The sequence below is a fragment of the Cryptomeria japonica genome, chromosome 1 (genome assembly GCF_030272615.1).
Source record: "Cryptomeria japonica chromosome 1, Sugi_1.0, whole genome shotgun sequence".
In the NCBI taxonomy this organism is placed as follows: domain Eukaryota; kingdom Viridiplantae; phylum Streptophyta; class Pinopsida; order Cupressales; family Cupressaceae; genus Cryptomeria; species Cryptomeria japonica.
Genome location: NC_081405.1, coordinates 713,391,225 through 713,463,313, shown reverse-complemented (window position 1 = coordinate 713,463,313; position 72,089 = coordinate 713,391,225). Strand labels below are relative to the sequence as shown.

At 37.3% G+C, this 72,089-nt stretch overlaps 6 protein-coding genes, 1 non-coding gene and 3 pseudogenes across 7 annotated transcripts; 3 read left to right on the top strand and 7 right to left on the bottom strand.

Moving 5' to 3' along the window:
• Window positions 1-39,511: 39,511 nt before the first annotated feature.
• LOC131050400 (photosystem II CP47 reaction center protein) lies at window positions 39,512-41,207 on the bottom strand. Its single transcript, XM_057984561.2, has one exon. It carries the CDS (start codon window positions 41,072-41,074, stop codon window positions 39,548-39,550), a length of 1,527 nt encoding a protein of 508 aa, XP_057840544.2. The 5' UTR covers window positions 41,075-41,207; the 3' UTR covers window positions 39,512-39,547.
• Window positions 41,208-41,747: 540 nt separating this feature from the next.
• TRNAP-GGG (transfer RNA proline (anticodon GGG)) lies at window positions 41,748-41,821 on the bottom strand. Its single transcript has one exon. It is a non-coding gene; the product is annotated as a tRNA-Pro (tRNA).
• A 2,089-nt stretch (window positions 41,822-43,910) lies between these two features.
• Window positions 43,911-44,876, bottom strand: LOC131050399 (cytochrome f-like; annotated as a pseudogene).
• A 519-nt stretch (window positions 44,877-45,395) lies between these two features.
• LOC131050401 (ribulose bisphosphate carboxylase large chain-like) lies at window positions 45,396-47,016 on the bottom strand (annotated as a pseudogene).
• A 244-nt stretch (window positions 47,017-47,260) lies between these two features.
• LOC131050380 (ATP synthase epsilon chain, chloroplastic-like) lies at window positions 47,261-47,764 on the bottom strand. Its single transcript, XM_057984540.2, has one exon. The coding sequence runs from the start codon at window positions 47,666-47,668 to the stop codon at window positions 47,261-47,263; it is 408 nt and encodes a 135-aa protein (XP_057840523.2). The 5' UTR covers window positions 47,669-47,764.
• Window positions 47,678-49,153, bottom strand: LOC131050381 (ATP synthase subunit beta, chloroplastic-like). Its single transcript, XM_059221840.1, has one exon. It carries the CDS (start codon window positions 49,151-49,153, stop codon window positions 47,678-47,680), a length of 1,476 nt encoding a protein of 491 aa, XP_059077823.1.
• A 2,425-nt stretch (window positions 49,154-51,578) lies between these two features.
• Window positions 51,579-52,698, top strand: LOC131050388 (NAD(P)H-quinone oxidoreductase subunit K, chloroplastic-like; annotated as a pseudogene).
• On the top strand, window positions 52,670-53,311 carry LOC131050403 (NAD(P)H-quinone oxidoreductase subunit J, chloroplastic). The gene has a single exon (XM_057984562.2). It carries the CDS (start codon window positions 52,762-52,764, stop codon window positions 53,281-53,283), a length of 522 nt encoding a protein of 173 aa, XP_057840545.2. The 5' UTR covers window positions 52,670-52,761; the 3' UTR covers window positions 53,284-53,311.
• A 350-nt stretch (window positions 53,312-53,661) lies between these two features.
• On the bottom strand, window positions 53,662-54,781 carry LOC131050389 (photosystem II protein D1-like). Its single transcript, XM_057984548.2, has one exon. The coding sequence runs from the start codon at window positions 54,679-54,681 to the stop codon at window positions 53,662-53,664; it is 1,020 nt and encodes a 339-aa protein (XP_057840531.2). The 5' UTR covers window positions 54,682-54,781.
• An 812-nt stretch (window positions 54,782-55,593) lies between these two features.
• LOC131050390 (NAD(P)H-quinone oxidoreductase chain 4, chloroplastic-like) lies at window positions 55,594-56,154 on the top strand (the record flags this gene model as incomplete). The annotated part of the gene is made up of 1 exon (XM_057984549.2): window positions 55,594-56,154. A coding segment is annotated over one exon (561 nt), but the record flags the coding sequence as incomplete, so codon positions are not given.
• Between the last annotated feature and the right edge of the window lie 15,935 nt (window positions 56,155-72,089).

The following is a 72,089-nucleotide window of genomic DNA, read 5'->3' as shown; positions in this document are numbered from 1 at the left end:
GATGTGTACAGGATACTGCATATCCCGATCGATGGAGAGTTGATTCCATACGATCGTGACGGTGACAGGGAGGCACTGAGACGGGTGTTCCAGGATCCCGGTTTGGAGATGCGAGCAGGTCACGTGGCCTGGGATACCATGACCGCCACAGGTTTAGCATTGTCGGCTGTTATTGGGGGAGCTATCAGTGGGTATTTATGTCCGGATAGAGCCACACAAGGATTGGCAGTTGGCTGGGGAGGGGCATTGCAGACACTGATGATAGAGCACACCAGGTATGCATGGGGGCCATGTGTCCTGGCACATTTGTACTATGAGCTGCATCAGTTTGTTTACCACGGATCAGTGGGCTTGGGCTGCGGCGTTACTCTCCTTCAGGTGTGGGCATATGAGTACCTCTCCATCACACGACCGATCCACTTCAGAGGCAGAGGGCAGGGACGGAGCTTCGTGCATTTATACGACATGATCATATCCCAGCCTCGGATTGGTAGACTGGAGCATTGGAGGCGCGTCATAGATGACATAGACATGGTTATCTGGAGGCCGTACCTGGGGTGCGAGGAGTGGGATGACGACGCATTGGAGCTACCCTATGCATTCAGGAGCAGGTATCTTATTGGGCGAATGCCCTATATTCTGGAGAGGCAGCTTGTTGATAGGGTATGCAGGCAGTTTGGGCGGATTCAGCGGATGCCATGAGGCTCGGGCATGTATGCCCGTATAGTCAGAGATCAGGTACAGTTCAGGCCACTGCTATCATATGATCAGGCCGTGACACAGCTGGCGGAGATGATGCCGTTACCATGGGACATGTGGCCAGAGGTAGAGGATGCAGGGATGGACGCAGAGTACTCTGCGTATTGGGCAGAGCATCCGTTTCTCAGATTGACAGATCCGGGAGAGCTGTTGGAGGGAGAGGTGGGAGGGGATGATGAGGATGATGGTGGAGGAGATGGAGGCAGGGGCCGACGGAGGCCGAGGGGAGTGGTGGGAGAGAGGCGAGTAGCATCTCGGAGGGAGGGAGGACAGGAGAGAGCAGCTCTAGGGGTGAGAGGCCGGGGTGGGCTGCCCCTACAGGTACCAGCAGCACAGGGTCCTAGACAGGGACCGAGACAGGTGCAGGGACAGGGACAGGTACAGGCACAGGTACCTATTCAGGCACCGAGACAGGTGCAGGCAGAGGCACAGGGACAGGCACCTGTAGAGGAGGAGCCACAGGCAGAGGCTGAGGGCGGAGATCCTGAGGAGGATGAGCTGTTGAGGCTGCGAGAGATCTGCCAGGGCCAGGCAGATGAGATTGAGGACTTGGTGCGGGAGAGGGATCACCTCAGGATCAGGCTCAGGGACACAGAGCAGGAGAGGGATCAGGTTATCCAGAGATACACAGAGGCCGAGATAGCTCTGAGGGCAGGGAGGCGGGCAGCAGAGGATGCAGGGGCAGGCTATGCATATGTCTTGTGAGCCGGAGAGGAGATCGCCTACTGGAGGGATCTATACTATGCTACCGTGCCAGTAGATCAGCAGGCGAGGAGCTTCCATAGATCGTCGCGCACAGTGACGGCTACGGGAGGGAGTCGCAGGAGACAGGTGTCCAGCGGTGGGGTCATGGGCCCTCCACCACCACCAGAGAGACAGGGGGATCCTGGAGCAGGTCCATCTACAGCTCAAACTCCTTCGAGGCCAGGCGGCTCCGAGGGAGGGAGTTCATCATAGCCATAGAGGGCTCCCCATTGTATCAGTATATGTATCATTTTTGTATTGTAGACACCTGCGGGTGATTCTTTTGTAGCCATATGATTCTTTTGACATCATTGTATCATGACACTTTTTGATTATATATGAGAGATGATCCATTTTTGCGGCAGCTATATGCATGTGTACCTTATGTGATGAGATGTTCTTATGTGATGCATATTTTATGATATGGATGCTTATATGATGCGATGCAATATATTTTTGTTCGTTTATGTTGTATATATGATGCATGATGCAAATGTGAATGTATGTAATGCAAATGAATATGATACTGCAAATGATTATTTACATGATGAAAATGTGAAATGTGCTAACATGTGTTGTATGCAGGATGTGATGCAATTGTGATATCTATATGTATGTAGGAAATGCTTATATGTGGTAATGCAGGTGTAACTATATGAAATGCAAATGTTTTTTTTTTTGGTGTGTTAGTATACTCAGTCATGTGATAGCGGGCTACGCAAACTCGAAAAGGATGATGGAAGTCAATCAAGAAAGGGGGGATGAAAGACAGAAGATATGAAAGTGAAAGAGCTTCTTGTGCGTTATCATCATTGAGCTTATTATGGCAAGTAGGTTATGACAATCGAGGCATCTGTTCGGCCCAGAAAGTCATTGTACCTATTTGCATGGAGATAAGACAGTCACAAACAAGGAATGCCCCAGTTCATACTAGACTCACAGTGTCCTCATATCCTTGGACCAGTCATAGCATTACTAAAAGACAATCCATAGACAGCAAAGAAAATAGGTGACGATACCCCATCCTCGCTTTTCTAGTCAAAGACATCCTGGAAATAGAATCTCTAGTCAAAGACATCCTAGAAAAGCTAAAAGACATGTCACCAAAAAGATAAAATCAAAAGAAAACCAAGACTCGACACCAACATCCACTGTAGTCCTCAAGTTTAGTGTCTCTTGTCACTTGTATAAGTCTAATTTGATTATGGTCATAATGTTCACTTTCACAAAAAGGATAAATAGCACTGAACCATATGTTGTCTGAGTCTGTTGAAAGATTTGATTTTGTTGAAGCCCATTGTTGCTGCTGTCTCATCTGAAACTGACTGAATCCATGAAACTGATACTTTATTAATATTTTATTTATTTAATTATCTAAGCCTAATTCTTCTATTAATTAAATAAATCTTTATTTATTTAATTAATTCATTTATCCTCTTCTAGCCTTATTTCTCATTTAAATAAATACATTTTTTTATTTAAATTATCCCTTTCCTAAATTAAATAAATATTTTATTTATTTAATTATCCTACTTCTTCTATTAATTAAATAAATCTTTATTTATTTAATTAATTCATTAGCTTTTTCTACACATGACACATGTCATTCATCTCTTAATTCCTACACTACATACCTCTTTCATTATTTTGGTATTTCTTATACCTACCCTCTAATCCTAGCCGACCTCTCTTTTTACACCTCTCAATCTTAACCCTCCATTTCATATTGTGTCTTCTATTTAAGGAGATGTTTTCTTCATTGTCAAACCCTAATGACACATGCTAATGACTAATGACTGATTTTGGAGTACTTAGCTACACTACAATTCCACTTGCAACCACATTTCGTTCTTTGTGGAGCTCTTGTGCATACAAAAATCTGAGAGCAAATATATCGAGCAAGATCAATGGAGATAGGAAGAATGGAGATCAAAACCCTATTGGACATGTGATGGTATAATCTTTGTGATTTTGAGTTATTTGCATTGTCTTAGGTAATCTTCATATGTTATGGTGGATCTTTGTTGTTGTTAGGCTAGGGTTTGGTGGTTGAATTCATTTAGCCTTTCAATTTTGTTATTATTGTTATCCATTTTCACCATAAACATAATATAATGATAAGTATTGAAGGTTAAAAACAATTAATTTTACATATCAAACAAAAGTGTACCGGATCCTGAGATGCTTCTCCAGTGCAAGGAGGAGGGTTCACCATTGATGAAATAGGTATGGATATTTCCTGTATGAAAAAATTATAATATTATAATATATCACAATTTCACATGTACACATGCATATAATCATGAAATCAAGAAAATAAAGTAGAGATACATACCTCCGCCCTCTCTTGATCCGCGGGTGAATTAGGTGCATTCAACAAATCCACAAAGCTCAATGGCCATTGTACATGTAAAATAGACAAAAGACACTAATCAATCTACAAACCCCAACTAATACTTGATTTCAACATTTTCAAATAATTTTACAACTAAAAATGTGTTCAATTACCTTCTTCCCATGTTTTGGTGTCTTCAAGGAATTCTTTTACTTAGGACGAAGCCTAGACGCGGAGGGGATACCCTAAAAAAACAAAATTAACATGAGATATTAGTAGAGATAATAAATTAAACATAATTTTAAAGATCTAAAATGAAATGACTTGCATATTCCATCAAAACAATACAGGAAAAGAGTTGTACAAAATATGATACCGTATAGCCTTGTAGGCCAATATCGATCACTAAGAGCATGATGTCATCAATCTGGGACATTTCGTCCCCTGTCAACACCTACAAATTAGAAATTGGACCAAGCATTAAAGATAGTTAGTATAGTTTGTATTTTTTTGAATTCAAAGTGTACTATTCTATTTTAACATGTTACAAAATTTTATACCTCAGGCATCGAAGTTGCAGCTATAGTAACTAGGGGAGGTGTATGGGATACCACTGCTACATCCTGAAATGCATATTATTTGTCTCAATTTAAATCGATGTATAAATGAAAATTCATTTATGTAATCACAAATTTAAAGTGACTAATAAATAAAATGTTATGAATTCAAGTCAACACACCTGTGTCTGTGGCTCATGGGCAAACACCGTGTCCATCAACTCATCTGTCAGTGTGACATCCTCAACCATGTGAGCCTAACATCTACAACTGCAAATCGTGTACTGATGATATGAGGATCCATCTACACCGGCTGCATCATCTATCCCTGACCATATCCCTGAGCAACTGACACACATATGCTAGATGGGATCTCTGTCGCCCTCTAATGGCTCATCATCCAATACAATAGGGTGTGCTAATGATGTCCCATGCTGGATGATGACACCAGTCAATGTTGTGGCCATCTGAAGAGTCTATAGCTCCATCGACTCTTTCAGCTCTAATGGGATAGCCTAATGCATCTTGGGTTTGGGTGCTAGGGGGCGATGACTCTCTGCGGGTAATCGCCTACAGGCTCCAGGTCTATCTTGGGCAGAGCCACAACCTCTACCATGAAACTCTCTCATGTCAAAATAGTTTGGCCGCACATTGAGCACAAACTCACAATATATTTTTCTCAAAAAATATAATGGCATAATTATTACAAGGTGGATCATCAAAGACCATCCACCACCTTTGCCAAAAAAGATTCTTCATCTTCACATTGGTACACCAATGTATGGGAAACCTCTTTGCATTAAGAGGTAATGACTGACCAGTTTTAGGATCAACAAAAAGGGTACACATTTGTTGTTTAGTAATATTTTTGTTTTTTACTCCATCATATGATAGCCCATTGGCATAGAATTGACTACACCTATCCCTAAAGCTTCCCCATTTGGTAATTTCTATGGAAACAACTATGGCACCACTAGCTAATGTTTCTAGGCTAGTGGCGAGGGATTGATGATGGTCAAGTTCAGAAGTTTTCAATTTAACAATTAGTCTATTGATTTTAGACATATTTTGTCCTAACTAATTAATTAATTCTTCCTGTGTTTCAAGTGTGTGGTCAAAAAGAGGAATTGGGGTTGTTCTTGTGGGTTTTTAGGAGGTGCATTTGGTTGTTCTTGTTCTGGATTAGAAGAATCTGGTTTTTGAAACAAAAAATGAAAAAACCTAATCAAAATTAATGAAATTAAATTCAAAATGTAAAACAAATTGCATAAACCGGAAAGAAAGACAAAAATAAACAAAAACTAACCTTGATCCATAGCTTGGAGGACAAATCTAGCACCCCATTCACGGTTTAGGAGAGGAAATGGGGAAAAAACGAAGTTAAAAATACGCTATTCATGGGTAAATGAGACCTAGTTTTTTTTTAAAAAAATTTACCAGGCACCGCGTACGCAGTTTTATTTGGATTATTAGCGCATACGCATTCATTTTCCTATGAGCAGCACATACGTGCTCATTTTCCTAGGTGTAACGCGTACGCGCTCATTTTCCAAAAAGAAGTGTGTATGCGGGAATTTCAAATTTTAAAACCACGTACGTGCTGCTTGTTTTTCCATGTTTGTTTTTGGGTGGTGTCCACTTTTCTGACCACCATCTTTGTGCACACGCCCACTCCTTACAAGGTATCATGGCTCAACCGGGGTCAATATGTCTTGGTTGATGAACAATCATGGGTGGATTTTGAAATTGGTGAGTATAAGGATAGATTACTATGTGACATATTGCCTATGGATGCTTATCATTTGTTGTTGGGCCATCCATGGCAATATGATGTGAGAGCTACTCATGATGGAGAAAAGAGCAACTAACTTATCACCAAGAATGGTAAGAAGTACCAAATAGATCTACTACTTGATTCAAAGGAAGAAAAGAAAATAGGCTCTAGTGTGATGTTGATGAGAGGTAAAGAGTTTCTCAAAGTGTTGCAAGAAGGTCATCAAGGCCATTCTATAGTGTTGAAGCCTAGAGATGAAGCTAAGGTAGATCCAATGAGTTAAGTGCCTCAAGAGATGCAAGGTCTACTCAAACAACATGCAGAAGTGATAGGGGATGACATGCCTACTTCTTTGTCTCCAATGAGAGATGTGAATCATCAAATAGACTTAATACCGGGGACCAATCTGCCAAATAAAGCTTCCTATAAAATGACACCTAGTCAAAATGAAGAGATATCCAAACAAGTGCAATAACTCTTGGAGAAAGGGTTTTTCAAGAAGAGTTTGATTCCATGTGTTGTTCCTACTATGTTAGTGCCTAAAAAGGGAGGCAAATGGAGAATGTGCATGAACTCCAGAGCAATCAACAAGATTACTATAAGGTACCGGTTTCCCATGCCAAGGATTGAGGACCTATTGGACAATTTAGGAGGTGCAAGCTACTTCACAAAGGTGGACTTGAATTTTGGTTATCATCAGATCAAAAACAAACCTGGAGATGACTGGAAGACATCCTTTAGAACCAATGTAGGTCTATATGAGTGGTTGGTGATGCCATTTGGCCTCACCAATGCACCTAGTACCTTCCAAAGGCTCATGAATGAAGTCTTAGTTGAGTTTATTGGTAGATTTTTTATTGTGTATCTTGATGACATTTTGATAGGAGGAACACCTCGAGTGTATGGAGATGGTCTTGAAGAATTTGAAGGAGTCTCAACTCAAGATTAACCTTGAAAAATGTGAGTTTTTGAAAACAGAGCTTGTATACGTTGGTTTTGTTATTTCTCATGGATGTTTAAATATAGATTGAAGTAAGGTAGAAGAAATATTTAATTGGCCTATCCCTAGGGGCATAAGTTAAGTTAGAAGCTTTCATGGAATGACATCTTTTCATAGGAAGTTTGTGAGAAACTTTAGCCATGCTTGTGCTCCTATTCTCAATACCATTAAAGAAGGGATTAAGTGTCACTTTAAGTGGACAAAGGAAGCCAATAAGGGGTTTGAAATGTTGAAAACCAAGATAGAAGATCGGCCAACCCTTAGATTGCCTGATTTCAATTAGTTGTTTACAGTAGAATGTGATGCAAGCCAAAGGGCAATAGGGGCAGTTTTAAGCCAAGAGGGACATCCTATAGCTCTTTCTTCTCAAAAAAGTTAAATTAAGCTAAGAAAAAGTACTCCACATATGACTTGGAGTTGTATGCAATTGTTCAAGCACTAAAAAAGTGGCATCATTACTTGCTTCCCAAAGAATTTGTAGTTTTCACTGACAATCATGCCCTTAGTTTCCTCAATGGGCAAGAGAAGTTGAACCAGAGACACCTAAAGTGGGTTGATTACTTACAATCCTATACATTCACTATCAAACACAAGAAAGGGACAACCAACAAAGTAGCTAATGAACTAAGTAGGAAAGTTATGACTCTGCAGGAGATACAATTGCAAAGTGTGGGTTTGAGTGAGTTAAAAGACCTCTACAAGGATGATAAGGCTTTTGCAGAGATATATAATGTTTGTACTGATTTTTCTAACACCTCACATGTCTCTTATTCAGAATAAATGATAAAAGAGGGTTTGTTGTTCAAAGGTCATCTTCTTTGCATACCTCAATGTTCTATGAGGTAAAATATTATCCAAGAGAAGCATCAAGGAGGTCTAGGAGGTCATTTTGGCATTGATAAGACTTTGGAGCAGGTTGGTAAGTTTTATTATTGGCCCATGTTGCAATTAGAAGTGAGAAGGTTTGTAGAGAAATGTACCATCTGCCAAAGAGAAAAAGGAACCTTAAGTAATGCAGGTCTATATCAACCCTTGGTCATACCTCAGAGGCCTTGGGAATGTTTGAGCATGGATTTTTTGTTAGGCTTGCCTAGGACCCCAAGAAGATTTGATAGTGTGTATGCGGTGGTAGATAGGTTCAGAAAAATGACACATTTCATACCTTTCAAGAGCACCAATGATGCCACCTATATTGTAGGCCTCTTCTTCAAGGAGATAGTCAGAATTCATGGTCTTCCCATCAACATTGTTAGTGATAGAGATGTGAAGTTTTTGAGCCACTTTTGGAGGATAGTTTGGAGGAATTTGGGCACCAAGTTATCTTTTTCATATGCCTATCATCCTCAATCAGATGGTCAGATAGAGGTAGTCAACCAGTCATTGGGTAACTTGCTAAGATGTCTTACAAAACAACATGGGCAGACTTGGGATCTAGTACTTGGATAGGCAAAATATGCATATAATGACTCAATGAACCATAGCACAAGTAAAATTCCTTTTGAGATAGTGTATGGATTCTATCCTAGGGGAATATTAGAGCTCAAAGATCTCAATTCAATGGCACACAAGAGTGCACAAGGGGATAAATTTTCAGAACGTATTAAAGAGGTGAATGATAAGGTAAGGCAGTCCTTACAACAAAAATCCGAGCAGTATAAGGTTCAAGCTAATAAAATAAGGAGGAAAGTACAATTATAGTGGGAGACTTAGTGTTGGCATACCTTAGGAAGGAGAGACATCCGAAAGGGCAGCCTATCAAGCTCATGATGAAGAAAATTGGGCCTCTCAAGGTGGTGCACAAGTATTGGCGGAATGCATATGAGGTTGAACTTCCTCCTACCTTAGGGATATCTCCTATCTTTAATGTATGTGATCTCTATCCATACAAGGGAGAGTCACCAACAAATTAGATGGACATGCCATCACCAATTCATTTAGATTGGATAAAGGATTTGCCACCCAGTCAACCGGTTAAGTTGGAGAGTATCTTGGATACCAAGATAGTAAAGAAGACAAGGAAAGGAGTCTACAATAACTATCTTTTCAAGTGGGAAGGGTTACCTAATTTGGATGCCATATGGATGTCAGAGGCAGATATACTTTAGCATGGAGTGAAGATTGTAGACCTTTTAACTCAAGGGACTTGAGTTCTTTGTCCCAGGGGAGTATGGTGCAGGGCACCTAACACTCCAAGTATGAAATTTTTGTTTTCTTTCAATTTTGTGAGTTATCTTTGTGATGTAATAATGCACCAACCATTTAGGACTCAGTAGAGCCATGGTTGAGGTGTCCAACCTTTCGTTTGAGTCAATGGTGTTTAGGATGTTGACAGCTTGAGAAGTGAGATGCTTAGGTAGTTCATAGGTAAAGTACTCCATATGAATGTATTCATGTATTAGGGGTCAATTGAGTTGTGTTTAGGTCTTCTAGGGTGTTTGAGGACCTTTAAGATTCTTAAGATGCATTATAATGCAAAGTTGCATCTTGGAGCCGAAAGATGTAAAAGTTGATGAGCAACATTTTGCAATTTCTTGCAAAAGTTGTATTTTTCGTTATACATGTTAAAAGTTGGTTGAACTGATTGAAATAGGAGCATAAAATCTAAAATTCACTTCACTATATGGTTGGAGGATTGGAAATGCAATAGAAAGTTTTTGGATTGTGAAGCAAACTTGTTTCCACCAGTTTTTGACAGTTTTACTCTTATTTTCATTGCTTGTATAGTCAAGTACGGACTAGATGGTGTAAACTCATTGTGATTCTTGAGTGTTCATTATATTTGTCTTCATTAAGGTTTATTTTTAGGTTTGATTGTCCTAGGTTGCAGAGATTTCTTCCATTCTTTGCAACTAGGTACAAAACCCTTGCAAGTAGGGTTTAAGAGCAAGAAAATGGCTCTAACCTAGGCATTATTTGATGGAACCTATTGAAATCAATAAGAATGCTAGGTTAGGGTCTGTATATAGATTTAGGATAGGATTTTTAGTTTTTTAGGTCCTTGTGGAGGAGAAACAATGACGCCCTAGACTCACCGCTGGGAGTAGGTGAGTTAGGACAACAAGAAAAGTGAGATTTATGAGCACATGGGAATTGGTACAGGACCAAGTGTCATATGAATAGAAATCCCTCTCAGTGCCCTTGAAGATTCCCACATTTTTTGTATCAGGATATTTGACCAGTGAAGAGTTTTAGTCCCACCTTGCCAAGTCACGCGGTGAGGCCTAAACCCTTCAAAATAGTGCAGCATTGGAAATTCCACTTGTACAGATAACCCAGATGCACTTTTCTAGTATTATCTGTAACTTCCAAAAGGGTACTCAAATCCATGATTTATTTCTAGCCTTTTTTGGGAATTTAACAAACTAAGACCCTAAAACAACAAAGGGAGGGCTAATGCAATTAGGCCTATTTTGAGGTTGTAGGGTCCTAGAAAGGTTAGGAAGATAAAGAAATGGGTTTTTGTGAGTCTAAAGCCTCAAAATACTTCAAAGACACCCGGTAGATGCATTGGGGATCCATTGGGAGTGGTTGTGTGTTGAGATCCTTGCAGGAGTGGTTGGAGCCCTAGAGAGGAGTGTGTGTGATTGAGGTGGCAACCTCAAGAGGTGGAGTTGATTGTCTAGAGAACCATTGGATATACCTAGGAGGAAAGACAAATAGTTTCATACCTTGAAGTTCTCATTAGCATAACCCCTACTAAGTGTCATTGGTTGGACTTGAGTAGTTGAAGGATTGAGTAGGACAAGTCACTCAAGAAGGTGTATTGAACCAAGTTGCAAGACTCTCTACATTAGGGTGTTAGAGTAATCTTTTATTAGCTAATAATTATTTATTTAATTTTTAGTCTATTATACTCTATCCTTAATCTAAACTTAGGAATCTTATAATTCTTTAGGTTTTTCACCTTTAGGGTTTCGAGTATCCTCTTATAAGGATTCCCTCTTTGTATTTTAATAACAACTGTAATTATTTAATTTCATTCTTGTTGCACAATCAATATGACTCCTCTTTTCTAGATATTTGAATTCTAACCTCCATAGCTTTTTTGCTTCTCTCCTTCTCTGACAGGTTTGCATGCAGGTGATCTTTGGGAGCTGTAGAGTTGATTTTTCCTCAAATCCAATAGAAACAATCTAGATTGGATTAAAAATCTTATAAATTCATCTTTGTAGGATATGGTGAGAATGTAAGAGGTTATAAGCTTTAAAACACAATAAGATATAAAATGATCTTTTCTAGATATGTGATTTTCAAGGAATTTAGAGCCGACTTAGGTGAAGAACAACCAAATGAAAAATCAAAGATAGTGTATTTTGAAACTAAGCAAGAAGATGCACATGCAAAATAATAGAGAGATGGACAAGAAGATGGAGAAGAGGGGGAGAGTACAATTGAAAGTTCTAGAGATTTGGTTGTGACAAAAGAAGCTCAATACAATGATGAGCACAAGGAAAAACCTCCTGCTCTACCTTCGAGAAGGTCCACAACATAATTGAATCTAGTGGATAGGGAGGAACTCTCTTCTAAGGAAGTTGAGTCTTAGATGCAATCCATGAAGGAGGATATGATGGCTTTGGATAGGTGTTACACCTAGGATCTTAATAGTTTTCCCAAATGAAGAAAGAACAATGGATAGAAGTAGGTATTTAAGATCTTTTTTTGTATAGGTCAATTAGAGCAATACAAGTCCATACTAGTGACCAAGGGCTTCAACTAGAGATATGGAGTTGATTTTGGTGAAATTTTCTCTCCTATTTCTAAGCTAACTTCTATTAGATTCCTATTATCTATTATTGTTTCTTGTGATTTTGAGATTGAGAAAATGGATGTTAAAATTACTTTCTTGCATGGGGATCTTGAAGAAGAGATTTATATTTGACATCCTGACAATTTTTTTGTGAAAGGAAAATAAAACTTGGTTTGTAGGTTAAAATGGTCATTGTATGGTTTGAAACAATCACCTAGAATGTGGTACCAAAAGTTTGATACATTAAAAATGGGCTATGTTAGAATTAAAAAAAATACTATGTTTATATTTAGATTATTGATGATTAGATACTAATTATTATCTTGTGTGTTAATGACATGCTTATTGGAAGCAACAAGGAGATGATTAGAGAGCTCAAAACATAGTTTTCTAGCACATTTGGCATGAAAGAATTGAGGGCTACTAGATATATTCATGGGATAGAAATTAGCATGGATAGTATTCACAAAAAGCTTTAGTTAAGTTATAGTAAGTATGTTGACATCATTTTATGGAGATTTAAAAATGCAAGATTGTAAACTAATAAGTATTCCATTTATGTTTGGTACTAAGTTGAGCTCAAACATCTGATGATATTGAAGAAATGTTTAATGTTCCTTATGCTAAAGTTGTTGGTAGTTTAATGTATTCAATGGTTTGTACTAGACCAGATATGGCCCAACAAATGGGAGTTCTAAGAAGCTTTATGTCTAACCTAGGTAAAGAGTATTGGGATTTTGTTAAAAGGTTATTAAGGTACTTGAGAGGTACTTATGATTATTATTTAGTTTATCATGGTATTGATGATGTAGATGTCATTGGATATGTAGATTTTGTTGATGCAAATTGGGCATGCGACTTGGACAATCGAAGATCTGCTAATGGCTATGTGTTTACTTTGTTTGGAGGTGCCATGAGTTGGATGAGTAAGAGATAACTCACAATTGCATTATCAATGACCTTTGAAGAAGAGTATATGACTGCTATACATGCCTCCAAGGAGGTGGTTTGGTTACAGAGACTTGGTAATAGTGTTGATTTTGATTGCAAGATAATGAGAATTGAATGTGACAATTAGAGTACCATATGTTTTGCCAAAAAACCTATGTATCATGCTTTTACTAAACATTTTGTTGTTTACTACCACTTTGTGTGAGATATGGTTGATAGTGGACATGTTTTGATTGAATAATTTCACACTTTGGATAATATTGTAGACACCTAAAATTGTCATGTCTAATTAAAAAAAAAATTTATTTATTTAATTATCTAAGCTTAATTCTTCTATTAATTAAATAAATCTTTATTTATTTATTTAATTCATTTATCCTCTTCTAGCCTTATTTCTCATTTAATTAAATACATTTATTTATTTAAATTATCATTTTCCTAAATTAAATAAATATCTTATTTATTTAACTGATCCCACTTCTTCTATTAATTAAATAAATCTTTATTTATTTAATTAATTCATTATCCTTTTCTACCCATGACACATGTCATTCATCTCTTAATTCATACACTACCTACCCCTTTCATTATTTTATTATTTCTTTTACCTACCCTCTAATCATAGCCAACCTCCTTTTACACCTCTCAATCTTAACCCTCCATTTCATATAGTGTCTTCTATATAAGGAGATGCTTCCTTCATTATCAAACCCTAATCATTCTATGCATTCTAATCAATCATCCTAATCATTCATGCTAATCATCTTTTATGCAATTGACTACACTACGATCCTACTTGCAACCACATTCCGTTCTTTGTTGAGCTCTTGTGCACATAAAATCTGAGAGCAAATATATCAAGCAAGATCAATGGAGATAGGAAAAATGGAGATCAAAACCCTATTGGACATGTGATGGTATAATCTTTGTGATTTCATGTGATTTGCATTGTCTTAGGTAATCTTCATACGTTATGGTGGATCTTTGTTGATTGTTAGGCTAGGGTTTTGTGGTTGAATTCATTTAGCCTTTCAATATTGTTATTATTGTTATCCATTTTCACCATATACATTTTGGCACGCCCCGTGGGACATGGATTTTTCTTAGATCTATGTTTTTTGCAGATTTTTCTAACCCTATATTGCTATTTTGTAAAACAATTTGGAGAATAACCTTGTGCAGCTAGGGTTTTGGACACAAAATCAAGATCTTGGAGAGATTCAATCATATCTCATAAACGGCTAGGAAATTTTGCACCAAATTGTTTTTGCAAGTTGAAGAAAATATCAGGAGCTCTCAATCCAAAATTTAGAATTTTTGAAGTACATTTTCATTTTCTATAAATTTTTTATAATTTTTCACAAAAAATTAATTTTGAGAGCAAATGAGAGAATTTTTTGGATTTTCTTATATTTTTGGAAATCCCTCATAATTATACATAGGATCTATTCTTTGTGAATTTAATTTTGATGCAAAATATTTCCCTAAAAATTGGATCTTTAAAAATTAGGGTTTTTCATTATTTTCATCAGATCTCACAAATCGCTTTGACTTTTGACATCAAATTGTTTGTGCAGATCAGAACATGTATCAAAAATATTCAAAAAAAAATTTAGATTTTTTGGATCGATTTTTCATTTTTTATGAATTGTTTATGATTTTTCATAAAAAATTAATTTTGAGAGAAAATTAGCGAATTTTTCAGATTTTCTTACATTTTTGGAAATCTCTCAGAATCAAACATAGGATCTGTTATTTGTGATTTTAAATTTGATGCAAAATTATTCTTCAAAAATCAGATCTTTGAAAATTAGGGTTTTGCATTATTTTACTCATATCTCACAAACTGCTTAGATTTGTTGTAGAAAATTTTTTGTGCAAGTTTGGAATAACATCAGAACTTTCCAATAAAAATTTCAGATTTTTTGGATCGATTTTTCATTTTATATGAATTTTTTATGATTTTTCATAAAAAATTAATTTTTGGAGCAAATTAGCAAATTTTTTGGATTTTCTTACATTTCTGGAAATCTCTTGAAATTTTACAGGTGGTTTTTTTTTATGATGAATCAGATGTTTGAATTGGTCAACAAAAGACATTTTTGAAGGCCCCTATTTCACAAAGTCTTTTGAATCTAAAATTTACCTAACTTGTGTGCTTGCAGGAAGGGGTGATTATTTCAAACAATCCAAACTACTAATGAATCTTTGTTGCAGGTCCTTGGCAAGAGTTTTTGGATTTTTATTGTGTGCCTTGTTTTCATAGACTAGTAAACACTTCAATTGGTGCACTAAAATTGAATCATTGTCTTTTGTGTCTTGAGCAATAGGCTCTTTTTGTTTAATCTTTAGAGGGCCTATCTTCCCATGTGGTCATTAGGAGTACTAGTGAGAAGAGAATGACCCAAGTGGTAGCGAGGAAAACCCACCTCTTCCGAACCACTATAAACAACTGTATTCATGGAGAAAACTATGGATAATGTGTGCTGATTAGTTCATACCGACACTATGTCTCCCCATAAACCCATTTGATCAAATTTATTTGATCATTTGTAGGGCGTAACCCCTACCGGCTGGGAGCCTTCTGTATTTATAGAGCTGAAAGTACCGCATGTATGGCCACATGAGCGGATGCCCTTACTAGCACCTTTTTGTTTTAGAAGCCCAAATCCTTCTAGTTGTTGGGGCAGGAGGTCGGACCTCTGGTAGCGGCCCACACACGTACGGTTCTTAGTAGAGATACAAAGTTCGCCACGACGAGTTTTCGTGGGGACTGATGCTTGGCTGACCCAAGAAGTGAGTGCCGAGGGTGGAGCCAATGAGGTCAAGCATCTAAGTATCCGCTCTGAATAGCATAGCCTCACGGGTAAAACCTCATGTGGGATCAACAACTATTGTCTTGGCCAGCCATAAGAATTGTGCTTGACTTATTTTAAACATTCAAAACATTCAAAACCAAACAACAAAACATTGTGTCTTTTGTGTTTTCAAGTGTATGCAAAACATTTTTACATCAAACAACACACTTTTCTTAGAGAGTCTAAACACTTGCAAACATTGAGTCCTCATCAACATTGTGTCCTCTTGTCATGAAAAATAGTCAAACATTCAGATTTGGTCACAACTTCACAAATTGGAAAAATTTTACAGTCCAGCAAACAACAGCAATCAGTTTCGGAATTCTTGAGCTTCCTAGGTTGTTTCTCCAGGTTTTCATCTAGCATTCAACCTGTCTTTGGGTCTCACAAAACCCATCATTGCTTTACACCTTACATTACATTCACATTTGTCTAAACTTGAGTCAAAAGGTCACTTGCTTGTCCTCATCATACTTTGTCAACACACTACATACAACAACACTTTGCTAAGTGGTCCCTCATCAAGGTTTCTTACCTTTGGGTCTCATTTGGTTTTACTTAGAGTCAAGGTCAACTTACCTCATCAAGAGAATCTATACTATCCTCTCTTTGGAAGTCACACCTACTCTACTACATACATACTTGGTCTTACACTTTGGACATTGCAAGTACACTTCAGACTCATTTACATTCCATTCAACTCTTGGTCTTCCATACTCTTTCCATTTTTCATCTAGTCTCTCACATCTTGGTCAATACCTAGTTGATGGTTGAAACCCGTCTTCAAAAATCTGGGAGAGAAACTAAAGAGGCTCAATAGTCCGCAAACATGAGTTCTTATGAGTATAACAATGATATCTTTTTCAACTCTGATCATACTACATTACCTGACATGGATGTCTATAGAAACATTCCAAATGTTGAGAACATGGACACTATAAACAACAATGCTACACATAATGACAATGTGGACAACTTTTCAATACATTCAGCAGATGTAGAAGAATCCATTATGAATCCCCATTTCAATCGATTGGTTGAGGAAATAATGAGGAGGGATAGACAATACTTCTTACAAATGATGGCACAAAGTGGAGCCAAGATACCTCATGATTTTGACATGTCTCAAATAATGGAACATAGACCTTTGCAACAACCTCACTCCAATATGGATCAAAGGAGACCTAATAGTGGAGGAAATAGAGGACCACATATGGTACCTGAATCACCATCAGCTTTGCTTCAAAAACCAGAGGTCCCACATACACATGGTCAATCATATGATACTTACCTTCATAGACCATTATGGAAGTCTTATGCAGACAAATATGTTCAATCACATACTAATGCTAAGGATCAACCACCAAAACAATTGGATGTTCAAAGGCATGCTCAAAATTTGGACACAAGGAAACCTTGCGTCAAATTTGGGGGCAACACAATGAAACATGACATGCCTGTAGAATATGGTATACATGCACAAAATAGATATGGGGTTCCTCAACATGAATCTATACCAAGTGGTCCATATACACAGCATCATTACAGACCTCCTCCATATGAACATGTGTATGATCAATATCATCCATATATGCAACATGCTCCTCCTCCAATTGGTGCCTCAAGCATGGGTTATGGTCCAAGAAGTCGATCTCCACCTAAGAGCAATTTGGAGCAACAAATCAGGGACTTACAAAAGAAAATGGAGGACAAAAATACACCGAAGCCAACAGACACAATGAGAGACATATGTCCTTATCCATTTGACAAGAGCATTCCAATGCCTCCTTTTCCTACACACTTTGTGATGCCTAAATTTGATAAGTATAGAGGAAAAGGGGATCCTAAGGCACACATAAGACAATTTTTCACAGCTTGCATTGAGGTAGCAGCAGAAGAGACATATTTGATGAGATTATTCCCACAAAGCTTAGGTGATCAAGCTATGGAATGGTTCTCCCAACTTCCACCTGGAATTAAGTCATGGGGTGACTTAGCAGAGGCATTTATTCAACATTTCTCCTACAACATAGAGACAGACATATTAGTCACTACTTTGTACAATACTAAGCAAAAAGAGGGAGAATCTTTTGCATCATTTTTACAAAGATGGAGAAATCTAGCCAGCAGATGCTCTTGTGAAATTCCACAAAAACAAATGGTAGAAATGTTCACCCAAAATGTTAACAAAGAGATTGGTTATGACTTAAGGAAAGCTTGTTTGTCCACCTTCAAGGACGTCATTGAAAAAGGCTTAGCGAAAAAAAAGGTCCTAATTGAACAAGGAGTCATTAAAATATTCAAGGAAAACAAAGATGACTTTAAAGGAAAAGACAAGCCAAGATTTTGGAATAAAAACAAGAACACAGTCAATGATGGTGTTGTCGATGCCAACACAGTGCGACCCAAATTCATTTTTTCTGAATCAAGTTCTACAAACAATCAAGTGAATACTCAAACAACTTCCAGATCACGAAGGAAGTACACCCCATTGGGAGAACCACTTGAGTCAGTTTTCAAGAAGTTAGTGGCAAAAAAGGTGATCACAATTCCAGATTTCCCGCCATATGAACCAAAGGTCAAACCAAATTGGTGGAATGATGATGAGTATTGTGAATTTCATAAGAGCAAGGGTCATAAGACAGGAAATTGTCATCGATTGAAGAACATCATACAAGATCTCATTGATAGAGGTGATATTGAGATTGAGGGACATTCATCCAATCAAGAACATGAGATGTTTAAGGAACCATTCCCAAAACATGACAAGGGAAAAGCTAAAGCCACAGATGACCAAACCAACTATACCAGAGCATCCTATAACTATGATTCAACTGTCAATCACATATCGATGGGCAATTACATCTCTACTATTATCATCAAGGACAAAGCATCCGAGAATTCTACTCAGAGACCCAAGATTGTCCTAAAAGGTATTGGATCTTCTTCCGAACCTACCTCTGAATGTCATGTTACAACCCACCGAGGTAAAATAACTTTGCAAGGTGCTCCAACTAAAAACACCGCTTCTTCATCAACCAAACCTGAGTATGACCTTGTAGAACAGTTAGGGAAGACACCTACACTCATTTGAATCCTTGAGCTCTTATGCATATCCCCCACTCATAAAGCTATTCTTGACAAAATGTTGAGAGACACCGCTATTCCCACTGATCTAAACGTGGACCAGTTTCAAGCCATGGTGGGATACCTTTCCGTTCCACACTCCCTTACATTCACAGAAGCCGATGATGCCTCCGTAAGTCAGCCACATAATGCACCATTACACATTGAAGCCTTCATACACAAACATAGAATCAAACGAGTCCTGATAGATGGAGGAGCAGGTCTAAACATTTGTACATTGAGGACTATTAAACAATTTGGATATTCTGATAAAGCTGTAATTCTACAAACAAAATTACCATCAAGGCATATGATGATGAAGAGCGTTCATCCAAAGGCACAGTCACCTTACCTCTCAGAGTTGGTCCAGTTACAAAGGATGTGGTTTGTCAAGTACTTGATCTGGATCTCACATACAACATATTGCTAGGACGTCCTTGGATTCATGAAATGAGCACAGTCCCATCTACATATCATCGTTGCATCAAGTTTCCACACAATGGAGTTGAAGTGACTATCAAAGCTGACCCAAATCCATTCATATATTGCAACAATCTACGACCTCAATCAGAAATAACAATCCCAATCAATCGAGAAGCTGTTCCTTCATCGGCATATGTGGATCCTAAATCCTTAAAAGCTTCTACATCCAAACAAGCAGAGCTAAAAGAAAGGTTCAAGATTAAAGACCTAGGATGTGGTGAGTATATATTTCATGCTGACCAACTCCCATTATCTCCTAAGGTATTCAGTCAACAGGAATAGTCTACAAACAAGTTGCAATGCCAAGGAATTGGGTATGAACCACCTAGTGTTGTGGCTACTAAGTCTGAATGCAAATCTCCTCTAGTGGTGCAAGAAACTCTTGATATCAATAGTCCTAAGAGTGGTTCCAACAAAGAATCTATTGAGCATATCACCAGCCCTCTTGAGAACTCACATAGCTTTACCATTTCATCCACTCATTCCATTTCCACTCCTCTCCTAGACTTGGATCAACAACAATTACAAAAGCCCTTATTAATTGGGGATCAAAAATCAAGCTTTGAAAAGAAAAATCTAAAAGTCAAAACTAAAGAAAAGTCCTTTAGTCCAAATCAAAATCAAAAGCTATTGGACTCTACAAAAATCAAAGATAAGGATAAAACTCCTATGAAGCAAAAAGAGCAAGAGTTGATCTCCCCTAATATCAAAATAACTGGGGGCAAAAGTTCTACAATTTCAAGTCAAAAAGCATACTTGTTGATCCTAAGTCTCCATCATGCTATCTTACTTTCACTTCTTTTTGCAATCATAAGCCTTCATCACTCATCCACTTGTTCCACACATCCTTTCCCTTCTGGTGATACATCAGGGACCTTTAATGGAGCTTCCTTGAAGGACTTTGCTATTAGTGATGCCCAAACTTCTTCAGGTGACATGCATACGGGCCTGTGTAGTCCACACACTAGTAATTCTATCTCAGTTCCTTCATCGAGGAAGACATTCAATCAAGCTACACATCATTCAGTCAAGGAACAATGCAACTACAATCACAAGGTAAAGCCTCACACATTTGAGGTAGGTGACTTGGTTCTCAGAGAAAACCCCAAGAATCAGCAAGACAGAGAGAAGAAGGGCAAGTTTGAACCAAATTGGCTTGGTCCTTACATCATTACAACAACATATGGATCTGGGGCATATCAGCTCTCAACTACAAAAGGTCACCCTTTGGAGGATCCTATCAACAGCATGCACCTTCGCAGGTTCTACACATAGCTCTTCGGAATATTCAAAAATTTCAAAAATACAAAAAAAAAATAAAATTATAAAACAAAAAAATCGTTACTTGGTGAAAACCTGGCAAACAGGTGCCTTGTGACACAAAAAACATTGAAAAATCAAAAAAAGTAAAGACAAATAATTTCGTCCAATGGTGAAAACCACTTCGGTGGTGCCCTGGCCAAGTACCATGGTGAAAACTGGGTCACCAGTGCCATGCGTAGAGACATTGCTCCTCCCTCCTTCAGGATTCTCTTTCATCCTTTCACTTTGCACACACTCACGACCAATTCATCCATAATAAATTTACCCATTCCCATCATGGCTTGTTATTGATCTACCCAAGAATGGTTAGACATTCATAATAAATCTCCCTTTTCACCTCCCTTTCCATCCATAATAAATCAGATCCTATCTGTGGCTAAGGCAAATCCTACGTCTAGTGATGGGTGTGGAACTGAGAACATCACATGTTTCGAGGAGTATAGTTTCTTCCAGCTTCCTTCAGTCTATCCGCGCACAATCTGCAATAAAGTAGCAATTGCATCACAGATCCCCAATAAAGTTTCATCTTCTCTGCAATAAAGTATCAATTTCATGGAGTCAGTCAGTTTCAGATGAGACACAGCAGCAACAATGGGCTTCAACAATTCAAATCTTTCAACAGACTCAGACAACATTATGGTTCAGTGCTATCTATCCTTTCTATGAAAGTAAACATTATGACCACAATCAAATAAGACTTATACAGGTGACAAGAGACACTAAACTTGAGGACTACAGTGGATGTTGGTGTCGAGTCTTGGTTTTCTGTTGATTTCATCTTTTTTGGTGACATGTCTTTTAGCTTTTCCGGGATGTCTTTGACTAGAGATTCTATCTCTAGGATGTCTTTGACTAGAAAGGCGAGGATGGGGTATCGTCACCTATTTGTATTTGTTGTCTGTGGATTGTCTCTTAGTAATGCTATGACTTGTCCAAGGATATGAGGACACTGTGAGTCTAGTGTGAACTGGGGCATTCCTTGTTTGTGACTGTCTTATCTCCATGCAAACAGTTACAATGACTTTTTGGGTCAAACATATGCCTTGATTGTCATAACCTACTTGCCATAATAAATCTCAATGATGATAATGCACAAGAAGCTCTTTCACTTTCATATCTTCTGTCTTCCATCCCCCTTTCTTGATTGACTTCCATCGTCCTTCTCGAGTCCGTGTAGCCTACTATCACATGACTGAGTATAATGACACACCAAAAACATTTGCATTTCATGTAGTTGCACCTACATTACCACATATAAGCATTTCATACATACATATAGATATCACAACTACATCACATCCTACACACAACACCTGTTAGCACAATTTACATTTGCATTATCATATTCATCTGCATTACTTACATTCACATTTGCATCATGCATACACATATAAAACATAAACGAACAAAAAAAAAAAAATATTGCATTGCATCATATACATATTTGCATCCATATCATAAGCATCACATAAGAACATCTCACCACATAAGTACACATGCATATAGCTGCCGCAAAGATGCATCATCTCATATATATATATAAAGTGTCATGATATAATGATGTCAAAATCTTATGGCTACAATCACCCGCAGGTGTCTACATCATTATACAAAATGGTACAAAACTGATATAGAGGAACTCACTGATCACTCCTGCCAACACTATTGGTAGTGATAATCCTATCCATGTCATGGTATCCCATGCCACGTGTCCCACCCTCATCTCCAGTCTTGGATCCTAGAACACTCGTCTAAGGGCATCCCTATCTCTGTCTCGATCGTACGGAATCAGCTCCCCATCAATCGGTATCCGCATAATCCTATATGCATCCTCCAGGGTGACTGTCATCTCACCCATCGGCAGATGAAACGTGCACGTCTTAGAGTGCCATCTCTCAGCCAGCGCAGTCTGCAAACCCATGATTGCCCAAAACTCAAGCACATACAGCACATGTCTCAAACCCATCTCCTCGATGGCAGCTCTGTCCTCTAGCGACAACTCAGGTCGCAACCTCTGTGTTGACGGGAATCTCTCCCGTGACTCTACCTTTGGCAAATACTCCTACAGTCAAACAACTCAATCATGTCAGTTATAGTGGCATTCACTGTTTATCACAAAATGCTACTCGCTATTTAAATGCATATGGCTATCTACCCTAGTGACACTCACTGTTCATCACAAAGTGTTGCTATTTATCCCAGTGGTAGTCACTGTTCATCACAAAGTACTACGTGTGTGACACTCCCTGTTCATCACAAAGTGTTACTCACATTTGCACTCCCTATTGTGCTGCTCATATTTCAGTACTCCCTGTTCATCACAAAGTACTCTATCTTGGTACTCACTATTCATCACAAAGTAATATGCTCTTGTGAATGTGTAGATGACAATGAGGATGTATTTTCCCCCGTGGTCTATCTTATAGCCTACCCTAGCCCTCGCATTCATTTCCCGAGTCAGTCTTTGTTATCCCGTGACTTTGTCACTTTATCCGGTCAATCCATTCTATCTTGTCTTTCTTATCGAGAGATTGTCTACAATCTTTTCAGACATTTTCATCCAATCTCTTGAGGGGGCATATCATTCCCATTCTGGGGCAACTCTGTATCAGTTCATCTTATCTTCTTTGAAACAACGCGACAAGCGACATTGTCTCAAAGAGGGGCAAAATGTAGACACCTAAAATTGTCATGTCTAATTAAATAAATATTTTATTTATTTAATTATCTAAGTTTAATTCTTCTATTAATTAAATAAATCTTTATTTATGTAATTAATTCATTTATCCTCTTCTAGCCTTATTTCTCATTTAAATAAATACATTTATTTATTTAAATTATCATTTTCCTAAATTAAATAAATATCTTATTTATTTAATTGATCCCACTTCTTCTATTAATTAAATAAATCTTTATTTATTTAATTAATTCATTAGCCTTTTCTACCCATGACACATGTCATTCATCTCTTAATTCATACACTACCTACCCCTTTCATTATTTTATTATTTCTTTTACTTACCCTCTAATCATAGCCGACCTCCTTTTACACCTCTCAATCTTAACCCTCCATTTCATATAGTGTCTTCTATATAAGGAGATGCTTCCTTCATTATCAAACCCTAATCATTCTATGCATTCTAATCAATCATCCTAATCATTCATGCTAATCATCTTTTATGCAATTGACTACACTACGATCCTACTTGCAACCACATTCCGTTCTTTGTTGAGCTCTTGTGCACATAAAATCTGAGAGCAAATATATCAAGCAAGATCAATGGAGATAGGAAGAATGGAGATCAAAACCCTATTGGACATGTGATGCTATAATCTTTGTGATTTCATGTGATTTGCATTGTCTTAGGTAATCTTCATATGTTATGGTGGATCTTTGTTGATTGTTAGGCTAGGGTTTTGTGGTTGAATTCATTTAGCCTTTCAATATTGTTATTATTGTTATCCATTTTCACCATATACAAATATTATAGATTTTATTATGGATCCAATAACCATAGATAAGTTATCTTGACCTATAGGACCTGTGAGGGCCTTGATCATTGCACTTTATTTATATTGTCTATCTCTATGGTGTAATTTACAATGCATAATGGCAAGTGGGAAAATGTTAATATTTAGGTGCTATTAAGCTTGTAAATCATTTAATTTATTATTTTGTCTAATTTTATTTCTTATTTGCCTTAAGAGGCTGAATTGTTTAACCAACATTGGTGAAATAGACCAGGTAAAAAAAATTACAATTAATGTTTGTCTTCTAGGAAAATGACAAAATAGTTAGGCATTCCATTTAGATCTCCTATTTCTACAGGTTATGAAATCTCTCATAATTTGTAAGAGGATTTATTACAACTATAAAAACTATCGGTGGAAAAGATATGAAGGAACCAGCTCTGCAAAAACCGTTGGACGTTAATGGCGGTTGAGAGGATTTCAGAAGGAAATCAAAGGGGAGGATGAATGAAGAGAAAGACGAGATCTTGGTGGATCTCATGGAGGAGATGGAGGAAGATAGATAGTTATGGAAACTATGACATCATCTTTGACACAATATATAAAAAATTCCTTCTATAGGTGTCCACACAGAAGAGATGCCTTATGGCAATTATAAGATCACCTGTAAGTTATTATTCTGGGTGGATTTGACTTATTACAAGGTAGGTGTGAATTTTTCTAGGTGGTTTTTTTGCCTATTATTTGATGATACTATAGTGGTATTCATCGTCACACACTTCTACAAATTGAGACCTTAAGCTTGATTTGTTTATTCAATCTTGTTCAGTTTATAAATAATGAAGTGTTGCCAAATTTTACAGAGGTCTACAAAGAAGTGTATTATTGTTGTAATATTAATTTTACTAGACATATACTTCCATCTCTTTTTATGGTCAATTTTTTCCCCAAAATATTTTCTCCAAGTAAATATATTTTTTCCCTAAAAGGGTTTGTTCATGTTGATTCCTTTGTAAATATTTTCTTCGTTTAAAAAATGTATTCAATAAAGTATCCCGAATCAAAGAACAGTGATCTTTTATATGTGATATTTCCCATTTGATATGTCATGTCTCTAATATTATTCCTTATTCTCTAGTGGTTTTATGTAATGACTTTGAATCAAAAATATTGATCAAAATAAAAATAGTGTATATTGTGGAGCTAAGTTAGGTTTGGAAATTTTAGATACCATACAAAATGGTTGAGTTTGTTTATTCTTACGTTATTTTTTATATAGGATCAAATATTCCTCGTAGGTGAAGGAGAAAGAACAAAAAACCTTTGGCCATAGTAGAAAATTCAATATGGCATTTCTTATTTCACTTTCTAGCTACAAAGGCATGAATCAATTCAATATTTGAAAGAGGACCAACAAATTTACCGACCAAAGAACATTCTATTGTAGAGATTGCCTTATCAATATTGTAAATTGGGAGCACAATGGAAAGGAGCCTAGAGATACCCCCCTTCAAACGTGACCCAAACAATTTTGACCACTTAGATTTATGATCATTTGGCATATTTTTGTTCTTTCCCTTGAAAAAATCCAAAACAATAGAAGAGGGGCCTTAGTATGGTTACCTAGAAAAGGAGAGCCCTAATATGGAAGTGAAGCCACATGCTCACTGACATTGAAACCATTGGATACCCCACCGAAAGATTCTAACACCCCAAAACAAAGAACCTAGACTCATGCCCTGGCCAGCCATTGAGCTACCTAGAACCTAGCAATAAGTTGTATTAAATCATCCTCTCCTCACAATCTCCCTGATTCCATGACAAATCCAAAATCTATACATTTTATGCAATCCACTAGATTTTCTTCATTTGTATAATTCAACATCTCCCTCCCACCCAATGACAACTTGATTCCTTCCATGTAGATTCATGAGTTACACCTCCTACTAGTTACCTTAGGTGGTGTTATCATGATATAATTTCTACTTTATGTGGTTTCTTTCACATTATCATGTCCAGCTTAGGTGGGTGATCCCCCTTTAGTGATATTATCACACTATCACTTTTCCACTTTAGGTGGGATGATAGGTTATCATTTTTGTCTCATGTCATAAGATTATGAAACTTTTCATAATCTTATGCACTCCTATGTCTCACCTTGGAATACTTAACCAAGGGGTCTCCCATGTAATATTCATTCCAATTCATCCATTATAATTCAATATAGTTGATTGATTCCGATTACTTTATTGATAGGAATACAATTTATTCTTGCCATATTATTTCTCTTTTTATTGTGCTTTCAATTAGGCCTCTATAACTTGGGTGGATACATTAATAGCCAAATCTTATAGGTTGTGTGATTATCTCAACGAGAATAGTGGGTTGGATCTTAGCATTACACATGGCTGGGTGGCATTGCAAACCACCATTGGGGACCAGAGCCTTAAAATTAGATTTTGCATTGGAATTTATCTTCTTCTACTTCTTCTCTCTTACTTTCATGTACTCTTGCTCATTATATTTCATGTTTATGTATAACTTGAGGACTCATGTATTATAAATTATAATCATGCAATCATATTTAATGGACCCTCACTATGAAGGGGATTAGTAATGAAGAAGTGATACATATAGTTAAGTAGATTTACGTGTGTCGATGTTGGTATCGGGAATAAGTGCATTGTATCCAATGTTATATCTTTGTTATCATAGGAACATTTCAATGGGTGCACAAAAATTAATATAGATGCTCTTGAGTAGATTCAAATATTGATTTATTCATCTCCCATTGTTATGTTATGTTCTTGTCTACTTTAATAATGTTGGAGAGGTTTGGACTCATCTAGGACAACCCAATAGGCTTTCTATGGAGTTCCACTGTGGTTTCTTGATGTAGTGGACTCCCTTGAGAATGTTTGTATCAGTCTAGATTATTTAGTGTTTTGTAGTGGTGTTTTGAGTCCACCCAAACTCTGCCTAGCTTTGTAGGTACAAATTTGTGACTTGGTATCTCTCTAATTATCTTATTTCCACACTTTTTCAACAAATTCACTTGATTTAGAGGTCCAAATGTATATTTCAACTTCCTAGAGGGGTTTAGGATATCCGGGGGTCTAATCTGTTCTACCAAGAAGCTTATTGGTTTAGATAAATGTGTGTCTCAAAGGATGACAATGTGGGTTCACTATTCCCATGGATACTAGCATGGATCATGGATACTAGTGTGTTGCACTAGTATTCTAAAAACACATAGATGTCCTTTTATTTTTCCTATTTTAAGATTTGGATCTATCTTTTGTCGTTCGGTCTAGAGAGCTTTTTGGGAGCTAGGGGTGCTCGTTTGACCCAATTTCAAATGAGTTACAAGGGTAGTGGAATCTGGGAACCCTCAAAGGTGTTTTGAGTGGGTTTTTTTTGTGCAAAGGGAATCCTTTGTGATTAGGGTATCACCAGAGATCATTTGTAGCACCTAGGACCTAGTAGGTGGTCCTATTTGTCGAGCAAAGTCCTAGAAGTTTGGGGATGGTCTTGTGTGACCCCAATCACCTCAAAAACCTTTTCACTTATCCGTTGTGGCATTTCCCCATGTTTAGTTTGTGTTCCTTGTGTTTAGTCTTCTACATGTGCATTGTCGAGCATCGGCAAGTTGATCCTTCTTGAGGTTTGATTGTTTGTTCTTGGTTGTGTTTCAAACATGGAACTTATTTACTTCAAAAAAAAAACATATAGTCCTTTTGTGTTTTTCTCTTGTCCTCTAAGGTTCCTTGGTGAGGCAATCCAATCTTGGTAACCCTTTCTAGATTTCCTTGATTCTTAATCATCTCTATCTCTCTAGTGTCTTCCTCTCCCTAGATCCCTTCGACCCTACCTTGATATCTCTCTCCCTCTCTCTTTCAAATGTATCCCCCATGTCCTCTCTCAACCTATATCTCACTTTATCCCCGCCCACCTTACCTATGTCTCTCTCTCCCCTTCCCTCTCTACCTTGACCCTTTCCACCTTACCTTCTATCAATAATTTCTTCATCAATTTTCTTAACCCATCCATAGCATCAGTTTAGATTGTATTGGTAGTTATAATTTTTCCTTTGTAGATAATCAAGATTTGAAAGAAATAAATTATGAATGTTTAGGCTTGAATTCAAAAATATATATACAATAGTATTGGCAAGAACATTCTCTTACTTAAGTAGTTGTGTATATTGTGAATACCTCAATTTAATTGAAGGGACAATTACATACCATCTCTTTAAAAATGAACCAACAATAAATGTTTTGGCCAACTTTGACACTTTTTAAAACTTATCCCACAATAGTGGTTACACTTTTTGGTCAAATTTAAATGTTACAACTACATCAATGTAGATCATTTTTTCTTTTCATAGAATAAAATGGCTATAATAAATTATTTTACTTTTTCCATACGAAAGGTCTTAAAATTCACACGACTTGCTACCAACAACATATATAAGCTAAATCTAAACATAAATATGAACAAAAGATAACAAGAGATTAAAAATACTAAGATTATATAGTATTTACAATCATAGATAATAAATTAATTAATGTACATTTTCTATACGAAAAACATAAAATTTTAATGCATGGAGAAACAAGGCTCATGAATTATTTATTCTAGTTTGTTAAGCAACAAATTTTTTTAAACCTTGTAATCGTTAGTGAACATAAGTGAGAATAATCATATTATGTTATTAAATAAACAATTTAAATTTAAATTTTACTTTATGTAATATAAGTATATTGAAAATCAATAATATTTTTAAATATTTAACTATATAATCATTTAATAGGTAAAATATCTAAATTTATTTATTTTTATCTAAATAAACATAACAACGAAATGTGTAAAGATTTATGCAACTCATAAATATAAATATTTGAAAAATTTCAAATCACATATGACTTAATGGCACTGTCTATGTTGTAGGCACCTAAATGGTGTTGAGTTCAAATCTTCTTCAATAATCATATCATATACTTATCTATGACTATGTCATATCTAGTGGTTTTATGTTGTCTTTTTGAGAGAGAGAGAGAGAGAGAGAGAGAGAGAGAGCATTAAATCTTTTCTTCTCTATTTTCTAAAATATTCAATGTGATGCATTAAAATCTACAATATTAAATGTAATGCTTTAAAATCCCAATACACCAACTTTACTTCAAGAGACAGATAAGCTAAATCTAAACTTAAACTTAAATATGAACAAAAAAAAAGATCACAAATACTAAGATTTTGTAATATTTAAAAAAAAATTATAGTATTTACAGATTATAAATGATATTTTTTATAAGAAAAAGGTTAAAATTGCAGTACATGACCTTTTATTAAAAACAAGAGTAAGCTAATCATAAGTAAACATTAAAGACAGGTGTAAGCTAATCATAGGGAAAGATCACACACTCTAAGGTTTTGTAGTATTTAAGGAACACAGGTCTTCAATACTTCAGTCTGACAAGCAAGAAAGTTTCTTACTACCTTTTACCTGTCTTAACAAAGTTTTTCTCATAGAAAAGATCCGATACAAAGAGCCTCAAGTTCCAGACATCAATTTCAAAAGGCCATGTATTTTCTCTCGTGACTTGCCTTACAAAGTTTTTGCTTGAAGGAATTGAGCTAACCTTTAAGAAAGCTTGGGACTTGATAAGGTACAAATGTATTTTGAAATAGTTTTTATACAATACTTAGTGAGATCATTTGTAGAAAAAATTGCTATCATAGCACTATTTGAAACGCTTTCATCAAATTTGTCTACCTTATAAGGCCACTATGCTTCACATTTTTTATGCAGAAGCATGATAAAAATGGTGCTTAGAAGTTGACTGTGATGTCAAAGAGATACAAGTGTGGTGACATCAAGTACAAAGGTGTTTACCAACGCTCACCGAATTCTTACACTGCAAAAATTGTAGATCTATAAACCAAAAAAAGAATTTCTCTTGGAACAATTGCTACCCTAGAGTCAGCTAGATATGCTTATGATTTTGTTGCAAAGAATTGAGAGGTAGCAGAGCAAGAACCAATTTTTTCTATGTAGATAACAATTCCCGCTCAACCAATTTCTCCAAATCTAATATCTGGCAACTATTTAAACCCAATTCGCCTAGGCTACCGAGCTTATGTTCTAATTTGGCCCTCACAACTTCCTCAAACCAACCCCAACCCCACTTAGAGGTTGACTCCAATGCCAGCTCTCTTCCATTCTTTCCACCATCATCAATCTCATCATCACAAAATTTCTCTGTTCTAAATTCACACCAAAATACGAAACAGGAATCTTACTTAACTAACTTTTCTCCCTTATTCAACAAACCTTCTTTTCTCAACACCACCACTACCATTAATGCAGCCCCCATTGCTCAAAGGTTTCCAAACCCAGTTGAAAGATTTTGCTTGCAACCATTCTTAGAACATCTATTTTTGGACACTTTCAGTCAAGACTCTTTCAGTTCTTTGAGACCCATTTCTGATAATGAAGAGAAGAACATTGTAGATGGTTTATTTTCAGAATCAAGCTTTTTTTATCAGGTAGTTGAGATCTCATTGGACCCACTGAGCTCCAATGGCGAACATGAAAAGAAAAGTTCTTCAAGTTGACTTGTTTTGGATTCAGACATTTCCCAGCAGAATAAATTTTTGTTTCTAACAGATTCAATCATTTCTTCATCAGGTGTTTTTGAATCCAACTAGAACATCAGAAATAGCAACAACAACAACAATTTGGATTGTCATTTTGATGTACAATATTATATTGATAGTAATGATCTGCTCGCTTTAGATAATGATGTTATGAAAGAAATGAATTATCGATGCTTAGGTTCTACTTCACAACAACACATACAGGAACAGAAGCACCAACAAGAAGATAGGTGTGAGGGATGTGAGATATGTCAACTGATAGCTTCATATGATAGTATTTATTTGATTATTTAAACCATTAGTCAACAGTTAATTAAATTGATATTATATTAATTTATCTTGAACCTCTTCTTACATTAATTAAATAAATTATTCAATTTATTTAATTAATTCATTAAATCATAATCTAACAATTAATTAAATGAATAAAGCATATTTGTTTAAATTAACCACTTTCTTCATTTAAATAAATAAATAAATATTTATTTAAAATCTCTAAACTCCCCCCCCACTTGCATTCTCCTACAAATGCAAGTTGCACCAATAAAAAGATTTTATTTCTATATAAAATCCTATTTTCTCTCACCCACCAAACCCACTTGCATCCTAAACCCCTTCTAGATTCTTCTAATCCATTCCAAATTAGTCTAATCCCCCTCCCTAATTATTGTCACATTCCTAAGCAAAGAGAAGTCACTTCTCCAAGCCTCCAAAGTCTTTGAAATGCATTAAAGGCTTTTTATCCTTCAACAAGTTAACCCCTAAAGTCTTCTAAACCATTTATGACTCTTACATAACCATTAATGGTTAAACTCATCTCACCCACATGGTTAGTGGTTTTTCCTCTAACTCAACCCTCATTTAACTCATGGGTCTCTTCAAGCATTCATTGCTTTGACCATGGTTATCTCTATAGACACCTAAAATTGTCCAGTCTAATTAAATAAATATTTTTATTTTATCCTAATTCTTCTATTAATTAAATAAATCTTTATTTATTTAATTAATTCATTTATCCTCTTCTAGCCTTATTTCTCATTTAAATAAATACATTTATTTATTTAAATTATACTTTTCCTAAATTAAATAAATATTTTTATTTATTTAATTAATCCCACTTCTTCTATTAATTAAATAAATCTTTATTTATTTAATTAATTCATTAGCCTTTTCTACCCATGACACATGTCATTCATCTCTTAATTCATACACTACCTACCCTTTCATTATTTCATTATTTCTTCTACCTACCCTCTAATCATAGCTGACCATTTATCTTTTACACCTCTCAATCTTATCCCTCCATTTCATATAGTGTCTTCTATATAAGGAGATGCTTCCTTCATTATCAAACCCGAACTGACTAACTCACTATGCATTCAGCCCCGACTACACTTTTGAACTTGCACATGCAATCAAGCCTACTTGCAACCACATTTTCATTCTTTTTTGAGCTCTTGTGCACATATAAAATCTGAGAGCAAATATATCAAGCAAGATCAATGGAGATAGGAAGAATAGAGATTCAAACCCTATTGGACATGCGATGGTATAATCTTTGTGATTTCATTTGATTTGCATTGTCTTAGGTAATCTTCATATGTTATGGTTGATCTTTGTTGTTGTTAGGCTAGGGTTTTGTGGTTGAATTCATTTAGTCTTTCAACATTGTTGTTATCCATTTTCACTATATACATTTTGGCACGCCCAGTGGGACTCTTGTCCCTTTTGCATTTAACATCTTTTGTTGCAGATTTTGTTTTGAGGTTGCAGATCTTATATTTTTGACAACATTTTGATATTTCGCGTCTACGCACTTTCGGATCGCGTTTTTTATTTTCTGCCCCATCTGTGACATCTAGAACCGCATCTACATCTTTGACAATATTTTATTTTATTTTTTGCAGATTTTGGGAAACGTGTCTGTGTTCCTCAGTCGCGTCTGTGTAGTTTTCAACTGTGTCTGTGTTTGGGAGCCGCGTCTGTGTTGGATCTAGGGGCATTTGTGTGTTCTAGCAGCATCTCTGTCTGTGACAACCGCGTTTGTGTTCGATTGTTGCATTTTTGGTTTCATTGATTCAGTTTTTCGTCATTTGGATTTCAGATCTAGTTTATTTTGAGCTAACATTTTCAGATCTAGCTAATGAAATTGGTGCAACTTGTCTTGAAAGCAAAATCGTTTTGTTGAAGGCCCCTATTTCACAAAGTCTTTTGGATTTAAAAATTTACCTAATTTGTGTGCTTGCAGGAAGGGGTGATTATTTCAAACAATCCAAACTACTAATAGATCTTTGTTGCAGGACCTTGGCAAGGGTTTTTGATATTTATTGTGTGCCTTGTTTTCATAGATTAGCAAACACTTCAATTGGTGCACTAAAATTGAACCATTGTCTTTTTTGTCTTGAGCAATAGGCTCTTTTTGTTTCATCTTTAGAGGGCTTGTCTGGAGCCCCGTGTGGTCATTAGGACTACTAGTGAGGAGAGAATGACCCAAGTGGTAGCAAAAGAAAAGCTATCTTCTTCCAAACCACTATAAATAACTGAATCCATGGTGAAAACCATGGATAACGTGTGCTGATTAGTTCATACTGACACTATGTCTCCCCATAAACCCGTTTGATCAAATTTATTTGATCAGTTGTAGGGCATAACCCCTACGAGCTAGGAGACTTCTGTATTTATAGAGCTGAAAGTGCCGCATGTATGGCCACATGAGCAGATGCCCTTACTAGCACCTTTTTATTTTAGAAGCCAAAATCCTTCTAGTTGTTGGGGCAGGAGGTCGGACCTCTGGTAGCAACCCACACACCTACGGTTCTTAGTAGAGATACAAAGTTCGCTACGAGGAGTTTTCGTGGGGACTGATGCTTGGCTGCCCCAAGAAGTGAGTGCCAAGGGTGGAGCCAGTGGGGTCAAGCATCTAAGTATCCGCTCTGAATAGCATAGCCTCGAGGGAAACTCCATGTGGGATCAACAACTATTGTCTTGGCTAGCCATAAGAATTGTGCTTGACTTATTTTGAACAATCAAACATTGAAGACCAAACATCAAAACATTGTGTCTTTTGCGTCTTCAAGTGTATGCAAAATAATTTTACATCAAACAACACACTTTTCTTGGAGTTTTTGAGTCTAAACACTTGCAAACATTGAGTCTTCATCATCATTGTGTCCTTTTGTCATGAAAAATAGTCAAACATTCAGATTTGTTCACAACAAAACAACTTCACAGATTGGAAAAATTACACAAAGTTTGCAGAAACACGTCTATGTCTGACAGAATAGCGTTTGTGTCATCTAAACGCGTATGTGAAGGGTAGAAACGTGTCTATATCTTATGAGCAACATTGCAGCATCTCATAAATGCGTCTATGTATGGTAGAACCACGCTTGTGTCATTTAAGCATGTCTGTGTTTGACAGAATAGTTTATGTGTCATTTAAGTGTGTCTGTGAAGTATACAGGCACGTCTGTGTTCAGGATTGAAAACTTTCAAAATTCAGCAAACAAGAACAGTTAGTTTCAAACTTATTGAGCTTCCTAGGTTATCTCTTTGGGTTTTTCATCTAGCATTCAACCTGTCTTTGGGTCTCACAAAGTCCATCATTGGTTTACACCTTACATTGCATTCACATTTGTCTAAACTTGAGTCAAAAGGTCACTTGCTTGTCCTCATCATACTTTGTCAGCACACTACATACAACAACACTTTGCTAAGTGGTCCCTCATCAAAGTCTATCACCTTGGGGTCTCATTTGGTCTTACTTAGAGTCAAGGTCAACTTGCCTCATCAAGAGAAACTATCATCTCTTTGGAAGCCACACCTACTCTACTACATACTTGGTCTTACACTTTGGACATTGCAAGTAACCTTTAGATTCATTTACATTCCATCCAAACTCTTGGTCTTCCATACTCTTTCCATTTTCATCTAGTCTCACACATCTTGGTCAATACCTAGTTCATGGTTGAAACCCTTTCCCAAAAATCTAGGAGAGAAACTAAAGAGGCTCAAGAGTCTGCAAACATGAGTGCCTATGAGTATGACAATGATGTCTTTTTTAATCTGATCATACTACATTACCTGATATGGATGCTTATAGAAACGTTCCAAATGTTGAGAACATGGACACTACAAACAACAATGATACACACAATGACAATATGGACAACTTTTCTGTACATTCAGCAGAAGTGGAAGACACCATTATGGATCCCCATTTCAATATATTGGTTGAGGAAATAATGAGGAGAGATAGACAATATTTCTTACAAGTGATGACACAAAGTGGAGCCAAGATTCCTCATGATTTTGACATGTCTCAAATAATGAAAAATTGACCTTTGCAACAACCTCACCTCACAATGGATCAAAGGAGGCCTAATAGTGGAGAAAATAGAGGACCACATCTTGTGCCTGAATCACCATCATCTTTGTTTCAAAAACCAGAGGTCCCATACACACATGGTCAAGCATATGATACTAACCTTCGCAGACCATTATGTAATTCTTATGCAGAAAAATATACTCAATCACATACCAATGCTAAGGATCATCCACCAAAGCAATTGGATGTTCAAAGGCATGCTCAAAATTTGGACACAAGGAAACCCCACGTCATATTTGGGGGCAACACACTAGAACAAACTCATGACATGCCTATAGAGTATGGTATACATGGACAAAGTAGATATTCCATTCCTCATCATAACTCTATACCAAGTGGTCCATATACGCAACATCATTATAGGCCTCCTCCATATGAGCATGTGTATGATCAATATCATCCATATATGCAACACACTCCTTCCCCATTCGATGGTTCAGGCATGGGGTTTGGTCCAAGAAGTTGGTCTCCACCTAAGAACAATTTAGAACAACAAATCAATGACTTACAAAAGAAAATGGAGGACATAAATACACCAAAGCCAACCTACACAATGAGAGACATATGTCCCTATCCATTTGACAAAAACATTCCAATGCCTCCATTTCCTACACACTTTGTGACACCTAAGTTTGATAAGTACAGAGGCAAAGGGGATCCTAAGGCACACATAAGACAGTTTTTTATAGCTTGCATTGAGGTAGCAGCAGAAGAGACATATTTGATGAGATTATTCCCACATAGCTTAGGTGATCAAGCTATGGAATGGTTCTCCCAACTTCCAACTGGTATTAAGTCATGGGGTGACTTAGCAGAGCCATTTATCCAACATTTCTCATACAACATAGAGACAGACATATCAGTCACTACTTTGTGCAACACCAAGCAAAAAGATGGAGAGTCTTTTTCATCATTTTTAAAAAGATGGAGGAATCTAGCTAGCAGATGCTCTTGTGAAATTCCACAAAAATAAATGGTAGAGATGTTCACCCAAAATGTTAATAAAGACATTGGCTATGATCTAAGGAAAGCTTGTTTGTCCACCTTCAAGGACATCATTGAAAAAGGATTAGCAACAGAAAAGGTCCTAATTGAACAAGGAGTCATTAAGATATTCAAGGAAAACAAAGATGACTTTAAAGGAAAAGATAAGCCAAAATTCTGGAACAAAAACAAGAACACAGTCAATGATGGTGTTGTGGATGCCAATACGGTATGACCAAAAATCATTTTTCTAGATCAAGCTCTACAAACAATCAAGTGAATACTCAAACAACTTATAGATCACGAAGGAAGTACACCCCATTGGGAGAACCACTTGAGTCAGTTTTCAAGAAGCTAGTGGCAAACAAAATAATCACAATTCCAAATTTTCCTCCATATGAGCCAAAGGTCAAACCAAATTGGTGGAATGATGATGAGTATTGTGAATTCCATAAGAGAAAGGGTCATAAGATAGGAAATTTTCATCGACTGAAGAACATCATACAAGATCTTATTGATAGAGGTGACATTGAGATTTAAGGACACTCATCCAATCAAGAACACGAGATGTTTAAGGAACCATTCCTAAAACATGACAAGGGAGAAGCTACAGCCATAGATGACCAAACCAACTATACCAGAGCATCTTATAACTATGATTCAAGTATCAATCACATCTCGATGGATAATTATGTCTCTACCATTATCATCAAGGACAAAACGCCTGAGAATTCTACCCAAAGACCCAAGATTGTCCTAAAAGGCATTGGATCTTCTTCTGAACCCACCTCTGAATGTCATGTTACAACCCGTTGAGTTAAATTCACTTTGCAAGGTGCTCTAGCTAAAAACATAGCTTCCTCATCAACCAAACCTAAGTATGACCTTGATGAACAGTTAGGGAAGACACCCACACTTATCTCAATCCTTGATCTCTTACACATATACCCCACACATAAATCCATTCTTGACAAAATCTTGAGAGACACTACTATCCCCACTAATCTGAACGTGGACCAGTTTCAAGCCATGGTGGGATACCCTTCCATTCCACACTCCCTTACATTCATAGAAGCTGATGATGCCTTCCTGAGTCTAAAACTTTCCTGAGCCTCTTGAAGTGCATTAACATAAATACAGCAGTAAGAAGGGGTAATATGAAAGTGTGTAAACTATAAAAACGGGTCAAGGTAGATTGACCCACACTAGCACTCCCGCGTAATAACTCTACCAAAGGAGTTCCTATTAACGGAATGGCCTCAGGCACACCGGTCACTATTTTGACTGCCCAATAACCAATTTGATCCCAGAGCAAAGAATAACTGGTTGCACCGAAAGATACGGTTAATACGGCTAGAATTACACCCGTAACCCAAGTTAATTCGCGAGGTTTTTTGAACCCACCTGTTAAATAAACGGGAAATACATGTAAGATCATCATTAAAACCATCATACTTGCCGACCATCGATGGACCGATCGGATTAGCCAACCGAAGTTAACTTCAGTCATTATGTATTGAATAGAGGCAAAAGCTTCTAGAACGGTGGGACGATAGTAAAAAGTCATAGCAAAACCGGTAGCTACTTGTACCAAAAAAGAAGTCAGTGTGATTCCCCCTAGGCAATAAAATATATTCACATGGGGAGGAACATATTTACTAGTGATATCATCTGCAATCGCCTGAATCTCGAGACGCTCTTCGAACTAATCGTATACTTTATTGAGATAGGTAAACTCAAATTCCCCCTCTGAAAACCGTATATGAAAAATTCCTTTCATACGGCTTAAACAAGAACACCTAAATACTTTTTTGAAGAAAGTACATTGTTTGTAAAATACAAAATTTCATTTCTTTGTATGAAGGAAGAGGATTGAGAATAATCCATCCTTTCCTACAATAAGAAGGAAAAAAACTTCATAGTGATAATGCTCAAATTTCAAGTTGGCTCATTCTTATGCAAAATAAATCGCTATAGGCCTTTTGAACGATCTTTTATCCTATTCGTGGTATAAATCACCTAGAGAACAACTAGTATGGACGATCAATAGGAATTATCTTGTCGAGATCTCAATAGATGAATAAATCTAAACCTCTGATTTTCATTTCACCCCGATGATTTTTTGAATACTCAAAAGGTTTTATGGGTTATAACCTTCCCATTTCATTGTTACTCACTTAATGAAATATACTAACTAATAAAAATAAAAACTGGAATACTATCTCATTCTTTAGTCAGCATTAGTATAGTTCTTTCAAATTATTGATGAGAAGCTTGGTCACAAGGTCTTAAAAACAGGCATAAACCATAGTTCAGATTTTCTTGAATATATTATATACCTCGTGCTCCGGATATTAACTATTAGAGCAATATCTAACGAGATAGGAGGACCATCTTTATTTTATAAAGACAACAGATCGGTTTTCTGTACTAGAATAGAGATCAATTTTAACAAGTCGCACACCCATAATTCCAAAAATCCTTAGATAAAAGTAATTACACGATCAAACTACCAGAACGTAATAACCTAAAAATGAAAGCTATTCAAAATTCTGCCTTCCTTAGTTCTTTTTCTTTTGGATGAACTTGGGATCCGGGTGGATCCTCTAGTTTTTCTAGACCCAACTAACTGGAATTCCGTCTAATAAAATGGAAGAATTATAAATCTCCAAGATAATACATAAGAATACTGCAAATAGGGCCATTGCAATGCCCATAAAAGGAGTAGTTCCCCATCCGGGAGCAACTTTACCGGATTCTGTATTAAGTGGTTTTAAATAATCTCCTACAGTAGTTCGTATTGGTCCAGTTTTGGAAGTATCATCAATGGTCTGTGTAGCCATAAAAACAATAGTATTGGTTGAGATCTAATTAACTTTGTATACTATTATGTATATATACATACATAGGATTACCTACCAATGGAAACTGCAACCTTAGTCGCTATCTCCATATCTTGTTTACTTGTTAGCTTTACTGGTTATGCCCTATACACCGCCTTTGGGCAACCTTCTGAACAACTTCGAGATCCTTTTGAAGAGCACGAGGACTAGTTGAAAAAAAAATGACCTTCCCGATCGGGAAGGTCATTTTCTCTTTTTTTATTATAAGTAAGAAGGACGATTAGAAAAATAGAAAATTATTTCCCCCCTCTATCCGGAACTTTGGGGGGTTCTCGGAAGAAAATAGCGAAAAAAATTATCCCTAAGGTCGAAACCAAAAGGAATGTATAAACCAATGCTTCCATAGATTCGATTGTAGTTTATAATTAATAGAGATAGCTTTCGTACTAATTACAACATTTTCCATAAAAAAAGTGGAATCAAAAGATTTTGATTCTTGAGATGCCATTTCTCACTATTGCATTAACGAACGGAGCAATACCATATTATACCACTTGTCTTTTAGTAGTTGGATCTCCCAGTTTTTGGAATGCCCCAAATTCTACTTGAGCATCCAAATCCGGATCAATACCGGCAAAAACATCTCTGAATAGAGTTCTAGCACCATGCCAAATATGTCCAAAAAAGAAAAGAAGAGAAAATGTAGCATGCCCAAAAGTAAACCAACCCCTTGGGCTACTCCGAAAAACACCATCCGATTTCAAAGTAGCACGATCTAACTCAAAAATTTCACCTAATTGTGCGCGTCTAGCATATTTTTTGACTATAGCAGGATCACCAAAACTAACTCCATCAAGTTCACCACCATAGAACTCAACAGTTACACCTACTTGTTCAACACTATATTTTGATTCTGCTCTCCTAAAAGGAACATCGGCTTTCACAATTCCTTCTTCATCTACTAGAACGACTGGAAATGTTTCGAAAAAGGTAGGCATACGACGTACAAAAAGCTCATGTCCATTTTTATCTTTGAAAATAGGGTGTCCTAACCAACCAACAGCAATTCCATCTCCATTGTCCATTGCACCCACCCTGAATAACCCCCCTTTAGCTGGATTATTCCCAATGTAATCATAAAAAGCAAGTTTTTCGAGAATTTTTGACCAAGCTTCTGATAGACTCAGATTTTCAGCCAGACCGGCATGAACTCGTCGATCTATTTCTTGTTGGAAGTATCCCTGATCCCACTGGTAACGAGTAGGACCAAACAATTCAATCGGAGTGGTTGCGGAACCATACCACATTGTTCCGGCCACAATGAAAGCTGCAAAAAACACAACAGCAATACTACTGGAGAGGACAGTTTCAATATTCCCCATACGTAATCCTTTGTATAAACGTTGGGGAGGACGAACACTGAGATGGAATAGACCTGCTAATATACCCAATATACCTGCTGCAATATGATGAGAAGCTATTCCTCCCGGAACAAAAGGATCAAAACCTTCAGCTCCCCATGCCGGATTTACAGGCTGTATTTTTCCAGTTAGTCCATAAGGATCAGACACCCATATTCCAGGGCCATACAAACCCATTACATGAAACGCTCTGAATCCGAAACAAGCTGCTCCTGAGAGGAATAAATGAATTCCAAAAATCTTAGGCAAATCTAAAGAAGGTTTTCCTGTACGGGAATCACAGAATACGTCTAGATCCCAATATACCCAATGCCAGATAGCTGCTAAAAAGCACAAGCCAGAAAACACAATATGTACCCCGGCCACACCTTCATAACTCCAAATACCTGGATTAGATCTGGTTTCTCCGGTTATACTCCATCCACCCCATGAATCCTTTATTCCTAAACGAGTCATAAAAGGTATAACGAACATACCTTGTCTCCACATTGGATCAAGAATAGGATCGGATGGATCGAAAACTGCTAATTCATAAAGAGCCATCGAACCGGCCCATCTAGAAACTAGAGCTGTATGCATTATATGCACAGCGATTAACCAGCCAGGATCATTCAACACGATGGTATGGACACGATACCAAGGCAAACCCATGAAAATACCCCTTTATCAGAAAAAGTAGACACTATGTAACTTTCTCGCATTAGAGACAGATTATGCTATGGAATTATACCTTTGTCTCAAAGGTGAACATCTATCTATTAATAGAACAGTTTCAAAAAATAGAATTGAGAAGTGGATATATTTTATCATTTATATGTATTTCATATTATCTTTCAAAAAATAAATGGGTAAGAACCGTTTGTTCTAAAATTACAACTAAGCTAGAAGAAACTATACGTTATTTAGACAAATATGAACCGACTCGGTGGCAAAAAATAAAGAATTTTGTCAAGTCTTGGTTGATGGCTTATAGCATCGGGGGGATTCTCGTGCCGCTAGGCAAAGATTGTGGACTCTATTTTGGGATTCCTGATTGGCTAAAGTTTAAATTATATCATTTAGCTTCTAAAATTGTTTTTATAGCTAAAGATTGTTTTAAGTTAGCATTTTATTCTATTTTTTATTATTTTTTTAGAAGATAAAAATTAGTTTTTGTATTTACGAAGTTAAATAGATTCCTTTAAAAATTTATTACTAATAAGCTGTGTTGTTTCTGCGGGAATATGCAAATAAATGCATCTCCCGTAGAAACCTTCGGGACGAATAAGAATATATTAATGTTCAATAACAGAATAGATCTACACGATCTTGTTTACCGTTGCTTTCGGAGCAGCAGGATTTGAACCCACGACCTCCACCACCCCAAGATGGCACGCTACCAAATTGCGCTATACTCCGTTATAACGACCAACATTGCATTTTTCTATTTAATGTTAATTCAGACATTGAAGAGAAAAAAAATACTCTTCTCTCAATATTTGCATTGACAATTTCGGGAAAAATAGTCTAATATAGTAACTAAACAATATCAAGCCGCCATGGTGAAATTGGTAGACACGCTGCTCTTAGGAAGCAGTGCTAGAGCATCTCGGTTCGAATCCGAGTGGCGACATTATTGTTAATAAGATACTATGGGTTCAATCCCTTCGATATATATATATATATATGTTATTTATGGAGTACCTATATAGATCGAAATTACTATCATTGTTCGATCTATGTTAATATAATTGATGACATATCAATCGATTTTATCTTTCTCTTACGAAACGAATCCTATATTAAATAAAATAAATGGGTTTATTATGATATTTATAACTCTAGAACATATATCAGCTCATGTCTCTTTTTCTCTTACTTTAGTTGTCACTCTCATTTATTGGGGAACCTTAGTTTATAAAAGTGAAGAACTAAGTAATTCGGGAGGAAAGGGCATGATAGTGACGTGTATTTGTATAACGAGAGTATTAGTTACTCGTTCGCTATATTCGGGGCATTTACCGTTAAGTAATTTGTATGAGTCATTCATGTTCCTTTCATGGACTTCCTCCATGATTCATATAGTTATAGAAGTACGGGGCCAGGATGCTTGGTGGTTAGGTGCAATCACCGCGCCAAGTGCTATGTTAACTCATGGTTTTGCTACTTTAGGTCTTCCAGATAAAATGCAGCAATCTGCAATGTTAGTACCCGCTTTACAATCTCATTGGTTAATGATGCATGTAAGTATGATATTGCTCAGTTATGCAACTCTTTTATGTGGATCCCTATCATCGATAGCTTTTTTGGTCATTACGTCCCAAATAAATCAAAAGATTTTTATTAATGTGAAGAATTCCTTTTTCTTCAATAAAAATGGGAATTCACACGACCAAGAAAAAAAGGAATTGAAGCATACTTTCGGCCTTTCATTTATAAATTATCGTAAATGGTTATTTACTAACCAATTAGACCAATTGAGTTATCGTGCCATTGGTCTAGGATTTTCTCTTTTAACTATAGGTATACTTTCCGGGGCAGTATGGGCCAACGAAGCATGGGGATCTTATTGGAGCTAGGATCCAAAAGAGACTTGGGCGCTAATAACTTGGATTATATTTGCAATTTATCTACATACTAGAATAAACAGGGGTTGGAAAGGGGAAAAACCGGCAATTGTTGCTTCTCTAGGATTTATTCTAGTTTGGACCTGTTACTTAGGGGTTGATTTATTAGGAATAGGGTTACACAGCTATGGCTAGTTGATTTAGTAGAAATAAAAAAAAAAACTACATCTTTTTATTTATGTACTCGAATTACGAGTAGATAGTTTATTTAATTTGACTTAGGAGGATACAATCGTTCTTATGGAACGGTGGAGAGCAATCGGCATTACTGCAGGTCTTCCTTAGGAAGGAAGAAGAATCGATATTATTGCCGGTAATAGAATATTACTGGGGGAGAATCGGGAACCCAGCAAAAAACAAATCCGAATTTTTCGCAGAACTAAAGTTTTATCATTTCAGTCCAAAAAGGAAAAATTAAATTAGAAAACGAATGAGCTCCTCTGACTTTGGCGAGATAATGGTAAAAAGTAAAAATATATAAATATATATTTACTTTTTACTTTTTCAAGGAGTAGGATAAGTTATAAAATCAGCGAAAATAGTAAGCCAAGATTACCAAATTCTCTCCTTCCTTCTATTTATGCTTTGATTTATTTATTTTGAATATGATAAATCAAGGTGAAAAAAGATAACATATATATATATATAATATTGAATGTCGCGCATAACTAGGGAACTCACTGTTTAACAAGTTTGTTCCTGAATCACTCATTATTAAAGATACGCATATTCTTTATATCTCCTCATTCTTCACAATCAATATATTCGAACAGAGGGAAGGGGCAAATGAAGGGCTCCAAAAAAGTATGACTTTATTATTGCAATTTTTATTTACATAATTCCATGAATCATCCATAAGATGGAGATTCACTTTTATGCGCCTAAAAATTCATTTCGACCAATTGAACTTTCTCAAATTATTTCTTCTTAAGAACCAGAAATATCTGTGCTAAAATGACAGATGCTAAGAATAATAAAAGACCTTGAACACGTAAAGGATCTTGAAGTACTATTTCTGCATTTTCCTGACCAAATCCACCCACATTAGGGTTATTCGTTAACGACTGATCCGCCTTGATGAATTCGCCTTCTGAAACAAGAAGTTCCGGTCCCAGAGGTACAAAGTCAACCACTTGTCGACCGTCTGATGGATTATCAATAGTTATTTGATATCCACCCTTTTCTTTACGCGCAATTTTACTTACTTTACCCGTTGCTGAAGTGTTATAGACTGTATTGTTGCTTTTGCTCCCATCGGGATAAATTTGTCCTCTTCCTCTATTACCACCTACATATATGGGATATTTCAGGAAGTGAGCTGCTTTATTAGTAGCGGGATTTGGTGAAAGGATAGGAAATACAATTTCACTATATTTTTGACCAGGAACAGGACCTATTATTAGAATATTTTTTTGATTGGGACGATAGTTTTGAAAATAAAGATCACCTATTTTTTCCTTAATCTCAGGATAAATACGATCCGGAGGAGCTAATTCGAAACCTTCGGGTAAAATAAGAACAGCTCCTACATTTAAAGTCCCTTTCTTACCATTAGCAAGAACTTGTTTTATTTGCTTATCATAGGGTATTTTAACAACTGCTTCAAAAACGGTATCAGGAAGCACGGACTGTGGAACTTCAATCTCCACAGGTTTTTTAGCCAAATGACAATTAGCACATACAATACGCCCAGTTGCTTCTCAAGGATTCTCATAAGCTTGTTGTGCAAAAATGGGATATGCATTTGCAATAGATGTGTGAGTCATTATATCTATCATTATTAAGACGGAAATTGATTGAGTTATCCACTTTTTCACCTAGTCATCATAAGTTTTTCTATTTTGCATAGTTCAATTTTTTGTTACAATTCTTTTATTTTAAATAAAATGGTGGTAGGTAACTATCATAGTTACCTGCCTACAATTCTGCTACTATATTAAACCTAAAGCTAAAAAATAAGAAGTATCGCCCTAAAAAAGTAAAAAAGAGGGGGGGGTCAAATGGGGGAGAAACCATTGGTTATTCATTCATCGAGTGATAAATTACTACAAGTGAAGGAGATATACGATTTAAACGACGGAAGATCCAATATTTGAAAATTGTGTCTAAGATGACTGGAAAAGTTGAAACAAGACCAGATATTATTCATAGCTAGAAGAGATTGAAGGCCCTTGCTCCCTGGGCCTGGATCTAGTGATCCACCGACCCGATCAAATAATCCAGAAAATATATTTCTATATTAGTAGGTAAGAGGTCAATTTCTTTCCTCTAGCCGAATTATCTATTCCCATCCATTCGGTATTCGGCTCAATCTTAAAAGAAAAGATTGGGTTGAGTTCGATTTGATTAAGGGACCAAATAGACGAAAGTCACTCGATTACAAGCGATCAATCGTATCAAATTCAAATTTGATTTCTTTCCATACTTCACAAGCGGCAGCTAGTTCAGGGCTCCATTTAGTAGCTTCGTGGATCACTTCATTACCTTCACGCGCAAGATCACGTCCTTCATTACGAGCTTGTACACAAGCTTCTAAAGCGACCCGATTAGCCACTGCACCAGGTGCATTTCCCCAAGGGTGCCCCAAAGTCCCTCCACCGAACTATAATACGGAATCATCCCCAAAGATCTCTGTCAGAGCAGGCATATGCCAAACGTGAATACCTCCTGAAGCTACAGGCAGAACACCCGGCATAGAGACCCAATCTTGAGTGAAATAAATACCACGACTTCGGTCTTTTTCAATAAAATCATCATGCAATAGATCAACAAAACCCAAAGTCACTTCCCGTTCTCCTTCAAGTTTACCTACTACAGTACCAGCGTGAATATGATCTCCACCAAACATACGTAGTGCTTTAGCCAGTACACGGAAGTGCATACCATGATTTCTTTGTCTGTCAATAACTGCATGCATTGCGTGGTGAATGTGAAGAAGTAGGCCATTATCTCGGCAATAATGAGCCAACGAAGTATTTGCCGTAAAACCTCCAGTCAGATAGTCATGCATGACTATAGGAACTCCCAATTCTCTGGCGAATACTGCTCTTTTCATCATTTCTTCACATGTACCTGCAGTAGCATTCAGGTAATGTCCCTTAATCTCACCCGTCTCAGCCTGAGCTTTATAAATTGCTTCTGCACAAAAGCAGAAACGATCTCTCCAGCGCATAAATGGTTGGGAATTCACGTTTTCATCATCCTTGGTAAAATCAAGTCCACCACGGAGACATTCATAAACCGCTCTACCATAATTCTTGGCAGATAGACCCAATTTTGGTTTTATAGTACATCCTAACAAAGGACGACCATATTTGTTTAATTTATCTCTTTCTACTTGAATACCATGTGGTGGGCCTTGGAAAGTTTTTGAATAAGCAGGAGGAATTCGTAAATCTTCCAGATGTAGAGCCCGTAAGGCTTTGAATCCAAATACATTACCTACAATAGAAGTGAACAGGTTAGTAACAGAACCTTCTTCAAAAAGATCTAAAGGGTAAGCCACATAGGCAATAAATTGACTTTCCTCTCCAGGAACGGGTTCAATATCATAGCATCACCCCTTGTAACTATCAAGACTGGTAAGTCCATTGGTCCAAACAGTCGTCCATGTACCAGTGGAAGATTCGGCGGCTACTGCTGCTCCCACTTCTTCGGGGGGTACTCCAAGTTGAGGAGTGACTCGGAATGCTGCTAAGATATCAGTATCTTTGGTCTGATATTCCAGAGTATAATAAGTTAATCTGTAATCTTTAATAAAAGCTTTGAATCCGACACTTGCTTTAGTCTCTGTTTTTGGTGACATAAATAAGTCCCTCCCTATGATTTATTGGTTAATAGCTCTTACAAGAACGAGGTCTACTCGACCTGGGTGTCGAACGTAAAGAATCACTTTTGTATTACAAAATTTTTTGTAATACAAAATACTCATTTTGTAGCCTTTATTGTCAAAAAGGCTTTTCTTTCAAGTGATATTGTATCATGTTATGTATGTGTGACGCAACCCAATTTCTTATTTCGATTGACCTGAGGACCTTTCCGCAATTCTCATTTTATATAGAAAAAAAATATAGATTTCTTCATTTTAGGCGAAAAAGAAAATGAGAAAAAAATTGCAATAGCAGACTGTATGGGCATAGGTGAAAATGTGCCTAGTTATTGGCTCAGGCAAATTGAAGACTTCTTTATGATCGTTATCCATTTACTTCCAATTTCATAAATTAGTATTTCTTTATCTGAACAAAAGAGCATCAGCAGCCTCTAGTCGTGTTCTAGCTCTTTTGAGAGCCACATCAGCCTCGATTGCTTGTCTCTTGCCTTCAGCTCGCGCACGATCAGCTGCAGCTAGTCTAAAACTTTCCTGAGCCTCTTGAAGATCAATATCAATACCTCTTTCTGCATTATTTACCAATAATGTGATTTCATTATTGTCTATCGTGGCAAAACCACCCATCAAAGCCATAGTGGACCACTGAGCATTGAGTCGTATCTTCATGACTCCTATATCCAAAGCTGTTACAAGTGCAGTATGGTTCGGTAATACACCCATTTGACCATTATTAGTAGCTAATATTATTTCTTGAACTTCTGAATCCCAAACAACTCGATTGGGAGTGACTACACGAAGGTTTAGGTTCATTTTGTTTCTTTAAATTTCTTTTAAGTTCATAGCCTTTGCGGTAGCTTCATCAATGTTACCCACCAAATAAAAAGACTGTTCGGGTAGAACATCTAATTCTCCAGAAAGGATCATTTGAAAACCTCTAATTGTCTCTATTAGACTAACATATTTATCGGGGGAACCAGTGAATACCTCTGCTACAAAAAAGGGTTGTGACAAAAACCGTTCAATTTTTCTTGCTCTTGCCATGATTAAACGATCGTCTTCTGATAATTCGTCTAATCCAAGAATAGCTATAATATCTTGAAGTTCCTTATAACATTGCAAAGTTTGTTTAACTCCTTGCGCAGTTTCATAATGTTCTTCGCCTACGATCAAAGGTTGGAGAATAGTTGACGTGGAATCTAACGGATCTACTGCTAGATAGATCCCCTTGGCAGCTAATCCTCTCGATAGTACAGTAGTAGCATCTAAATGTGCAAATGTTGTAGCAGGAGCGGGATCAGTCAAGTCATCTGCAAGTACATAAACTGCTTGAATGGAGGTTATAGATCCTTCTTTGGTAGAAGTTATTCTTTCTTGTAAAGAACCCATTTCCGTGCTAAGAGTTGGCTGATAACCCACTGCGGAAGGCATTCTGCCTAATAATGCGGATACCTCTGATCCTGCTTGGACAAAGCGGAAGATATTGTCAATAAATAGGAGTACATCTTGTTTATTTACGTCTCGGAAATATTCAGCCATAGTTAAAGCAGTTAAACCTACTCTCATACGAGCTCCTGGTGGTTCATTCATTTGACCATAGACCAAAGCTACTTTTGATTCTGATATATTTTGTTCATTAATGACTCCTGATTCTTTCATTTCCTTGTAAAGATCATTCCCTTCACGGGTACGTTCTCCTACTCCACCAAATACCGAAACACCTCCATGAGCCTTAGCAATGTTGTTGATTAATTCCATAATTAACACTGTTTTACCCACTCCAGCTCCCCCAAATAATCCAATTTTTCCCCCACGGCGGTAAGGAGCTAAAAGATCCACTACTTTAATGCGTGTTTCAAAGATTGAAAATCTGGTATCCAATTGTGTAAAGGCGGGAGCAGATCTATGAATAGGAGATCTTGTGAGAGCATCTACAGGACCTAAGTCATCAACAGGTTCCCCAAGAACATTAAAAATTCTTCCAAGAGTAGTTTCACCAACTGGAACAGTAAGTGGACCTCCTGTATCAATTACTTTCATTCCTCTCATCAAACCGTCTGTAGCACTCATAGCTACAGCTCTAACCTTATTATTTCCTAATAATTGTTGTACCTCACAAGTCACACTTATTGGCTGACCAGTTGTATCGTTATCCTTAACTATCAAGGAATTGTAAATTCTAGGCATATTACCTGGAGGGAAAGATACGTCGAGTACTGGGCTGATTATCTGATCAATACGTCCTACCTTCTTTTCTAAAAGTTCGGAAACCCCAAGAATAAAAGGATTGGTTCTCATAAAAAAATAAATAAAAAAAGGATATTGATTCCAATTGCTAATACTAGCAAAAAACCTAAAAAAGCACAAATGCTCCGTAATGAGTTGATCAGTCAATAATCATTTAGAGTTATAACTTACATTTACTTAGTAATCTCTTTCTTTGTAAAGTTCAACTTCGATAATGATCTAAAAATGGATTCATTATTTAAATGAATCGAAATAATTGATATTATTTCAAAATAGAGTAAAACTTATTTGATGCGATTGAGTAATAAATCGCATCAAATAAGTTTTACCTACTATTGGATTTGAACCAATGACTCTCGCCGTATGAAAGAGATACTCTAACCACTGAGTTAAGTGGGTTATTTATTATCATAGATAGAGTCGTACCTAGAAACAATTCTAGGTATAATTAGACATATAAACAATATGCCCTTAACTAGGATTTGAATGATTCAATCAAATATCATCCGTCTTGACAGAAAGTGATCTATTTTATTAGTATATCTTCAAGACTAAACTGTGAAGGGCTATAGCTCAACTGGTAGAGCACCTCGTTTACACGTGTGCCAATGGTTTTCAAGAGAGTTTATTGGTTCACTCGATCCATAAAATAGATTTGAGTCTTACTCTATGAATTGGGAGAACAATAGCATGACAAAGATTAAGTTCAATCTGATTCGAACTATAGATCTAGTTGATATGGTCAATCTCATGGACATTCAATGTCAGACATAATGAGTACAATACGAGGATCTCAAAAAAAAATTCTTTTCGCTCTATGAACTTTGAGGTGTATGAAGGCTCATATTATTCTATTTTTAGGGTGAGAGAGACTCCATTTGGAGAATCTATGTCTAAGCATGACAGACCTACGTCAAGGAAACCTTTTGAAGCACTTTGGGATTGCTTCCGAAAAATTTTCGTTTGAAGCAAATGGAGCCATCTTATTATCTTTCTGGAAAGAAGAGAATGGCAGACTAACTGATTTTTCCATCAGTTAATGAAAGAGCCCAATGCAATAAAAATGCATGTTGGGTTCTTCGAACAGTTCGAATCATTTTGGTAATAAGAAATTTGATCTGTTCTACCGAGAAGGTCTACGGTTCGAGTCCGTATAGCCCTATACAATTAGAAAACTATTCTTTCTCTCTCATATTGTCCCTATTATTCGATGCTAATTTTCAATTAAAAATAAAGCATCTCATTTTTTTTTTTAATGCGGAACACAGAAGATAATTTTTTGAAGAAAAAGTAAAGAGGAAATATGAATGAAAAGCAAAAAAGAATATAGAATTATAAGAAATAATATTCTTTCGACTGCGACTCAAAGTCTTATTCCCCAATATCTGAGTTATACAAAACAATAGATCGGAAATCGTGTCGAAATATGGGCACATAATCATTTTTTTAATGAAAGATTTCATAGGTTCCACGGGTCGATCGGTACCTATCGATTATAATCGATATATAATCGAACTCCGTTGTTTTTTTTTTCGATTTGCTAGAAAGACATAGTATCAATTTGATTTCCCCTTGAACATTTTATTCCAATATGTGCGCCTTAAGGAGGACTCGAACCTCCACACTCAGCAGTAACGCGTGTTAGGTGTTTACCTCGTGCATATCGTATGCTCTTTTATAGAGCACGTCTGCTCTTGTTGACCCGCATGGCGGGCAATATACCTCTCCGCTTGGGGGAATAATATAGAACTATTCTGCCCTCGTTGAGCAGGTGAGAAAATCTACGTGTCTATAAGGTGGAGCAGAGGTACTACCGCTCCGCGTATCAGCACGTCTGTGCTTGTAAGCACATGTGAGATACGTGGGGTATGCGGGGTATACGAGCCATTTTGCGGCGCGTGTGTCTACTGAGACGAGACTGTTTTGGTCTCGCGTGTCTGCCATTTCACCATCAAGGCAGAAAAAAAAATAATTATTATTATTATTTCCCTATTTCGAATACTATATTATACTAGATAGTTTGGGTTTGTCGAATACATTATCTATTTGTTCCATATTCGAATAATATATTTAACTAGGTCGTTTAGTTTTGTTAACTTTATTTTAATATTTGAATATGGAACAAATAGATAAAGTTGAACTTGCTAGCACATCTCACATCGTTAGAAACAACGACCCTGAAAGAACCCTTATTTCAATAAATAAAGTTCCCTTACATATTCACACGTTACAACACGAACCAACGTGAAGTCTGCCGAACTGCACGGGTTCTTTTAGAACCAATTATTTCAATTGTATTAAATATATAATATTCTTTTATGAATTTCTGTGTTAAGTCACAGACGAAATATTTTTTTAATATAAAAAATCATAATGAATCATTCGGGAGGGGAGAGAAGCGATTAATAAATTGACAATAAATAGAAGAATTTAATCTATTTAAACAGGAATCTATTTATGTATCTATTTTCTGAATATGATACTTTTTGGATATATTTATCCATATCCAGTCTTATTCCGATTCTGGCATTCTCAATTTCAAGAAGTTTGGCTCCAATAAGTAAAGGGGCGGAGAAAGCCACTAGTTATGAATCAGGTATAGAACCAATGGCAGATACCTGGATCCAATTTAGAATTCGTTATTATATGTTTGCTTTAGTTTTCGTTGTTTTTGATGTGGAAACAGTCTTCCTCTATCCGTGGGCCATGAGTTTTGATATTTTGGGTCTATTTACATTTATAGAAGCTTTTATTTTCATGATTATCTTAATTGTTGGTTTAGTTTATGCATGGAGAAAAGGAGCATTGGAATGGTCTTAACTCCCAAATTTCGGAATAATAAAAGGCGAGTAGAAAATTATCTAAATCTAAAGCCGGCGATAAATCCTATAGAATCATCTTTGCTTGATCAAACAACTTCAAATTCAGTTATTTCCACTACTCTAAACGATCTGTCCAATTGGGCGAGACTCTCTAGTCTATGGCCGCTCCTTTATGGTACTAGTTGTTGTTTTATCGAATTTGCTTCATTAATAGGTTCGCGATTCGACTTTGATCATTACGGTTTGGTGCCAAGATCCAGTCCTAGGCAAGCCGACTTACTTATAACAGCTGGAACCGTGACCATGAAAATGGCTCCTTCTTTAGTGAGATTATATGAACAAATGCCTGAACCAAAATATGTAATTGCTATGGGAGCCTGTACTATTATAGGAGGAATGTTTAGTACAGATTCTTATAGTACCATTCGCGGAGTAGATAAGTTAATTCCTGTGGATATCTATTTGCCAGGTTGCCCTCCTAAACCAGAAGCTATTATAGATGCTATAATAAAACTTCGTGAAAAAATAGCTCAAGAAATATCTGAAGATAGAAACGAGTTTCAACAAGGAAAGAGGTATTTCACTAGAAAACATAGGTTTCATTTTGGATCCAGTATTCTTATTGAAAATAAGGAGGAGAAGTTTTTTCATCAATCTTATGAATCTCGGTTTGAGTCGACTTTAGAGATAACTCCCAAAACATCTGAACCCATTTCAGAGATATCATACCCTTTAAAAAATTTGAAGAAAATACGAGAGGTTGCTGGCGAATGAATAATCGTTAGTAAAAAGTAACGAGCAGGAAATAAAAAATAAATTTGAAAAATTCCATTAGAAATGTCAAATCCTTATACAGATACTTTGACAATAAATAGTAATCAAATGCAAGGTCGATTATCTGCTTGGCTAGCCAAGCATAAGTTAGCTCATAGACCTTTGGGTTTTGATTACCAAGGCACAGAAACATTACAGATCAAAGTCGAGGATTGGGTCTCTATAGCCGTTGCTCTATATGTTTATGGTTTTAATTATCTTCGTTCTCAGTGTGCTTATGATGTAGCACCAGGGGGTTCCTTAGCTAGTGTATATCATCTTACGAAAATAAACGATAATGCAGATCAACCCGAAGAGGTGTGTATAAAAGTATTTGTCCCAAGGGAAGATCCCAGAATCCCGTCTGTTCTACGTATTTGGAAAGGTGCTAATTTCCAGGAACGGGAATCTTATGATATGTTGGGAATATTTTATGAAAGTCATCCATGTCTAAAACGTATATTGATGCCAGAAAGTTGGATTGGGTGGCCTTTACGCAAAGACTATATTGCACCTGATTTTTATGAAATACAAGATTCTCATTGAGTGCAAAAAAAAAAAAAAAAGAATGAAATCCCAGTATGAAAAGAGTTTATGCACGTAGACATAGATCTATATGTCTAGATCTATGTCTATCTATCTACATAGGTGATACATGTAAAAAAATAGAATATATATCTATATAAGAAAAGAATAAAATTAATGACTATTACTCGCGAATTCCATTTTTTTATGAAAAATATAGTTTTGATATCCATTTTTTATAATCTCATGCTTGTACTTCTACATTTGTCTAAGTCCATCTAATAAATAAAATAAATAATGTTTTCGTGTTCATCGGTGGTGTAACACACATTAGAAATGAGAGAAATAACCCTTATATCTCTCATATAAGCATGGGGAGATTTGAAATGATTATAGAAATCATTTTTGGAATCTCCCGTAAAAATAAATCAATATTAGTTGTGGCTCACATCCACAACAGATATCGGCCCAAGTGTTAATTACATGACCTTGACTGTCAACAACAGATTGGTTGAAATTGAATCCATTTAAGTTGAAAGCCATAGTGCTGATGCCCAAAGCAGTAAACCAGATACCTACTACTGGCCAAGCAGCTAAAAAGAAATGTAGAGAATGGGAGTTGTTGAAACTAGCATATTGGAAGATCAATCGGCCGAAATAACCGTGAGCAGCTACAATATTGTAGGTTTCTTCTTCCTGACCAAATTTGTAACCTGCATTAGCAGACTCATTTTCGGTAGTTTCCCTGATCAAACTCGAAGTTACCAAGGAACCATGCATAGCACTAAATAGAGAGCCACCGAATACGCTAGCTACACCTAACATGTGAAATGGATGCATAAGAATATTGTGTTCAGCCTGCAATACGATCATGAAATTGAAAGTACCAGAGATTCCTAGAGGCATACCATCAGAGAAACTTCCTTGACCAATAGGGTAAATCAAGAAAACAGCAGCAGCTGCTGCTACTGGAGCTGAATATGCAACAACAATCCAAGGACGCATACCTAGACGGAAGCTAAGCTCCCACTCACGACCCATATAGCAAGCTACACCAAGTAGGAAGTGTAGAACGATTAGCTCATAGGGACCACCGTTGTATAGCCATTCATCAACAGAAGCTGCTTCCCAGATGGGATAGAAATGCAGACCAATGGCTGCAGAGGTAGGAATAATAGCACCAGAAATAATATTGTTTCCATAAAGAAGAGAACCGGAAACAGGTTCACGAATACCATCAATATCTACTGGAGGAGCTGCAATGAAAGCGATAATGAATACAGAGGTTGCAGTCAATAGGGTAGGAATCATCAAGACACCGAACCATCCAATGTAAAGACGGTTTTCAGTGCTAGTGATCCAATCGCAAAAACGATTCCATAGGCTTGCGCTTTCGCGTCTTTCTAAAATTGCGGTCATGGTTATAACTTGGTTTATTTAATCATTAGAAGCTCCCAAGCATACACATAAGGCTTGTTATTCAACAGTATAATATGAGACATATCTGTATGTCAACCAATATTTATTTTTACATCTTTATGAATACTATAGAAATTCATGGTATCTTCCTCCATAAACTATATGCACATATATTGAAATACTTTTGAATAGTATAATATCTGTAGGTATTAATACCGGTATTAATGTGCTCTATGAGCATTCCTTCTTTCTTTATGATTCAAGGTAATATAATAATAGTATTTATTACCTTGAAGTTAAATGTTATTGGAGAAAACTGGGTAAGAAAGACCTTATCATTTCTCAGATGATTACCGAATAGTGGGATGCCGCCTCTCTTGCTTATTAAGAGCAATTAATAACATGAATTGGATTGGATGATAAGTAAAAATACCTTTAGGTACTAGATTCTAGTACTCTGGGTTGCCCGGGACTTGAACCCGGAGCTCATCGGATGGAGTGGATTATCCGCTCTTTCTTTTTATAAGAGCAAGAAATCTCTCCCCAAACCGTGCTTGCAATTTTCATTGCACATGGCTATATTTACCGATTCATATTTGGGCTCCTATGAGGGATATTCTTTTGACTACAGCTGATAAAATTACCACAAAAGAAGGTCGATTGACCACATTAAGATTACCATCTGGGGAGGTTCAGATATGGATACGATGATGGTCATACAAAGATCGAGAAGATATCCCCCTTTACTTGCCTACTATCAAAAAAATTACTATCATGTTTGGGATCACATCCAATCTGTAACACTTTTTCGCCACGTCTAGCTAGGGCAATTGAAATATTACAACTAGTGGTTGATTTACCAATTCCGCCTTTTCCATAAACTGCTATTTTCATCTTTTCATCTCCTTTTATTTCTATGGGTTGATTCGGATCAATATGGAATTGCTACCTCATGCTCATTCTTTGTTTTCACCATGGTTGATAATAATAGGAGCAGTGCAAATTATCTATGCAGCTCTAACTTCTATGGGTCAACGCAATTTGAAAAGAAGGATAGCCTATTCATCAATATCTCATATGGGTTTTGTAATTATAGGAATTGGTTCCATGACATATACAGGTCTCAATGGAGCCATTTTGCAAATGATTTCTCATGGATTAATTGGTGCTGCACTTTTTTTCTTGGTAGGAACAAGTTATGATAGGATAGGTACTCTTTTCCTTGATGAAATGGGAGGAATCGCTATACCAATTCCTAAAATCTTTACTATGTTCAGTAGCTTTTCAATGGCTTCTCTTGCATTGCCAGGAATGAGTGGTTTTGTAGCAGAATTTATGATATTTTTGGGTGTAATTACTAATCATAAATATTCTTCGACCTTTCGAATCATTATTACTGCAATAGCGGCAATTGGAATGATATTAACTCCCATTTATTTGTTATCTATGTTACACAAACATCGAATAAAATGAGTCCTAGTAGATGGAAGAGCAAGTCTAAACATTTGTACATTGAGCACTATTAAACAATTGGGATATTCTGATAAAGCTATAAATTCTACAAACAAAATTACCATCAAGGCATATGATGATGAAGAGCGTTCATCCAAAGGCACAGTCACCTTGCCTCTCAGAGTTGGGCTAGTTACAAAGGATGTGGTTTGTCAAGTCCTAGACCTCGATCTCACATACAACATACTCTTGGGACATACTTGGATTCATGAAATCAGGGCAGTCCCATCTACATATCACAAATGCATCAGTTTTCCTCACAATGGATTTGAAATAACAGTTAATAGATATCCTAATCCATTTATATACTGCAATAACTTGAGACCGAAAACTGAAACGATCATTCCAAGTAATAGGGAAGTTGTTCCTTCTTCTGCATACATTGATCCAGAATCATTAAAACCTTCGACCTCAAAACAAGGTGAGCTTAAAGGCAAATTCTAGGACAAGGGCATGGGTGAATACACTTTGAATCAAACCATGTACTTACGACAAGTCATGAGTTCACCAAAAGAATATGGAAGACCACATCCTAATAAGAAGGTATCTATCATTATACTCAAATGGGACCCTACTATCTTTCAAAGATGGGGTGAACTGGAAGAGGAAGACTTATACAAAATGCTTTACAAAGACCTTGAAAATGATACACAAGATCATATCAGCATACCATGTGAAAAGTATGGAAAAGGGTTCAAGATTCTACAAAAATTTGGGTATGATGGGAAAAGCCCTCTTGGATTAAGAAAAGAAGGCATCATTGAACCTTTAAAACCTGAATTAACATTCAAAAAGGAATGCTCGAAGGGACTTGGTTGACTTCCAAGGTCCACACTCAAAGGACAGAAGAAGCATTACAAATCAAAGCTGCCAAAATTCAACAAGAGAATCGCTATTCCACAGAATCCAATGAATGGGAATGGGGTTCAGACAAATCCGCCAGTGACTACAAGCTCACCGAGACATTCATAGAGCCAGATGAACCCACAGAAGAAGAGGAATTTTATGAAAAATTCAAAGTTGGTCAAGAAACAACCTTGGAGGATCCCATACAGTCCTTGTCTCTAGGTCCTAGGTTGAAATCACATAGAATGAGAACACCTGTCTCAAAATGCGCTACTAGTGAGGATAATTTGGATTCATTCACAATCGAGACTGATGAGGAGAGTGCCAATGATGACCTTGATAACTACCTCGACATGCCTGAATATAACTGCATCTTCACTCTTAGCCCTACTAACTTTGAAGACATCAAAGGCCTTCCCCTTGTTCACCACCAACTTATTGACTGGGACCATGAAGGACCTGCATAGTTTGACACATTCCAGAATGATGAATCTTTTATTAACTATCTTGGCATACGAGATGATCTTCCCCTTGGGGACCATAAAGTGGGATACACTATAGAACTCAATAGCGTGGCATATTTTGGTGAGGGTGTCGGGCCTTCTAGTTGCAAAAATATAAAAATAAAAACAAACCAAGGGTCTTATGGCGAAAACCACACTGTCGCGCTGTCTGACCCCAAAAAAGTAAAAATAAAGGATGTATCTGAGGGAAAAAACCTCTCTGACACACCTAAAGATGGAAGGCTCGACATTCTCCCAGCATCATATGAGGAAAAGTCATCCATGTTGGTAGAGGAGACTATCAAAACAAACATTGGCATAGAAGAAGTTCCACACAACATATTCCTGGCTCAATCTTTGATAGAGTCAGAAAGGTCAAAATTCATAAGTTTCTTCATAAAACAACAAATTAACTTTGCATGATCATATGCTGATATGCCTGAATTGGATCCAGATTTGGTAATGCATCATTTAACAGTTAAACCGGGGGCAAAACCAGTGAAACAGAAATTAAGGAAGATGCATCCACAAGTCGCATTATTAGTCAAAGCAGAGCTTGAGAAATTATTGGATGTCGGATTCATACGACCAATTGATTATCCTGAATGGATCTCCAACTTAGTGCCTGTCAGTAAACCAGATCGTAGTATCAAAATATATACAGATTTTAGAGACATCAACAAAGCCTATCCTAAGGATGATTTTCCATTACCAAATATTGACTTGATTGTCAATCTCACAACAAGTCATGTGATGTTATCTTTGATGTATGGATTCTCTGGTTATAATCAAATAAAATCGCATCTGAGGACCAACACAAAACAACATTCACTTGTCCTTGGGGAACTTTCTGATGGAATGTTATGTCCTTTGGGCTAAAAAATGCAGGTGCTACATATCAAAGAGCCATGACTACTATCTTTCATGATCTCATGCACGTGACTGTGGAAGATTACGTTGATGACCTCTTGAGAAAATCAATAGACAAAGATACACATTTGGACATACTTTTAGTCATCTTTGATCGGTTGAAAAAATATAAAGTAAGATTAAATCCCAAGAAATGTGTCTTTGGAGTAACCTCCGGGAAGCTCTTGGGATTCATTGTCTCAAAAAGAGGAATCGAAGCCGATCCAGCAAAGTCAAGGCCATACAAGAGATGCAACCACCAAGAAATATCAGTCAACTTTGATCTTTGCAAGGGAGACTCCAGTCCATACGAAGATTCATAGCACAACTTGCAGATAAGTGTAATCCCTTTCAGCACTTGCTACATAAAAACATCAAATTCAAATGGGATGATAATTGTCAACAAGCTTTCTAGACACTCAAAGATTATCTTCTGAATCCACCAGTTTTGATGCCACCAGTTCTGGAACAACCTCTATTACTATACATATCAGCTACTTCAACAACACTGGGGGCACTCTTAGCACAACAAGTTGCTGAGGGAAAAGAAAAGGCAGTATACTATATCAGTCGCACATTGGTGGGATATGAGCTAAACTACACATCAATTGAGCATGCATGTCTCATTGTGGTCTTTTCTTTGCAGAAACTATGACATTACATGCTAACTCATAAGACTAAGTTGGTTGCAAGGATCGATCCATTGAAATACCTTCTCAATAAAGCAACACTTACTGGGCGACTAGCCAAATGGGTGATGCTTCTCAGTGAATTCGACATCGAGTATGTGGACAAAAAAACAATAAAAGGACAAGCTATCATAGATCAATTAGCAGATGCTCCTATGATAGATGATGTTCCTCTACTTTCAGAATTTCCAGATGAATCCATTTTAATAATGTCACATGCAAAGCCTTGGCAACTATATTTTGACAGCTCATACACACAGCATGGGGCAGGAGCTGGCATCCTCTTCATAACTCCTCAAGGGGATTCTATACCAAAATCATATCAATTATCATTTCCTTGCACTAATAACATAGTGGAATATGAGGCATTAACAACTGGATTACGGATTGCAGTTCAGTGGAAGATCCAGGAACTTCGTGTTTTTGGGGACTCTCAAATTCTAATTCGTCAGGAAACTAATGACTATAAAACAAAGGATGAGAAATTAATGCCCTATAAAAGAATGGTGGATGACTTGAAACAACAGCTCGTGAAGATAGACTTTGAGCAGATACCCACAAAGCAGAATCGAGCCACGGATGCCATGGCTACAATTGCTTCACTAATTGATCTACCACCAAATGAGACCCACTATGAGTTTTTGGTGGATAACCTTTTGGTTCCCTCATATGAAATCACTCCTACTAAGATGATATGTGTTGTTGGTCCTGAGTCCCAGTTATACGGTTCCATTTTTGCATACCTTCATGACAATACCCTACCTCCTGATCTATCCAATAACCAATGTCGCACTTTCATTCGCCAATCTTCTCGATACGTCATTTTAGCCGATATCCTATATCATCGAGGTCTAGATGGAACTCTTCTTAGATGTTTAGAAAGCGACGAAGCTCAGATTGTGTTATGTGAAGTACATGAAGGGATATGTGGTCCACATTCTAGTGGTCCTACCTTAGCCAAGAAACTCACCAGTACTGGATATTACTGGCCCAATATGGAAAAAGATTCATATCAATTTGTCAAGAAATGTAAGTAGTGGCAACTTCATGGAGACCTCATCCATGCGCCAACGCAAGAACTTCAACCAATTATGACTCCTTGGCCATTCTATTAGTGGGGACTCGATCTCATAGGCAAGATTCACCCTCCATCTTCCAACGGTCATAAACTCATCATCACTGCCACAGAGTATTTCACAAAATGGATCGAAGTCGTGCCTCTCACACAAGTCACTGGAAAACAAATTGCTACATTCATTCTCAACTATATCATTTGTCGATATGCTATTCCTGTTTCTATCATCACTCACAAAGTGCTACTCTTATTTGCACTCCCTGTTCATCACAAAGTGCTGCTCATATTAGTACTCCCTATTCATCACAAAGTGCCTCGATCTATCCTAGTCTTCCCTACAGGACCTTCTTGAGTATATCCTCTTAGCAGCTTATCCAATCGACAGTGTATGTTCATCACAGAACTGCCGATTTGACCTTGAAGACATAAACACGCCTCCATGACATAAACGCGCTTATAGACTGCACAAACATGCCTGCTCTGCACAGACGCACCTGAAATACACAGACGTGCCTATGCTTTGCACAAACGCGCTTGTCCTGCACAAATGTGCCCACATTTCACAAATGCGCTTACACAACACAAATGCGCTCGCATCTAGAACAGACGCGCCTGGCACCAACGCAAATGCACCTACACGTTTTTGACATTTTTTGACATTATCCTAAAGCACATTTATTGCACTACCTAGCATGCATTTATGACAACAATTAATGCGATAAAGTACAAGGAGGTTTTGTGTTACTCATCGGCTCTCCTGCATTTGCTGGCCTCTGATATTGATGAGCGCGATCGAATCTATGAACCAATGCCATCACTGCTGACTGCTGCTGCTCTCTTCTCGCTCTGCACTCTAATCTCTTGGATGTGTGGATGACAATGAGGATTTTTTCCAATTGTAGTTTATTTTATAAACTACCCTAGCCCTCATTTCCCGAGTCAGTCTTGTAGGATTTTGCCAAGATCAAGGGCATAATGAAAAGAATAAAAGAGACAATAGAATGACAAGAACAAACTGTATTCTCATCAATAAACAAATGATCAACTGGATTAACCAATACAATGAATAAAGGCTTGCTTATATAGGCAAGGCCATATGGATGTATGAGCACACAAATATGACATGTGGCTCAATGAGAAACAAGGGTAGGTAAGAAATACTAGGGGTAGGTAGGAGAAATAATATAATATTCCACAAGAGGTGGATGACTCACCGAATGTGGAGTGTAACAGCAAAATTAGACCACAAAAGGTGGAATTTCTCCTACAAGCTCTATCCCTAAGTGCACACTTCCCTAAGTGTCTCAAATCCAAACTACGAAGAGATGCATTATCCTAAGTTAACTTAAGTAAGTGTAATAATATCCATAATGAATATTTATTTACACCAACACCCCTCCTTAAGTGCAACTTAGGGGAATGAAGACTCAAGTCAACAATGCAAGATGGGTCCCGGCTACTAGGCCATGATAGGTACCCATGTACAATATGCAAATGCAAGAAAAACTATGCAATGCAATCTCTCACAAACGAAGAAAGGGAGAAAACCCAGTGGGAAAAAACTCCCCCCCAAAAGAGAGATGAATGTACAAAAAGACTCTCAAAGAAGAAGGACAAAACCTCAAAGAGGAAAAAGTCCCCCCCATAAGAGAGGAAGGAGAAGTTAGCTAACCCCCCCTCATGACACATCCCGCACTCCCAAGAGAGCTCGCAACTGCTGGAACTTACTCTCAGTGAAAGGTTTAGTGAACATGTCAACAACCTACTCGGTTGTAGGACAATACTGCAAATCAATGACCTGCTCCTGGATGAGCTCTCGGATATAGTGCATATGAATCTCGATGTGTTTGGTCTACTGGTGCTAGACCGAGTTCTTCAAGATCGCAATAGTACTCTGATTTTCACAATGTAGAACTGTCGGTCGTGGAGTGGTGAAACCATACTCTGTGAGAATCTGCTGGAGCCAAATGGTCTCAGTCGCTGCGTTAACAGCGCCTCGATACTCAGCCTCAGTCGAAGAGAGAGCAATAGCATGTTGCTTCTTGCTCTACCAACAAATGGGGCCTGAACCAAGGTGAAAACTGTAACCAGAAGTAGACTTACAATCAACTAGATCGCCAACCCAATCAGAGTCTGTGTAACCAACCAAGCGAAGTCCTGTGCCTGCTACATAGTGAATCCCATAGTGATGTGTACCCTGGATGTAATGAAGGATGCATTTGGCGGATTTCTAATGAAGCTCACGTGGATCTTGCATGAAGCGGGAAACCATGCCAACTGCAAATGAAATATCAAGGTGTGTATGAGTCAAGTAGATGAGACTACCCACAAGCTGACGATACAAAGTGGCATCAACTGGTGAAGAAGAACAATGAGCCTCAAGCTTGACTCCTGAAAGAAAGGGAGTCAGGGTAGGCTTACAATCAGCCATATGAAAGCATGCAAGTAGATCAAGAGCATACTTGGGCTGCGATAGTGTGATATCGGAAGGTGACTGTGAAGTCTCTATCCCGAGAAAGTAGTGCAAAAGACCCAAGTCAGTCATAGCAAATATGTCATGCAAAGCAGATTTGACCCTACTAATGATGGATGAAGTACTCCCTGTAATGATCAAGTCATCAACATAGAGCACAAGTATCAAGAGAGAGTCATCCTGTCGCAAAATGTAGACATCGGATCGGAATTACACTTGGTGAACCCTGCGGAGAGAAGAAAGGAATCCATCTTGGCATACCAAGCCCTAGGGCCCTGCTTAAGGCCATAGAGAGATTTCCTTAGTCTGCAAACCAAGGAAGTATCCTAGATGAAACCCTGTGGCTGTTCCATATAAATCTCCTCATCAAGATCACCATGAAGAAAAGCACTCTTCACATCCATCTGATGTACAGCCCAACCATGAGCTGCAGCAATAGCAAGTGTCAAACGAATGGAGTTCATCTTGGCTACGGGTGCAAAGGTCTCAGTATAGTCAACACCTGCAACCTGCAAGAAACCTTTTGCAACAAGCCAAGCCTTATACTTATCCACACTACCATTCGCTACAAACTTGGTCCGATAGATCCACTTACATTGAACCATCTTTCTCCCCTTAGGGAGATGGACTAGATCCCATGTGTTGTTCCTCATCAAGGAACTATACTCTTCCTCCATAGCTTCATCCCACTCAAGAAGCCCTCATGCTTCCCTATATGTCTGTGGATCGGAAGCAGTAGCAATGAATGCATGTGGAAGATCCTGATGTTGTGATCGAGTTCTCTGTGTATCAAAAGGATCCCCAATAAGAGAACCCGCAGACTCAAGTGTCTGTCGAGCCCAACGAGGTCTAGGTGGAGGTGGAGAACAAGGCTTCGCAACTGCAAGTGGACCCTGTGGAGGTGGAACCCTGCGAGTCGGAGTTGAGGGAGTCTCATCATCTGAATCACTAACATCACTATCCACAATGGAGGAAGGTGGAGCAGGTAGAGAGGCTAAGCTAGGAGAGCTTTCCTCAAAGTGAACACTCCTCTCAATGAATACCTCATGTGTCTCTGGATCCATCAATCTGTATGCCTTAACACCCTCAGGATATCCAACAAATATGCAAGGTCGACTCTGAGGTTCCAATGCCTTACATTTCTGTGGAGGTATGCGAGCCCATGTTGGACACCCAAAGACTCTGAAATGTCTCACAGTCGGTTTCCTACCAACCCAAGCTTCAAAAGGAGTAATACCTTGCAAAGCTTTGTGAGGAACCCAATTCTGGATGTGTGTGGTACAACTGATAGCCTCTACCCAAAAGGCAGGATCAAGAGAATGTGCGTGTATCATATAGCTAGCCATTTCTTTGAGAGTTCTATGATTGCGTTCTGCAACCCCGTTCTGCTGCGGAGTGTATGCTACAGAATGCTGAAGATCAATCCCCTCAAATGTACAAAAATCCTCAAGTCTCTTGTTCACATATTCCCTTCCATTATCTGTGCGAAGAATCTTGACCACTTTCCCTGATTGCTTCTCCACACGAGTCTTGAAGTCCTGAAATCTGTCAAATACTTCACTCTTATGAATGAGAAAGTAGACCCAAGTGAAGTGGGAGTAGTCATCAATGAAGGTAAGAACATAGTGGGCCTTACTGAATGAAGGTGCTGGAAATGGACCTGCTACATCACTGTGAACAAGTTGAAGAACTTCCAGAGCTCTCCAAGTTTTCCCTTTATCAAACTTCTCTTCGGGATGCTTGCCCATGGAACAACCTGAACATACACCCTCTGAAAAACTGATTCGAGGTAGACTTGTGACCATGTCTTTAGTGCTTAGCTGCTGAAGATAGTGGTAGTTGAGGTGACCAAACCACTCATGCCATAGCTTACTTTCTGAATTTGAATGAGTAAGCAAGGCCCTAGAAGGTGAACTTGGCACAAAGTAGTAGAATGAATAAAGCCTTGAGTTGTCATTGACTTGTCCCACTGCTACCAAGGCATCATTATCAAGTTCCTTTACCACAACTGAATCTGGTGTAAACTCAACCTTTTTCCCATTCCCATAGTGAGTGATTTGGTAGATGGAGAGAAGTTTGGTAGACAAGTTAGGAACATAGAGAACATTCTCAAATGTTCCATCATCCATGTCAACTGAACCTTTCTCTTCAACCTCTACTTGTGTGTCATCACCTATGTAAATGTGAGGTACCTTTGATGGCTCCAATGAAGAAAACTGCTCCTTTGTGGAACCCATGTGATCTGAGGCACCTGAGTCAAGTATCCATTGCAGTGAAGAACCTGTTGTAGCCACAAATGCTTGCCCTTTTCCCTTAGACTATGAGGAAGAGGAAGGAGTTGAATCCTTCTTTGTGTAGGCAGATGGCAAGTTGATGTTGTTTTTCTTGAGAAGATTGGTTAACTCATCAACTTGCTTTGTGTGGCATCGATGCTCATCATGACCATACTTTTTGCAATATGTACAAGTTGGTTTATCCTTCTTAGGTGGTGTCCCATTCTTGGAAGAGGATGAAAAATCGCCTTGTGATGGAGACGATGATTGTCCTTTTTCCTGGTGTGGCTTAGACTTGGATTGCTTCTTCTTCTTGTTGGAATCTCTACCTTGACTTCCTTGATTTCCTTGATTTGCTACCAAAGCCTTGGACTTTGAAGACTTGAGAAACCCCATGTTCAACAACTTAGTTTGTTCCAATATTAACATTTCTCTGAAAGCATCAAATGAAGGCATAACATAAGAACTCCCCACTGTCAAACGATGAGTTTGGAAGCTAGACACAAATGCTGCATATTCTGGTGCAAGCTTATCCAACAAGTTGAAAATCAATTGAGCATCCTTCTTGTCAATTCCACAATCCTTTAGCTTTGCTCTTAGCTCATTTGCTTTGGTTACATAATCTTGGATTGTATCAAAACTCTTGGGATCTAAGTTGGTGAGTTCATTGTCAATCTGATAGCCTCTGATTTCATCAACTTGTCCATACAATTTCTGAAACATATCCCAAGCCTCTTTAATTGTTTTACACCTCTCAATGTGGAAAATGAGGTCATCTGATACATACTTGCGTAAGGTTCCAAGAGCCATGCAATTCTTTGTGAGCCATTCTAATTGAGCAATTGGATCAGCCTTAGGATCAGGTGGTGTTGTTATTGTTCCATCTATGTAGTGTGTGAGACCCTTTTTCCATTAGTTTACTCCATACTTTAATTTTCCATGATGCATAATTATGTGGAGTTAATGGTGGAAACTTATTAGGACTCATTGCAACAAGAATGGAAAGAGCACAAAGAGAGGCACAATCACACAATACACCCCCCCAAATTCACTCAATCAAAGAACCCCCCCCAAATGTGATGATTTGGCACTTTATAAGTAGTGCGTATACAATGGGCCACTTGCAAAAAATGGCAAAGTGGACTTCTGATTTACAATTTTACAACTGCCTCAATAAGGCCAAAAGAGTCTCAAACTGACAATGCAAGAGATCTAACTAAGATCCAAGCAATTTACAAGTACCTAATAGGCCAAAGAAGACCAATATCTGAAACTACAATTTTCACTCAAAATCTCTAAAATCTGATCATAGATTCTGAAAGTAGACAAAAAAAAAACACTTTCGAAAAAAAAGGCACCTGAAAAGGAGGTTGTATGAGCTCAAACGAGGCCTTTGAAGTTGCAGAATTGAGGATTGGACAGGTACAGTTGAGAGAATCCAAAAATTCTGAAAAACTTGTCCACCAAAATCAGAAAATAACCACACCACTGCGAAGATCACAAAATTTTAGCCCAATTCAAAAAAAATTGCACCAAAAAAGGAGCAAAAATGAGCAAGATATGGCCTTCCAAATTTGGACTGCAAAACTGAAAAGCCCAATGGAGAGGGGTCAAAAAAATTTCAAAAAATGCTGATGTGGCGCTGATGTCAGCAAGTCACTATGTTAAATTTGATGGTCGTATGACCGTCATGAAAACTTCACCTCCTTGCTGACTAGGCGTCCGTACTGTACGGATAGCTAACTGTGCAGGTGACTGTGCAGACCGTACAAATGACGTGGCACTGTACAGACGAGCTGTGTGGTGATGTGACGTGGCAGTTGATTGGGCTGCCATACAGAGCTGACGTGTCAGACGAGGTGGCCACAGGCCAGTGGCCTCCTGCCACGTGGCAGACATGGATCGCCGGTTTTAAATCCATCGGCGGAAGGAGGTGCTGCAGGAGACGGGAGAGCAGAGACTAGCGGCGAGCGGCGGCAACGATCTCCGGAGGCTGTGGGCGGTGGCGTGCTCGGCAGCGGTGGGTCTCGACGGCAGGTCTCGGTCGCGGCAATGTGCTCGACAGTGACCGGGAGGAGAACCAAGGCGGCCGTCGGGGAAGCGAGGCGGCAGGCGGGTACACGACGCGGCGGCCGGGGTCCTGCATGGTGCTGACAGAGGCCGGACGGATTGCATAGCCTACAACGGCAGGTACCTGCAACCTACGCACAGCAGGTACGACCGAGTACGGGGGCTCTGCAGACCCCTCAAAAAAAAATATTTATTTTTTATTTTTTTTTATTTTTTTGAATTTTTCGAAATCTTTTTTTGAAAAAAAAAAATTTTAAAAAAAAAAAAAAAAAAAATTTGAAATCCGTACGATAATAGCCAAAATGGGGAAAAAAATTTCTCACCAAAACAGGTCAACTTTATAGTCAAAATTTATGGAAACGGCCTCCCGGATTCAACGGTGATGTCCAAATCGCTATATAACGCCCCCAAAAAATGAAGATCCCCAAATCCGAAAATAGAAGCCTTCCACGATGTCTCCAAAAACCGATCAATGAAGCCCCAATAGCTCTGATACCATGTAGGATTTTGCCAAGATCAAGGGCACAATGAAAAGCATAAAAGAGACAATAGAATGACAAGAACAAACTATATTCTCATCAATATACAAATGATCAACTGGATTAACCAATACAATGAATAGAGGCTTGCTTATATAGGCAAGGCCATATGGATGTATGAGCACACAAATATGACATGTGGCTCAATGAGAAACAAGTGTAGGTAAGAAATACTAGGGGTAGGTAGGAAAAATAATATAATATTCCACAAGAGGTGGATGACTCACCGAATGTGGAGTGTAACAGCAAAATAAGACCACAAAAGGTGGAATTTCTCCTACAAGCTCTATCTCTAAGTGCACACTTCCCTAAGTGTCTCAAATCCAAACTACGAAGAGATGCATTATCCTAAGTTAACTTAAGTAAGTGTAATAATATCCATAATGAATATTTATTTACACCAACAAGTCTTCATTATCCCGTGACTCTGTCACTCTATCCTATTCGGTCAGTCCATTCTAGCCTTTCTTTCTTATCGAGAGATTGTCTGCGATCTTTCCAGACATTTTCATCCAATCCCTCAAGGGGGCATATCATTCCCATCTTGGGGCAACTTTGTATCAGTTCATCTTATCTTCTTTGAAACAACGCGACAAGCTGCATTGTCTCAAAGAGGGGCAAAATGTAGACACCTAAAATTGTCCACTCTAATTAAATAAATATTTTATTTATTTAATTATTTTATCCTAATTCTTCTATTAATTAAATAAATCTTTATTTATTTAATTAATTCATGTATCCTCTTCTAGCCTTATTTCTCATTTAAATAAATACATTTATTTATTTAAATTATCCTTTTCCTAAATTAAATAAATATTTTATTTATTTAATTAATCCCACTTCTTCTATTAAATAAATAAATCTTTATTTATTTAATTAATTCATTAGCCTTTTCTACCCATGAGACATGTCATTCATCTCTTAATTCATACACTACCTACCCTTTCATTATTTCATTATTTCTTCTACCTACCCTCTAATCATAGCTGACCATTTATCTTTTACACCTCTCAATCTTATCCCTCCATTTCATATAGTGTCTTCTATATAAGGAGATGCTTCCTTCATTATCAAACCCGAACTGACTAACTCACTATGCATTCAGCCCCGACTACGCTTTTGAACTTGCCCATGTAATCAAGCCTACTTGCAACCACATTTCCGTTCTTTGTTGAGCTCTTGTGCACATATAAAATCTAAGAGCAAATATATCAAGCAAGATCAATGGAGATAGGAAGAATGGAGATTCAAACCCTATTAGACATGTGATGGTATAATCTTTGTGATTTCATTTGATTTGCATTGTCTTAGGTAATCTTCATATGTTATGGTGGATCTTTGTTGTTGTTAGGCTAGGGTTTTGTGGTTGAATTCATTTAGTCTTTCAACATTGTTGTTATCCATTTTCACCATGTACAATCTCCATTAACTCTGGCATAAGAGTTTATCCATTGGATAAAGGTATTATTCATTGGATAAAAGCTTTACTCACTAGCTCAAGCATAACCAAACCCTCCCAAAGTAACCTTCATGTCATCTCAAACATTTAATGCTACTTTGCTCTCCTCTCAAGCCATCTCATGTTGACATTTTTCATCATGGGATTGGGTTGAAAGCCATCACATGGATCATAAACCCATCAATCTTGGTCCTTGTTAAGATTACTCAATCTTGACCATCCATTGCCCTATTTCCTCTATAAATAGAGCTTGTATTCTTCATTTTCAGCATCAGAAGTTTTTGTGCATCAAACTTATAGTCATTTTAAAGAGAGCATTTCGAAGAATTTGCATTGTTATTATACTAATATTTACATAGACTAATTAGGTGCTTTCTCATAATAAATCATTCACACTTGCATAAGCATTATTTTTTCATTTTCACAACCATCTTGAATCTTCATATGGCATCCATGAATAGTGCAAAAAACTGAGAGCTACACTCATATGGGACTTGGAGGGGAGAGGAACAAGGGAGGAACATCTATGAGTATTTTGGGGAGCATCTTGGGGGGGTTTCTTTCCCTTTTTTGTATATGTATGCTTCTTATTATGTGCTTTATATCTCTCTTGATGTGCATGTTAAGGTTTTTAGTTCATTCATATTTGGTTTTGGTTGTGACTAATCTGCTAAAGTTTGAACTATGTCTTTTGTACCTTGTGCCCCTTTTAACATGCATCATTTGGTGAACCCAACGTGAATCAAACACGCAACCTTCTGATCTTTAGTTTGACTTTTATTTTTGTGATTTTCTTTTAATTTTCACACACAGGTCGCGCTTTAGCGCTTTTGTCTCACATTTTGGCGCCCTCGTCAAAAGAGTTTTAGTGCTTTTGTTAGATTTTTAGCGCTTTCATTATAGTTTTAGCACTTTATTTAGATTTTTAGCACTTTTGTTCATTAATTAATGTTGTTGTAATAATCTAGTGCTTTTGTGATCTTTGTCTGTTAATTTTTTAATTTTGTCAAACATTTTAAATTAACGCTTTTGTTAATATTTTAGCGTTGTTATTTTTTTTGCGCTTTTGTGAGTACTTCGGTGCTATTGTTCGAAGTAGTGCTTCTGTGTTCTCATAGAGTAGCGCTTTTGTAACAAAGAGCTCAAAATTGTAACCAAAAAATTAAACTTAGGCTTCTGGAATCCCACCAAAAGATTTGACATTTCATTAACTTTTCTTCTTCCAGGTCACTAACAATTTCTTGCAGGATTGGAGGAGTTAGAATTAGAACTTTGATTTCTTTCTAGCTTTTCAAGTTGGGTAAAAAGAAATCATTTTCCTTTGGTTTAAAAAAATCTCATCTTTCATTTTGGGCTAAAAATCAACTACATCTTCATTTGGGCTTAAAAAGAATCTCATTGTAAGGTAAAAAGAACAACAAATCAAACACTTTGTTTTCTTTCAAGTTAGGGAAAAACATTTTAATTTTGGCTTAAAAAGAACAACAATCTTTCATTTCTTGCAATGGTAAAATTCACAATCAACCTTTTATTTGCAAGTTAAAAAGAACAATCAAACTTATTTGCAAAAGCAATTTTCTTTTAAGCAAACGTGTTTTCATTTTGTTGACCAGGATGTCACTTTCCTAGTTAGAAAAAAAATTGCTTTGTGGAATAAAAAGAACATCATGTTTGTTGGAGCAACATCTCCAAATAGCAAATAGATCATATTACAATAAAAGGTTAAAAAGAACAAGTGTTTTTCATGTTTGGCACACTTGTGCAAATCTGTAGAGTGGTCCCATTTCTAACACACACTATCCTCTCCATTGGCTCTCATGGTCCTAAGTGCAAGAGAAAAGTGTTCAAAATAAAGAGTTCGCGTGGTCCCAAATCCTTATTTTAACACTTTAAACTTTTTATCTTTAAGAGAGGCCTACCAAGAGACACTTCACTCTTGGGAGTGACCTTGCGCGGTAAATCCTTCAAGCCACTATAGAAATTAGGTTGGAGTGAAAGTTGTAGCCTTGGGTGTAGTTGTTCCTATAGTGTAACTTGCCAAAATGACATATGGGCCCCACCATGAGTTACAAGTCTCTTAAGTGAGTCACTGCAGAATGAACTTATGTCCAAATATATCGAACATTACTAGACACCTCTTATTTTAGAAGCCCACCCATTCTATTGATTGAGGATATTTGTGAAAAGTTCAGTGCAAGAGCATAGGTGGTTTCGCTCCCAAGATACTCACCATACATATTTTCTTTAGTAGAAACATGGCTTTTTGAAAGGCTACTTGTAGCTTGATGAAAGTGGTGACTCGCCCATCATGGGGATCATCTATCTGTTATGCTCATGCAAGACTTAGTATATCACACCTTTACCTGCCATGGCAGGATACATAAGGTATATAGTACCAAAGTCGAAGAAATATCAGGATGTGGGTTGAAAATATCGCAACTAGCCATGACCTTAGGGATAAAAAGTGTTTGAGTTGTCTTCGTCTTGTTTTAGACCAGTAAAAATTGGGCCAAATTTAGGTTTTGGGAACATAAAATACATTTATAAAGGGTCAAAAAGTTCATAATTGGGTTGATTTAGACCCATACTTTTTGTGTCGTTATTAAAAAGGGGCAAGACTATATGCTTGTGTGCTTGGCATGTTTTCTTGTCAAAGGATTCAAAACAACTGAAACAAAGTATCCATCAAACAAATCTACATCAACATTGATAAACAAATCTACCTCAACAAGTGAAATAAAGTATCATTTTGTATGAACATCACTCATATCTTAAGAAAAAGGATTCTTCATCAAAATACCAAATTGAAGAAGAGACAAATTGGTTCAAAGGCCCTTATCAAAAGAAGGATATTTTTCTATATCAATAGACAACTCTTTCTCTCACATAGAGTATTCTTGTGTCATGTATGCACTTGTACCTTCAGGGAAATTCCAATGAATTTGACAAAGAGCCTTTGAGCAATAGAGCTTTCACTTAGTATAGAGATTTTAATTATCACAAGAACAAAGGGGGCAAGATCAATCCTAATTTCTTTCCTCAAATCTATATCACATACAA

Excerpts from the sequence above, each read along its gene's own strand:
- LOC131050400 (XM_057984561.2), bottom strand. The coding sequence starts at position 41,074 with ATGGGTTTGCCTTGGTATCGTGTCCATACCATCGTGTTGAATGATCCT.
- LOC131050381 (XM_059221840.1), bottom strand. The coding sequence starts at position 49,153 with ATGAGAACCAATCCTTTTATTCTTGGGGTTTCCGAACTTTTAGAAAAG.
- LOC131050389 (XM_057984548.2), bottom strand. The coding sequence starts at position 54,681 with ATGACCGCAATTTTAGAAAGACGCGAAAGCGCAAGCCTATGGAATCGT.
- LOC131050403 (XM_057984562.2), top strand. The coding sequence starts at position 52,762 with ATGTCAAATCCTTATACAGATACTTTGACAATAAATAGTAATCAAATG.
- LOC131050380 (XM_057984540.2), bottom strand. The coding sequence starts at position 47,668 with ATGAACCTAAACCTTCGTGTAGTCACTCCCAATCGAGTTGTTTGGGAT.